Genomic DNA, 70,314 nt, shown 5'->3' with positions numbered 1-70,314 from the left:
TGAAGAAGAGGATACACTTGTCAGTGGCCTTGGATACGAAGCGGCTGAAAGCAGCTATCCTTCCGGTAACGCTCTAGACATCTTTATGCTTCCGGGGGGAAGGCATATCTATGAACGCCTTAATTTTCTCAGGGTTGGCTTCCACTCCGCGGGAGCTGACAATGAAACCGAGGAACTTCCCAGACGAGACCCCGAAAGTACATTTCTTTGGATTCAGTTTCATTCCATACTTTCGGATCACGGCGAAAGCTTCCTCAAGGTCTTCCCTGTGGTCCTCGGAGGTCTTGGATTTTACCAACATGTCGTCCACGTACACCTCCATGTTCCTCCCCAGGTGGTCCTTAAACATCCTGTTTACTAGACGCTGGTACGTCGCCCCAGCATTCTTCAAACCGAAAGGCATGACCACGTAACAGTAGACACCCTTGTCCGTGAGGAAGCTGGTGTGTTCCTGGTCCGCGACATGCATCTTGATCTGGTTGTATCCGGAGTACGCATCCATGAAGGATAAGAGTTCGTACCCGGAAGTAGCGTCTACCATCTGATCGATTCGCGGAAGAGGGAAACAATCTTTCGGGCAGGCTTTGTTTAGGTCCGTGAAGTCAATGCACATTCTCCAGGACCCATCGGGTTTCGGGACCAGAACTGGGTTGGCCAACCACACGGGATAGTGTGACTCCTGGAGAAAGCCTATGGACATCAGCTTGTCCACTTCAGCTTTGACGGCTTCGGCCCTCACTGGGTCTAACGGCCTCCTCTTTTGGCGAATTGGAGTTGCAGAAGGGTCTATGTTGAGTGCGTGGCACGCAACATTAGGATTAATCCCCGTCATATCAGCGTGGCACCATGCCAGGATATCCTGATTATTCTTCACAGTGGCCACGATCTTATCTCGAATGGCCGACGGCAGGTTTTTCCCCACCTGAATGACTTTGGTGGGATCTCCCGGGTTGAGGATCACCTCTTCGACTTCCTCCATCGGCTCTATTGCTTTCTCGATTCCCACTCTTGGGTCGAGTTCGTCAAAGTATGCCTCTTGAGCACCCCCAGTTTCTGGTAATTCTTCCGCCAAAGGGATGGCAGCAACCGTCTCCTGGACCGTGTAGACGGATCGGACGGAGACGTTATAACAGCTTCGTGCACTTCGTTGGTCTCCTCGGAGGGTGCCGATACGCCCATCGTCGCATGGAAACTTCAAGCATAAGTGGCGTATCGAGGTTATGGCCCCACAATCTATTAGGACCGGTCGGCCTAGGATGGCATTATATGCCGTGGGGCAGTCGACCACCACGAATGTGCTGTGCTTGAAGGCACAAGCGTCGCTTTCTCCTCTGAGGGTGACTGGAAGTTGAATTTTGCCTAATGGCATGAGTGCATCCCCATTGAACCCTTGAAGCTGGATGGGGCATGGGGTCAGGTCTGTCTCGGTTAATCCGATCGCGTGGAAGGCCGCTTTGAAGAGGATGTTTACGGAGCTTCCGTTATCGACCAAGATCCGTGAGACCTTCTTATTGGCAATCTGGGCTTCCACCACGAGGGGATCGTTGTGGGGGAAGTGCACATGTCGAGCATCGTCCTTCGTGAAGGTGATGGGAAGATCCATCATTCGGGGACGTTGAGCAGGTGATTGAACCAAGGCGCACATCTCCCCGGTGTGTTCTAACTCCCTCAAGTACCTCTTCTGGGAGTTGCGGGTGCTTCCGGCAAGGTGCGGTCCTCCGGAAATGGTGGCTACGTGTCCGTCAACGGGTGGCGGAGCAAGGCCGGGCGGATATGGGTTGCCAGGTCCTGGAGCCAACAAGGCAATGGGTGCCGGAGCGGTTGGAGCAGGAAGCGCTGGGAACTGAGACCCGGGAGCTTGGGGGTGACCGGCTCCAGGAGCGCTAGCGGTCCCCCTCTGTCCCGGGGAATATGCAGCTCCGTGAACTACTCCCTGTCCGGGATAGATAATGGGTATCCTCACCCACTGACCGAGGTGTCCCGCTCTTGCCAGGGACTCGATCTCATCCTTCAGCTGAAGGCACTCGTTCGTGGTGTGCCCCACGTCTCCGTGGAACTCACACCTCTTATTGGAGTCTCGCGGACGCCTCCCTCCGTGAGACACTTTCGGGGGCTTCCTGTAGTTGACCATATTACAGGTCGCCCGATAGACATTCTCTCGCAAGTCTATCAAACTGGTATACTCCGTGAACTTGGGCTCATAGTCCTTCCGGGGTTTCTTTGAATGGTCTCCCCGGTTGGAGTTTCTTCCGCTTCGTTTGCTCCGCGATTGGCTCAAATTTCGTTCTGGGGCTTCCGCTTGCGGCTGCGGCATGCCAGGAGCGATACTACATCCGGTTTGTACAGCTCCGTACCCAGAGAAATGGGTTTGACTCGGCGTCTGAGCAGACGCGGAAGGCCCATACACACTTGGAGTGAATTGGGCTTCTGGAAGCGTGAGAGCTGGTGCGGGAGCTTGCGAAGCAAAGCTCGGCGCAGTCACGGAAGGCGTTGGAGCTGGGGGAACTCCAAAGGCCTGCTGGTAGGCATCCTCAAGGTTGATGATTCCTTGAGCTTTTGACATGAATTCGGACAGCGTTTCTGCCCGTCTCCTTTGCATTTCCCCCCATAGCAGGGAGCCGACAGTAAGGCCCGATTGAAGGGCGATCAGCTTCATGTCATCGCTGACCTTGGTCTTTGCAGCAGCTTCCATCATTCTCTGAATGAAAGCTTTGAGGGTCTCACTGGGTTGCTGCTTGATGTTGGTTAAGGAACCAACCTCCATGTCGTGGTCGCGGGCAGCAATGAACTGCCTCCTGAATGCGGACTGTAGCTCCTTCCAACTGTGGATTGATCCAGGAGCTAATCTTTTCCACCAGTCCTCCGCGGACTTGGTAAGGGTGAGTGAGAAGCACATGCATTTGGCGTCCTCACTAACACGCGCCACTTGCATCATTTTGTTGTATTTAGCTAGGTGGGTACGCGGGTCTGTCCTCCCATCATATAATTCTATGTGAGGAATTTTGAAGTTATCCGGGAGGGACGTTTCCGCGATCCTCCGAATACATGGTTCCGGGTCTTCCTCCTCAGAGTCTGACAGGGCCCCACTTTGCTTCCGGACCAGCTTGGTCAAGGCAGCAATCTGTTCCTCGAGCCTCTTCGTATCACTCTCCGGGAGGTCACGTCCCCGGAGCTTGTCATTAATATGATTTCGGAGGTCATCTCCGCGAGGCCGGGCCTTTTCTCCTTTGGCCTTTTCATACTTGGCCTCCAACCTTCTTCTTAGGTCCACCGTGGACCAACTATCTTCGGAGTGCGAGTTCGCAGCCCGACCGTCCTGGTTGACGGAATCACTGGGGCGGTTGTTCCTTCCCCTAGGCCTGGGTGCCGTAGCACCAGGCCCTTTAGGCACAGAGTGCCCCCTTGGGGCTGAAGGACGTCTGGGCTTAGGAGCGCCAGAGACCTTCTGCGCGCGGGGGGGGGGGGGGGCAGTCGGCCTGGTGATTCACGCCTTTAGGAGGTGCAGGGGCGTCAGCGCGTACAGGCTCTCCAACTTTTTCTTTGCCCTTGTTAGGGGCGGCTTTGGATGGTCCAGCAGCGGCTGGATCTGGCATAGCGGCATCAGCACCACCTAAAACAGAGGCGTCCTCGTCTGAGTCGCCTAGGTCTTCGAACTTGCTTTGGGCGCTCCATCATGCGCTGCATTTTTTCGGAGAGGCGCTCCTGCTCAGCAAGCTTGGCTTTGGTGACCTCCAGTTCTTCGGCTACTTGGACCAGTTCTGGGTCCTTCTCATAGTAGCAGCCGTCCTTGTAATAACCGTCTTGGACATACTCTTCTTCGTCTTCTAAGTATGTCGTATCTTCGGTACTGACCCGATCCTGGCGGGATGTCGGGTCTTCACCTTGGTAGTCCAAGGGTTCGTTTTGCACCGCATCTTCCATCACAGTATCGGGGTTGACCCTAGCATTTTTGTCAACCGCGGATTTTCTCGTAGTCACCATCTCTTTAGCACGAAGTGAATACAAAAAACGTACACAGAAAAAGAGCTGACTAACAACTTCCTACAGCTCTCAATGAAAGCACCAAAATGTTTACCGAGTTTTTCGGAAACGAATACGAACGGAATAATAAAAAGACAAGAGCTATAAAAGTGCAGAAATATAAATAAACAAACAGTGTTTTTACGTGGTTCAGGCGTTAACGAGCCCTAGTCCACGAGTCGATGTTATTATACTTGTCGAGAATAACAGTCAAATAGCTGGTGTATAAGGAACTCACAACCTCACAGTGTTTCTCTCGGGTTCTCTTGGAGAAGATGAAGCTAGAGAGATTTTAGTAGAGTTCTTGCTATGTAATTTTTTGGCCGTCCCTCCTATTGTAAAATGAGGGGGTCTTTATAGCTAGGGTTTTGGATTAGGGTTTTTCTCTACGTCCATGAGTCTTAATTACACCAGCCATAAATAGGGGATACAATCACTGTAGTAGCATGGCTACAAGACTCTATGTGGGTATATTTACGTGAAAGTATGGGGAATACACAAAGTCAGCCGTCTTTTCCAAGTTGTCAGCGGAACAGTAGGCGAAAAGGTACCCTTAGGCGTGCTGGGATGTGTGCGGCTTTGACCTGTCGGGCGTGTCAGGCGGGATCCGGTGTCAGGTGGATATCATTCCAAATATGCCTCCTCCACGACTCGACCGCCTGGTCTAGTTCCGTGCGAGGCACGGAACTGTTTCCGCGAAGACCACTTGAAGAGCTTCTCCTGGAAGGAGCTTCCCCGAAGGATACCCCTTCGGGAGCTTCGGGAGAGTTGACGGGCTTCCGTGTCGCGTTTGCTTGAAAGAGTAATCCGGACACTAAACGGGAGAGGCGAAGCCTTTCTGTCCATCCGCGAGCTCTGGTCACCTACCGTGAAAGACGTTGATAATTCTGCTTCCCCGAGGATATCCATCTAAACGCTATCCGGAAATCTGGATAACAGTGATCCATTGAAAGAAATAGATATATTAAAACTTGTGAAAGTCATAGCAAATCGTTATAATTGCAACATGGAAACTGAAATTAAATTTCTACTAAAATCCGGAATAAAAAATACATCTTTTAAAATTAAAAATTTATTTTTGAACTTCAGACGAGCTCTTCCTCTAGCTTGGACCGCAACGAACGCCCCGTTCCCAACTCTAAGCTTTAAGCCGCCTTCGTTCACTTCCTCCCACGATTCAAGAAGCTGTAAAGAATTACAAACATGGTTAGTAGATCCAGAATCAATAATCCAAACAGAGTTATCATTCTCTAAAACTCATGTTTCTAAGATAAATGAACTATAATCATTACCTTTGTTTTTATCTGCTCGAAACTTGGGGCAATCTTGTTTCCAATGCCCCTTTTCTTTGCAGTGAAAACATTTACCTTTACCTTTCTTGTTTTTCTTGTTTTTCCCCTTAGGCGTCTGTGCACTCGCCTTTGTAGCCTTTGCAAGCTTGGGGTTGTTGTTTTGCCCACCTTTCCTCTTGTTTCCAACTTTTGAAGACGAAGCTTGGTTAGCTTCAGCCTTAGCTGGATCAGCAGCAGTAGTAGTAGTTGTCTTCTTTTCTCCTCCCTTACTAGGTCCACCCATGATAGACTCAAAAGTCTGAAGCTCATTCATGAGCTGCGTCAGACCATAGTTGAGTTTATTCAACACATAGTTGGTGGTGAATGGAAGGAAAGCTGGAGAAAGACTGTTGAGGATTAAGCCAACTTGAGTTTCCTCATCTATTATGGCTCCGTGCAGTTCAACTTCCTGAAAGTAGTTTGTCATCTTGATCAGGTGATCACGAACATGTTGAGAAGGTGCCATTCGAGCATTGGCATATTTCTTGGTGGCCTCAAAACGAGTCTGCGCTGACTTGGCACCAAACATGTCTTGGAGCTGATCCATGATTTCGTAGGCTGTCTCGACATTCTCCATCTTTGTCTTGAGAGTGTCGACCATACTAGTCAACATGTAGTACTGCGCCTTGTTGTTAACCGCCTGCCAACGCTCATACTTGTCCCTCACAGACTTGGTAGCTCCTTCAGCTGGAACTTCCGGGGATTCCTCAGTCATGACGAACTTGGAGTTGTCACCTATCAACACAATGTTGATGTTTTGCTTCCATTTAAGGAAGTTTTCTCCAGTGAGTTTCTCCATCGAAAGTTGAGAAAGGATGGGAGTAGACACAGCCATAACTCAAAACTGCAAATTACCAATAAAATAGAAATCAATCACATTTGCTCAATAAAACTTCTATTCACACAAATTTCAAGAAATAGCACAACATATACCAAAAATATGTAAGATATGAGAAAAAATACCAAAAACAATCATATCTCTATTTCTTTAGGTTTTTAACTAATCTATGATATCCTTGTCCCGGTTGGCGAGAGTAAAAAATACCACTAGTTAAATAGAGTTGTAAACTTATTTAATAATGGACACCACTATTAACAACCTACTATTCGATCAAAATAAGAAAACAAAATCTCTTATTTTATGAGCTAGACCCACGGTTTCAATAATCATAGATTTAGTCCTAGTAGTCACCGTAGGGGTGAGTCTAGTAGAATTTGACCTATAATTATCTATCTTTCGAAATCTAACCTTGTCAAAATAACTAATGAACACCTTCCGTAGGGGGACGAATCAAAGCGCCTCGAGGCCCCATTAAGCTGTTGACTATGTTAAACCAACGGTGGAGATCGAATAATATCCTTAAAATAAGCTCATTATAAAATTAAAATAGTATTTTTATTATTTATTTTTAGAAAATTAATGACTATGGTTTCCCCAAAAAAATTAAACAGATTAAATTTTTTTAAAACCAAAGTCCTATAATTTCTTATTAATTCTAAAGTGTCACATTGAAACAAATTCAATTAATTTAGAATTAATTTGTTGCTAATCAATATTTAGGTTTAACTAATATAATGAACATATACAATTAAGTCCAACTCAAGTAAATGGGCCTTAACAATTGGGCTTGTATGGAGGAGGGCTGGGTCCAGTATGTCGTTCCCACTACAAAGGCCCCCTATCTTCCATACAAGGTCCAAAAGACAGGAATTTAAACCTTCGTTTTATTAATTGTTATTAATTGATTAGTGATAACTCTACAAAATAGAGTTATTTTACCACTTTTTATGTGCTAATTGTTACTTAATTCTTGAGTTTTTAAATAATTTATTAAGTTTTTAAGTAATTTTGAATTTATTAGTCTTATCATGATTTTTTATACTTTTGTGTGTTTTTATAATTATTTTGTTGTAAAAAATTGTAGTTAATTATTTGAATTGTTATTGTTAAGTTAGTGGTAAAAAAATGTTGTATTATTGAACTTAAATGTAAAATATAATTAAGTTATAATTAATATTTTCAAAGAATTAAATTTATTTATTTTATAATTGAAAATATTGTATTATGATTTATTTTGTAGGGAATTTATGCTCTTGAAAAGCAATGAAAATGATGAAAAAAAGTGGCATTTCAAGGAAAAGAAAGTAAAATTGTGGCATTCTTGAAATGCCATAAGCAAGGCCCAAGCCCACGTTCAGCACTTGCCATCAGCCACGTGACCATGTGCTTCACCATTTCCTTGTCCAGCCATCATTCAATCAAATGCCACTTACAGCTCCATGCCTTCCACGTGACCATGAGCATTTCATTCCTCCAGCCAATTTGAGGGAAATTTGTTTACATACTCCATCAGCCACATACAGCCATGCATCACTTCCTTCCTTCAGCAATATCACATTTGCCAAGCCCATGGAGCCACTCCTGCACCTGCCAGCCGTACGGCCCAGCACCTCCCAGCACACTCAGCCGCCTGACTTCAACCATGCATGCCACCAACATTTTGAGCCCATAAAAATGGCACTTTTGTACCCATGTCCCATTTGCCAAAAATACCACATTTTTACCCCACTTTCTACACATTTTACTCAAAAACATAATTATTACACCCTATAATTTACCCCTATTTGCCATATTATAATTAATTTAATTAATTTAATTAATTTGAATTGATTATTTTAATCATCATTTTTGGCTATAAATAAGGGATTTTGGGTGTCCATTTGGGGGAGGAGGTTACTCTACACAAAGTTTCTACACATTCAAAACCTCTCAATTCTCTTCATCTTCTTCTTCTTTTTATTTTTTTTTCTATGTATTTTTAGAGGAAAAATTTGGGGGTTTCTCCTCCAAATTTTCCTATTTATGTTTGTAATTTTTAGTTTGTATTTGCTATTCTAGTTATGTGTTTCTAATCTTTTTAAGATTATTAAGGTGATGATGAAACAATTTGTAACTAGATAGTATTTATTTTGTATGTTGATTTCCCATTTTGTGCAATAAAGTTTATGGATTTTCTTCTTCAAATATTTTCTTTCATCTTAAATATCAAGTATTTTGGATTGTTAGCACATATTTACACTTTGTTCTTCATTAGTGCAAAACCATAATATTCTTTGTGTAAGATGTGTCATTAAATTGTACACATCCATGCTTAGAACAAAAATATTATGTTTTGCCTTATAAATAATGGTCATTGATTTATTTGTTATTTCATTAGATTGATTTACACTAAATGCTTTGAAATTATAATTTTGAAAAGTGAAGAAAAATCCTATCTTTTTAGAAGTAATTTGTGCTTAAAATTATAAATCTATTTAGAAAATGATAGTTTGATTTATTTTGACTATCACTAAAACTTGGGAATCAATATACTAATAAATATTATTAAACTTACATTTTGTGGATTCTATTATCTTAATAATCTTTCTTTTACCATCTTAATTTCTATTATTAATTTATGTTATATATATTGTCTTTAATATCTTTATTATTGTTTTTTATTTTATTTTTATTGTTACAAATTTGCATCAATCTTTGGAGCTAGGTTAGAATTTATTACTTTTGATTTAAAATAGTTTTCTCTTTTCGATTTTAGACAATTCCTTTGGTTCGACATCCTTGCTTACACGATCACTATTCTATATGAACGATTCGTGCGCTTGCGATTTATAAATTTTTAAACATACCCGTTTTGGGTCCATCAATTAGACTCACTATAGTCATGCAAAGCAAATGAGCCTTCACAAGTGGAATCACCCACAAGAGAGGAATTTAAACTTTACATTTTCTAATGAGCCCAAATAAAACCTATCATTTTATGAATATTTTATTTGGCAAAATACCATATATCCAACAAACATATGGGCCACTATATGCATCTAAGCCCAATTGCAAAAAAAACCACATATAGTGCAAACAAACATGTTATAATTAGATGGGCTTAATCATGTTACTATATGAGCAATTCTATAAATTTATGCAAAAATACCACAATTAATTATATAGAATTTATCAAAAAATTCAAATTAATTAAATTTTTACAAAAAATAAGTCAATTTAAATGAAATTTATCAACAATTAACAATAGTTAATTTAAATTTCATTTATCAACAATCAACTTGGTTTTAGGTTAATTTGATAAAAAAAATATTAATTTAATTTAAATAGGATTTATCAACAATTAACCAAAGTTAATTTAAATCCCATTAAAAAAATATTTTATTAATTGGCTGAAAAAAAATGATATTTTTTCAAAATTTAACCAATTTTAAATTTTAAAATCAATATCTTAACTATTTTCCAAAATATATTGTGTTGTTATAACTATTGGCTAATATTTTAACAATTAAAAAATAAAATAAAATATAAATAGTTATAACAATCCTAAAATATCTCAAAATAGTTAAACAAATTCAAATATCCATAAAAATATCTAACTAACAATATTCAAATTTCAAATAATTTAAATATTAAAAACTATAGAATAAAAATATATTTATATTTTCAAATAAAAATTTAATAAAAATATCAAGAATTTAAATGAAAATACCTTAAATATCTGATATCATAATTATAATATTTTAATATATTAAAAAGTTTAAAATTAAGTTGTTAGTCTATTTTTAAATTTGAACTTGAATTTTGTATAAAATATCTAATTATTTAAATCTCAACAAACAAAAATATCTTATTTTAAAAAAAAAAAAATTAAATGATAAAACAAAAAAGATATTTTTGGTTTTTATTATAAATAATTTACTTCTACAAATTTTAATTTTCTTAAAAAAAAAAAAAAAAACTCAATGAACAGTACCATCTGTACGGTTATTGTTCACTGCTGGCTGGGCATGCGCGCGCGGCTGCAGGGGTGCGCTGGTGCTCACGGTGTGCGCGCGCACATGGGAGCCAGGCCAAATTTTTCCAAATTTTTTTTTTGAGCAATTTTTCAAACCAAAACCATTTTCTAATTAATTTTGACCATGTTTTACACAAAATAAAACATATATAAAAATTAATAGCATAGAAAAAAATAACAAAATAACCTAAAAATTGCTAAAATTCACATAAAATCAATATGTTCATAAAAGCATGAAAACCATATAATTATTCAAACATATCAAATAATCCAATTTTAAACATGTTCATGCATGAAAATAAAGATTACCAAAGTCTCTCATACCAGTTGTAGGAAAAAGCTTATACAGGATCTTTATTTATTTTCATGTATATCTAATATTAAACAAATTAATACGAGATAGCCTAAAACATGTTTCTAAAATTGAATTCAAAGAGAAACAAAGAGTAGAATACTTACAGTATACGCAGGAGAATTAAAGACTCATTCCTTCAGTTTCTCTAACTCTTGTATCCTCTCTGTCGTAGAGTATTATCAAGAAACTGAATCGATCTTCTATTTTCTTCACAATCTTCCAATGTATCCTTAGAACCACCTAGACTAGTGTGGGCAATTCTCAACACATGAGATAGATATAGAGAGAAGAAGAGAAAATAACAAAGAGGCTTAGAAAAGGACTTGTGTTTAGAGAGAATCTAAAACTATCAGAAAATTTGACTTATGACTTATCAAACTTCTGTTTTGACTTCTCTCTAAGCACTCCTTTTATAGACTCAATTAGGCCATTTAATTTAATTAAAAAATCAATAAAATAATAGTCATTTTGAAGCCCTAGGTCAAAATTATCATGGGCTTTAGGCCCGTGAAATTTCTCATTTGATTATAAGTCCATTGGACTTAAAATCAAGGCCTGTATTATTTTCTATTGATTTAATTAATTAAATAATTATTTAAATCCTTTATCAAATTAATTATTTATAATTTGAACCTTGATTTAAATTTATTTATTAATTTAGATACCAATTTATCTTAATTAATAAATCTGCCATAATTTCTCTTTTCTTCTCAAAATTACACAACTCTGTGAAACTATCCAAAATTGACCTAGTCAACTTTGATACTTCTAATTGATGATTAAATCAATTAATTGAGACTATCTAGATGATTTTATCCAAGGTACAATGGGGACCATGGGCCTATGAAATCAAGCTCCAATAAGTTATCATAAATCTAACAAATAAATTTACTAACTTATTAATTCCTCGTGACTCCACTGTAGACTTGGAATTGCACTCTTGAATTCATAGAACGCTCTATAACAAATATAGATACGCTATTAATTATTCATTGTTACAACCATAATTGTCACTCAATCCTCTATAGACAGTCTACAATGAGATAGGACTAAAATATTGTGTTTACCCCTCATTGTATTTTATCCTTAAAACACTTAGTTCCTTGTAAATGATATTTTAGTAAACTAATTTAATTACTTAAATGAGATCTCTATCATTTAACACCTTGAACCAAACTAAAAGGAAACCATCGTTTCACTTCTTCATCAGAAGCTATAGATGTTCATATCTATGATTAACACTCCCACTCAATTATACTACCGAGTTCCCAAGATGTAAGTATGGGCTAGTCCGTAGGGTAAGCTGGTAACGAACTAGTCAAAGAACTCAAATAATACAATCAGTTAGAATACTAACCACTCAGAATTGAGATTGAATCGACCTATGGTCAACTATATGATATGACTAGAATAGATAATAACGGTATGTTTACTTATCTTATCAACTGTCAATATCTGTCCAGCCGATGTAACAAATACATCCGATCTTATCTACTTTGCTAATGTTCTGGAAAGAACATAACACTGTAATGTGTAAGTAGATCATATCGTAGATTGGCAAGTCAGTGTAAATCCTATGCATTGACTAATCTTAGGACTAACTTATTTTGAACATATAATCATATTTATACTCCACTGTGATTACGTCACTATAAATAAGATTAGCTATATGCTCGAGATTTAATAGAAGTTTATATTAAACAAATAATCATGAAAATAAACACATGTGAGCAAAGTGATTAACCAAGTCAAAAAATGATTTCTATTCTTTTATTGATAATAAAATGAGATTACAAAGAATTTGGGTTTTAATTAGGGCATAAAACCCCAACATACAGCGCTGCTCAATAGCGCCCCAGCGCTATACTCAGAACCCCCAAACCTCCCAAAAGCATCCTGTGTAGCGCTATAGCGCCCTATGATGGGCGCTGTAGTGCTACCCCCAGACTGGTTTTCCCCTGAAACTTCATTCTTCAACTCCTTCAGTTCTAACTCAATTCCAATGCTTCCAAATCCCATTTTTTATGCCAAATGAACCCAAAAACCATCCTCACATACCCCAAACATCACAACCATAAGAACCCTAGCCAAAACTCCCAACAAAACCAAGTATCCAACCTAGAAATCCCAACTGAAATCCTGAGCTAAAACAGGGCAAACCAGGGAATTCAATGGCTAGAAACTTACCTCAAGCTCAGATTATGATGCTCTTCAATGGTGGAACATACTCCCAAACTCCCAAGGTTTACTTCCCAAGCTTGAATCCTCAAGAATGGCTCAAAAATCACAAAGAAAACAGAAGGAGAAAAGGTACGGGAAAGCTCTTGAACTATACTCTGTTTTCTCTTCTTTTCTATAGCCATAAATGGCTTATATCTATCCTAGGGGTGAAAAGACCAAAATACCCCTAGGTCAATTAAGGGTTTCTAAAGGCTCCCAAGGGCAAAATTGGTATTTCCCACCTATCTCGTTAATCATAATTAACGCTCTCCAATTCCCACTATACTCGATAATCTCAAACACCAATAATTCATATCCTGTTACCCTTTAATTCTCGGCAACGCTCTGAACATCAACATCACCCCGAGCCCCGAACTTAAACCTGTTATGACTAGGCCGCTAATTAATATTCCAAGATCGTCTCATGCCGAATAGCTCGAACAAACCCACATTATAATGTGGTCTCAACAATAGGTCACCGACATGCATACAAATATACAATTATGCCCTCAACAGGCCAAATTACCAAAACACCCTTGTAATGAAATGTGGACCCATATGCATGCATTTAACATCATATTATAATATAATTCACATATACATGCATATAATCATTTAATGGCATAATTAAACAGTTATGACCCTCCCGGCCTACTAATCCAGCCATTAAACCGCATTAGAGATTTTGGGGCATTACATAGGAAGAGAGTATTCTCCTCCATCCAAGTTGCACATACATTTACTGTACAATTAGGATCAATAAAATACTTGCCATCACCACTAGAACTCTAATTTCATATGCCTGTTATGAATCTAATATGGTTAATGTTAATATTAACACATTGTGGATTAATCATGGATCAACAATCCATATTTCATATTTCATTCAAGGTTTACAAAACCTAATGAAGCTAGTAGGAAGTGAGCAAAGCATCTTATACGGAAACAAGATGGGCTCACATGTGGAATCTATAAGGACATGCACTTTAGTTTTAAGTAGTAGTTTTGTTTTAAAGGTTAGAAAATACCATTTGTGTTCCAAGTTCTTCTAGAAACTTTTTCAATTTCAAGACTTGTACCTTTTGGATATTCTTTACATTTTCAGAAAAATATTTTAACATATTGTATCAATTTGACTGTGTTGGGAATGGTACAATGTATGATGGTCCTTACTACAATAATCTGCAAAACAATACCACTCATAATGTTATGCATGTTTAAATTGACATTAAGAGATGTGTTATGAATGAGGATTCCTCTACATTGTGACACCAGAGATTGAGGCATATCTCCATTGATAAAATTAAGAGGTTGGTAAAGGATGAGGTACTTAATACCTTAGATTTTATTGACTTTCATACTTGTGTGGATTGCATTAAGGGAAAGCATACCAACTAGTCTTAGAAAAATGGTGTCCATAGGAGTTCTGAATTATTAGAAATCATACATATAGATATATGTAGTCCAGATATGGACTCGTATGGTCAAAAATACCTCATCTCCCTTATAGATGACTACTTACGTTACATGTATCTCTACTTACTTCATAACAAAAGCAAAGCATTAGATGTCTTTAAGACATTTAAAGTTGAAGTAGAGAAACGATGCAATAGGCAAATTAAGATAGTGAGATCAGATAGAGGTGGGAAATATTATGGCAGATACACTAAGATTGGATAAGCACCTGGTCTGTTTGTGAGGTTTCCTGAAGAAAAATGGGATCGTTACCCAATACACCATGCCCGGTACACCCAAGCAAAATGGTGTTGCAGAAAGAAGAAACCGAACGCTATTGGACATGGTGCAGAGTATGCTTAGCAGCAACTCCAAACTTCCTAAATCCTTGTGGACTAAAGCTCTAAAAGCGGCTATGTACATATTAAACCATGTTCCAACCAAGGTTGTCTCAAAAACGCCTTTTGAATTATGGAAAGGTTGGACACCGAGTTTGTAACATGTGCATGTTTGGGGATGCCCGTCTGAAGTTAGGGTGTCTAATCCACAAGAAAAGAAACTGGACCCTAGGACCATTAGTAGGTATTTCATTAGAAATACTGAAAGGTCCAAAGGTTATAGATTCTACTGTCCATCTTATAACACTAGGATTGTGGAATCAAGAAGTGCAAAATTTCTTGAAAATGACTTGATTAGTGGGAGTGATCAATCAAATGACTTAAATTCTGAGAAAGATCATTTAGAACCTTCCACCTTGGGATTAAGATTGATAGTGGTTCAAAACATCCCTCACGTTCAAACGGATGTTGAACAACCACAACAAGTCATTGAAAATCCACAAGTCGATGATGAAGTTCCAATGGATTAAGTTGTTCACGAATTACCTACAGTTGATGAACAAGCAGTTGAACCACCTGCTCCCTAAGAGCTTGCTGGTGTAGCCTTAAGAAGATCCACTAGAATGACAAAATCGGCAATTCATAGTGATTACATTGTGTATTTGCAAGAATCTGACTACAATATTGGAGTCGGAAACAATTTAGAAACATTTTCACAAACCATGGATAGTCAAGAATTGAAATTGTGGTACAATGTCATGAATGGATAAATGAATTCTATAAAGAGAAACGAAGTCTGGGATCTTGTTGAGTTGCCTAATGGGGCGAGGATTATTGGGTTAGTGGGTCTTCAAACAAAGAAAGACTCATTAGGCAACATTGAGAGACATAAAACGAGACTTGTTGTTGAGGTATTCACTCAAAAAAGAAGGAATTGATTACGCATATATTTTCTCATGTTTCTAAGATAGGTTCCCTTAGAGTAATCATGACATTAGTTGCTCATTTCAATTTAGAGCTAAGGCAAAAGGATGTGAAAACTACTTTCCTAAATGTAATCATTGGGCTTAAATGATACTTTAGTTTAAATGCATACCAAATGAGAGAATGTTAGAATATATTATTATATTAATTAGAATTACCAAAAGCCATTCATTCTAATTAATTCTGATTAAATTCAATATTGTGATTAATTGACAGATATTTTTAATATGATCAACATTTAAGGTAGTTACTCAATATTGAGTTACCCAATATTTCATATCCTATTGAATATCAAATATTCTGACATTAATTATGGCAGAGACATTGATGGAATGTCTCACCTATATAAATATAGGATTCTGGTCCCCAAGCTCAACACTCATTCTAATACTCCATCTAAATAGCTAGTGAGAGCTTAGAAGTCCATTACCTTCTCTAATTCTCTTTTGTTTTTCTTTTGCAGATCTAAAGACTTTAGATCGATGTTATCAAATCAATGGCTGGAGGTATAATTAATCAATCTATTTTATTTTTGTAACAATCCTATACAGTTTTATTCTGCATATTAGGATTGTTAATGTATCTAGATTTATATTAATTTTACGATATATATATTTTGTACTTGAAAACATTTTCATGTGGGTTTTTTTCTTGTTTATTAATGAATATCTTGTTGGAAGGTGAAGGAGGCCATCATCTTCACATCTAACATTTAAATCATAATTTCTAAAAAAAAAGAAACTTTCAAATCATAAAATTTAAAATTAACATTTCTAACATTATTATTTTTGAAATAAAAACTAAACTTTAAGACGATCATTTTCTTTTCTTTCTCTCATCTTTTCGGTTTTATTTAGAATTTAAAGTTTATCAAGAAAATTTTTTATAAGAAAAAAGCTTTGGATATTTTATAAAAATCACACAATGACAACCTCTTACTTTTTAAAAAAAAATTTGGAAGTCTTACTTTCTTATCATTATTTATTTATTTTTATAAAAAGTTGAAAGCAGTTTATGATGTAAATGCTAAAAAAAGAATAGGGAACCATAATACCAAAAAGTAGTAATACTGGGACCATTCCAAAAACAAGCCAAATAAAAAATAGCAAGTTTTTTTTCTTTCTTTTTTATTGAGTTTAAAACAACTAGGCTTTTGATTTTTAAAGTACTATTATGGAAATAAAATTAGTTGGGTATACACATACATGGCATTAGGGCAATCTAAGATGTTGTAGACCATTCATTAAAAAAAAAGTTTTAGACTAAGTTTAGTTTTTCAATAGTTGTAATAGTTTTTTTTTTTTTACAAAAACATAATATGATTTTTTTTGGCAAAATGAATAAACTATTATACAAAAAAAGAATCAAAATATAAATGATTATTGTTATTTAAAACATATTTATAGTTTGTATTAAAATAGTCAAATTCACGCACTCATGCAAGTACACGTGTGTGTCTAACACAACAAAGATCAAAGATCCAAAATTTCTCTCTTTTGTTTTTCATTTTCTCTGAACTTGTTTTTATCAAATTGTTCGATATATAAAAAAAAAACACATCAAAGAGTTGAATTTGATCTAGCTAGTGTATTCTGGAGTTTTATACAAAAACTAATAAACAAATTTTTTTAATCTTAATAAATATTAATTAATTAATAGTAATTGATAGTGTAAATAGAGAGAGGAGAGAGAGAGTGGTACTGTAGTGTTGATGGATAACCAATAGCCCAAATGGTCTAGATACTCTGTGTCGTCTGTGTTGAGTTTGTGCGTTGCTTGCTTCAAGATTCTTTTGATTTGGTCTTTTGAAGATCTTTCGTTGATTCTCATGGCGGCAATAACACCCCCAGTCCAACCACAGGGACCAGATCGTACCTCAGCTCCAGGTACCTCCTTACCATCGAAACCCATCTCTCAAAATCACATCTTTCTTCCTTTTTGGCTCATCAATTATCATTATGAAAAATCATTCCTTTTTACTTGATGGGTCTCGTTATTTTTGTCTTTGTTTTCGATGTGAAGTTGTCGAATTCGACAAGATCGCGGTGTCTAGAATATGTTTGATAATTTGTTTCAAATGATAAATTTGATTGAGGTTTGGGTCTTTTGAGACTCGTCTATTGTGATAATTGGGCATTGTGGCATATATAGATAGCCTTGTGTTTATAATTTGGACTTGATCTGCCTTGCCATAGGCTTAGGAGTATTTAACATGGAGATCTAGGATCTGGGCATTTTGAGGTGACATTTTTTCTTTTTCTTTTTCTTTTTTTGGGTTTTTCATGTTTGAATTTCTTGTAATAATTCACTGCTGTATTACTATCTCTAGATTTGGTCAAATTCATAGTATGAATTTTTATTTTTATGTCTATCCTTTTGTGTGGTCATATTTGTTGTTTATGATCTTAGTGGGCTTCCAGCTGACTTAGTTTTAAATTTTATTTATTTCAAGTAGCGATCTGTCCCATTTTTAAAAAAATTAAAGGAGAATGGAGAATGGAAGAAGCATGTGAAGATAAAATTAGTGATAATTTCCTCACACTAAGCTATTGCTTTTGCACTTTACGTCTCTCTTTACTAGAATTGCTCTCACCAATGAGCATGCCCTTGTGGACTGTATCATTTTATTGGAGGGGTACGTTGAATTTTACTGATGCTATTGCTTTACTTAGTAATTAGTATGAGGTGAAATGGGGAGCAAATGCAATTTGACTGTTCTTGGAGGATTGTTCAGAACATGTTTTATAGAGACTTTTTAAATCAAGATTTGCTGTATTACCTTTACAATATTACTGAATTGGATTGTTCAAACAAATATTTGGTTTTAAAAGAAATGAGACTATGAGCACAACCAATCATTAATTAGATGAGAATTGAGAGATTGCGATGTAGAATGTATGACTGCTGATTTCCTAAAAGGATAATTTTCAGAGCTGAGTCATCATTGATTTCTAAATTGTAACGCTTCCATCATTTGTGGGGTTATACATTGAACAATTGTGGCCAACATATATTGGACTAAGCCAACCATAGAAACTTCGATTAGAATCTTAATACATTACAAACTTGTATCAAATTGTCTTGCATTTTATAATTATTGCAAGATAGTTTCAATTTTGGGGTTTGAAATTAGAATTATCTACTGCATCATCACTTGAAAGTTTAAGATTTTAGGAGATATTCGTTTCTATTTCCATTAAAGAAAAAAAGATGATCGATTGTTTGTTATTCCAATACCAACTAAGAAGACCAATAGTTTTAAAACAGTTCTATAACAATGATGATACAACACAGTATCTGTAAAGTGATCAATTTTTTTTGATAGATACTAATGTTTTACTGTAATTTCATGCTATTGTCTAGCTTCCAGATCATTATTTCATCAATCATTACAGCCCCACTATATAAGTTTATATGTTAACTATTTTTTGAGAATGTCAACCATTGAATGTTAAATTCTGTCTTTTTAATTGACTGCGATTTTGGTAGAGATTCTTTTCTACACATTATTGTAGCTGTATTACAAGTCTGTTGATGTGGCATGATTACTTCATCTATATATTCATATCATTCTATTTATTATGTGTGCATAGGTGTGCACGTCTGGATTTGTGCGCACATATTCATAACTTCAAGTTTTCCTATCCTCGAATTTTGCTTTGGTTGGTCAATTATTTGTACTGCCTGTGTTTCTAAGACTGTAAGTCACTAAGCCTACTCATGGATGCAGAAGAGAAACCTGCGGAACTAGATAATGTGACGGAGCAGGTAGTTCTGCGATCTTTGATGCTCTTTTTTTTAAAAAGTTCTTTCTATATTAATATTCTTTTTCTTTAGATATAATGTCTGATTAGAAGTGTATATATTATTTTACCAGCAGCTCTCAGCAAAAAAAGAAGGGTCAGATTCTCCAAATCCTTCACAGGATGCTGCCACTGTTGCTCATCTGAGGGATCCAGTGGTTCAATCGGGATCTTTGGCTTCTGGCGGAGATCGAACAGTCTATCCACCTAACATTTATGCTCCACAGGCCCAGACATTCTACTATAGAGGTTTGTCCTTGATTTTTTTCATCTAATATGGAACCCAATACACATGGCCAATAATTCAGTCTGGTTTTTTGTTCAATTGTTTGTTTGTTACCTTTCTCATTAATCATTATTTCTCCTGCTTCTTTAGTGAGATTATTTTTCTGTATGAGTACTACTGTATTATGATACATAGTTGAGGATTACTCACCATTTTTGTACATTTCAAAAGATCTAGTACAGATAAATTTCTGCATTTACCTGAAGTCAATTAGGTGACGATGATAATAATATATCATAATTGTGTGTCTTTAATAAAACAATATTCACCATTATCTAAAACTAAGACTATGAAGTGATTTGTGCTTGTCAAGACTGAGAATTATTCGTTAATGAATGTAATTTAGAAACTACGCTATTTAAGGTCCTAGTTGGTGTAGGCGTAAATGCATCATCAACCTTGATTTTGCCCATATACAGATTACTTTAAATATATAAAAGTTATTATGTCTTACTTAAAGAAGCTAAGATTGAATACTTGTTTGCTTTGGTTATTCTTTTTGAGTTTACAAACTTGTGATAGAAGTCTACGACTTTTGCTCTTTTATTTTTCGTATCAAATTAAAATGAGGCTATAATATATGAATATATGATGATAAGGGATCTTCTTAGCTGTGCTTCTCTTTCACGCAAGGGATGTGTCATGCTTTGCACTGAAATGTACAGTACTGTTGATTTTCATCTTTGTGGTGGTAGAGTATCCATGATGAATTATAGATCAGTTGTGCAGTAGCTATGCCCTGAATTGCCTAATTAAGGGGTTGTCAACTTGTGAAGTTTATTTTTGATGCCTTAGTATTTTCTGAATTTTATTATAATATTTACTGTAGAGTGTTCTTGTTCTTGTTACTAACAAAAATTAAGGTGTACTGAATTTTTGTGCTGCGGTGTAACTCTAGGTTATGACAATGGTGAATGGGATGAATATCCTCAGTACCTCAATGCTGAAGGATTGGAAATTGGATCTCCTGTGAGTATTTTTGTTGTTTTTTTTAATTTGTTATTACTTTCTTTTCCTTTATTTAATATTACTTACTATAGTTTTCTTTGGTAATCTTAACTAGGGCGTGTACAATGAAAATCCTTCTCTTGTGTTCCATTCTGGATATGGTTACAATCCACAAATGCCATATGGACCTTATTCCCCAGTTACAACGCCTTTGCCGTCTGTAGGTGGAGATGCACAGATGTACTCCCCACAGCAATTTCAATATTCAGGGCCACCTTATTATCAGCAGTTAGGTCCGCCTAGCATGCCATATATGAATTCACGAACTCCAGGTTCACAGCCAGAGCTCACTACATTACTAGGTGTTGACCAACAAGGTGATAGCATGCATTTTGGACCAAGGCCTGGTTATTCTGCTGTAGGATCTTTTGGTAGAGGCAGCTTTCCTGGAAATCCTGGGAGTCCTGGCTTTCATGATTTGCATCAAGGTTTTGACGGATTGAGATCTGGAGGAATTTGGTCAGATTGGTCCAAATCCTCAGACAGGCAGAGGTCTCTGACTCCCTTGTCACCAGCAGCATCTCCACAGCCCATTGGCCCAGTTGGGTCATTTGGGCAGAATGTTGGAATGGTTTGTTCTTTTTCCCTTCCACTCCTCTGCTATTGAGAATTCAATGGGTTTTTCTCTAGTCTGATGCCTTTTTCGTTCTTTGAAGTTTGGGGAAAGACTTTCATGTCTAACTACTATCTTCAACTCCCAAATACTTTTACCAAACATCATTTTAAGTTATCATTATTCACCAATATTCATAGGTGTTTTTTAGTCTTATTTTGTATCTTATCATGTGACAGTTATGACTGTCTTCTTGATATGTTTTGCATGGAAAAAAATCTTCACATTTGAAGACTTATGTATAACCAGTGTAAGACTTCATAAGCGTTTGGTGCAAATGCTGACTACTTAATGTTTCCAGGCATCCCAACACCAAAGATCTCCATATGGATTTGGATCTGGTTCGAATTCTTATACTAGAGGCTACTTGCCCAGCGGCTTTAGTCAAGGCTCTAGTGCATCCTTTGCCAGTTTGGGAACAAACAGTAGGGGATGGCTCTCACTTGACAGTAGCAAACGACGTGTGAGGGGCAGTGTTTCACTGTGCAGCTGTAATGGAACTCTTGATATCCTTAATGAGCAGAACCGAGGACCAAGGGCCTCGAAGCCAAAGAGTCAAATTATTGCAGATGGTACTTCTGCCGACAATAACAAGCACAACACAACAACTGTTAAGATCCATGATGAATTATACAATCGTCTGGACTTTTTAGCAGAGTACAAGGAAGCTAAATTTTATATCATCAAATCATACAGTGAAGACAATGTTCACAAGAGTATCAAATATGGTGTGTGGGCTAGCACACCAAATGGGAACAGAAAGTTAGATGCTGCATACCGTGAAGCTAAGGAGAAACAAGATAACTGCCCAGTCTTTCTCTTCTTTTCGGTATATTTCGAATCTGTTCTCTTAAATTTATACTCCATTTTATCTATGATGAGTCTGTGCCTGAATGATAACTGCTAATTAGACAAGGCAACAAAATTTCTCTCAATTCTTCCTTTACATGAAATCTAATTCTGAAAAAAGACTCTTGATTGACAGCAAAAAAATCACCAGTTGATTTGAGCTTCTCATTTGATATGACATTTCAACATGATGTTTATCATTCCTCGACTTTTATTTATCAATTATTCTCAACTTTTATTTATTGACAAAGGAGGGAAAAAATAATACTAGGAAATTCATGGTAAATTTTGGGACCTTAACTCTGTTGCAACTCTACACAATTCCACACATGTGCAGACGAGCTTTCTGAAATTTAATCATTGAGCATGCATCTTTGTACAACTCTAGTATCAAATATTTTATTTGCATATATACCCTTCAATATTGATTCTGATCTTGGTCTGACACTAGAATAAATGGTTATTGATGTAATTATTTCTTTACAATTGCTGGTAGAAAGTTGGCCTTTCTTCCCTCATTTTGTCTTGCTTACTACCTTTTTCCTAATCTAATTGTTTTTTTTTTATAACTTGAAGGTGAATGCTAGTGCTCAGTTTTGTGGAGTAGCTGAAATGATTGGACCTGTTGATTTTGACAAGAGTGTAGATTACTGGCAGCAAGATAAATGGAGTGGGCAGTTTCCTGTGAAGTGGCATCTCATTAAAGATGTACCCAATAGCCAGTTTCGTCATATTGTGCTTGAGCATAATGACAACAAGCCTGTAACCAATAGTAGAGACACTCAAGAGGTGAGAATTTTAGATTTGGCTTTTTTATTCTACTTTATTGAATTTCTACAAGATTGAACATTGTTTTGTTCACATCTTAACCCAATAATAAGGCATATAAGTTCCTATTAAAAGCTTGGCTTTAACCTAGCTGGTGTACGTTGAAGTGGCTGTTTTTGTTTTGTTTTTTGTTTTTTTTGACAGACTTTCATCATGGACAGTTAGCTTCTGTTGTATTGACCTTGATTTGAATTTTGTAGGTAAAGTTGGAGCAGGGTATTGAGATGTTGAAGATCTTCAAAAATTATGAAACTGATATGTCCATTCTAGACGATTTTGACTTCTACGAAGACAGGCAGAAAGCAATGCAAGAACGGAAGGCTCGTCAACAAGCCAGTGTAGTTGGTGTTGGTGTTGTAAACGAAAATGAGCATAGAAATGCTGTTACAATATCTGGTGGTTTTATAAAGCAAATGTCTAAGAGTTTTGCCCAAGTTGTACGCCTAGACGAGGGTAGTAAAGAACCTTCCCTTGTAGAAAGAGCCACTCCTGCCAATGATGTCTCCATAGGCACCATGGTAAAACTCGAAGATGCTATTACAGCAGCCGTGCCTCCTACTCAGAGCAGTTAATATTGTGATCAGGTTTGCTGTGCCATATGTGACACAAAACATCAAATTTTACTATGGTTTTCATTATTTTGTGATAAAATGTAGGCTCTTATGTCTACTTATTTATTGTAAGTGCATCAATATCTGAATGGAAAGGTATTTTATAAGTTCTACGAAGCTGACGAGCTTCTTGTATAATAATATGCTTCACAAGTGCTGCATTTCAATTGTAGCCGTTTAATTCTCCTTTGGTAAGTTTGTTTTTGGTGACACTAGTTCTTTTTGTGAAGATATTGTCTTCATAAATTTCTATTTCTTTGCAGGCAAATTTAATAAGAGATAATGAGAAAAAGACGGTGCAACAAAATATACTTTTATTAATATATTTTTATTTTTCTACCAATTGTTTATTACATTGTAAAAGTAAAAGTATGTAATGGAGAAGTCTTTAACCTCACATCATATAATTATTGATTGGTTTATCATAATGACTTTATATGTTTATTGTTGATTGCAGCTGTTACTAAATTTTATATAAAATGTGTATGTACAAAATATAAGGTATATGGCATCTTCTTCTAATACTCTATTATTTTAATATTATATTTAATGCATTTCATTTTCACGTTTGCAGTAGTAGTATCTGAAATTTTTTAATATGGTTAATAAGTTTGGTTTTGAGCTAATCTCAGAGGAGTTTTTTTATAGTTACAATGTGGGTTTGTTTTTTATTACAATATTAAGGCCTACTGACAGTTTAGTTTGGATTTTTTCCCAGAACTATTACTTCTTGCCATTCGTGCTTTCTGAATTTTTTAAATTGTTAAAAATGCACCGTTACTTAATTATGGGACTTTCGTTAAATTTTTGGTGATGCAGCTAACAGAATGATGACTTGGCATTTGGGCGCTGACGTGATATTGTCAAGTTAGTAATATCACGTTAGTGTCATGTGTATAATTCAATTAAAAAAATAATTAAAAAATAAATTTAAAAAATAAAAAATAATTAATATATTACTTTTTACTTCGTTTTTCTTTTTTTTTTATTTAAATATTTTTTACTTTGAAATTAAAAAAAATTTGAACTATTTTGCTTTAGTTTTATTTGCATATACAGTAAATTTCTTATTTTTTTTCCTTAAAGATGAATTTTAAAAATTAAACAATGTTTTATGAATTAAAAAATATATATTTCATGAATTTGAGTAGAAAGGGATGACGTGGCTAGTAGAAAAGTGATTTCTTAAAGAAAAAAGAAAAAATTTAAATTGAAGCATGAATTAAAAAAAAAATAATGTTTTATGAATTGAAGCATACTTTTTTTTTCCTTTTTTTTTATTAAATATTAAAAAAAATTAAAAAAAATCATATACAATAGTAACTTTAATAGCATTTTATTTGAACTATTTTGCTTTAGTTTTATTTGCATGTATAAGAAATTTCTTATTTAATTGATTATGCTTCAATTTTTGTCCTCAAAGATGGTAAATTTTAAAAAATTAAATAAATTAAACAAATTAAAAATATATATTTTATGAATTGGAGTGAAAAAGACAATGTAGCTAGTAGAAAAGTGATATTCAAAAAAGAAGAAAGAAAATTGTAAATTATTTGGTAATAGTGGCCGGGTTCATATTATAATCATACAATATTTATTAATTTACAATTTTATTATAATCACACTTTTCTACTCTAATTGATAAAACATTATCTTTTTTATTTGTTTAATTTTTAAAATTCATCATCTTTGATGGAAAAAATTGAAGCATAATCAATCAAACAAAAAATTTATTGGACATGCAAATACAATTAAAACAAATAGTTCAAATAAAATATTATTAAAGTTAATATTGTATATGATTTTTTAATATTTAAATAAAAAGAAGTAAAAAATATTTAAATAAAAAGAAGTAAAATATATATAATTTTTTTTTTTATTGATTTTTTAATTGAATTATATAGTGCCACGTTAGTGCCCAAACTACCAAATTAACTTTCTGTTAGCTACGTCACCCAGAAATTAATGGAAGTCCCATAATTCGATAAAGATGCATAGTTTGGGGTGATTTTTAACGTGAAAAATTCGGGAGATACAAATCGCAAATGATAATAATTTGGAGAAAAAAAATCATATTTATTCGAAATATTATTTGCTAATATAGAATAACCAGCGTGTTAATGCATTGTAATAAGAATAAAATAAAAAATATATATTTTAAAAAAAATTCCACTAGTTGTAACTTGTATTATTGGATGACGCTTTGTATTGCAACTAAAGTTCATTTTTAATTACTAAAATTGGGTTCTCCACCATACTTGTTAATCACCTAGGTTGAAAATGAAAACAACAATCTAGATAAAAATATCATTGTTCTAATATTACATAATTATAAGAGAAATTTTCCATATTAATGAAAGAAATTTAAAAATTACGAATATTATATATATATAAATATAAATACTAGGTAGAAGTAATGTGGAATGCATGTTTGCTTAGTTTCAAAATTATAAATATTATTTATAATTTTATTCAAAATTGGTTCACTCTTAAAAAATATATATATATATAATAGAATAAATTATAACTCTATAGTATATATAAATATTTATATCAATAATCTCTACATATATGATATTTAAACACAACGTTGATATATATATACTAGATACAAGCAACATGCATATGCACGTTTGCTTAAATTGTCTTTTTTCCCCCTGAATTATCGCAGATGTAGAGTTTTGCCCCCTAAACTTTTTTGGTTGGCTGAAATACCCCCCGAATTACTGTACATGTTGAAAAACAGTCCTTCCGTTTATAATTTAACAGATTAGAAATTTGGTGTTTTTAAAAAAGGCATAAGTGTATAAAATTATGACAGAAGGACGTTTTTGTAAAAGTATTATAAGTAATTTTTTCACAAAAAAAAAAAAGAACATAACCATTTTGGGTGGACTGGGAAACGTGAGCCCTCATTCTTCATCTTCAAATCTCAATATTATTTTTATTTTCAATTGATTAAAGGGAAAAAAATTGGGTAATCTGAGATAGTTTTTTTTTTGGTGTATTTTCCTTCAAGAAAAATTTGAAGACCATGGCTGGTGGTGAAGCATCTTCTCACAGTAAGTTTTCAAAATTTGTTTTTGATTTGTTATTTTGTTTAATGTTCTAGGATTTCTTAGTTATGTGAAAAGTGGGTAAGTATTAGTTTGATAAGTTGTAGTAAATATGATTTGAAGAGAATATATATATATATATATTTATGAATATATACACATACATATATTTATAAACGTGAATAGATGGGTAAGTAAGTTTGGTTGGCTGTAGTAATTATGACTTTGAATAGAATATTTTCTTTTTCAATGAATGTGAATATATTCTTCTCTTTTTTGTGAATAGTTGGTTTGTTTTGTTGTTTGATAAAGTTTCAAAAAAGGGTCAGGGGGTTGTAAGTGCATTTTTGTCATTTTGGGTTAGTGACATAGATTATATTCTTCTAGGCCAGAGAAATTTGGAAAATATGTTTGTGGGGTCTGATTTAGTTGTTGGATAGTGTGTGTGTGTCTTATTGTGTGGTTGTTGACCCATTGAATATATATTAAAGAATTGAGAAAGTATATCATAGGTATTTGAGACCATACTTTTCTCATTCTTTGGTTTTTTTCTTTCTTTCTGTATAGATCTTCACTCCTCTACGCCTATTGTGGGTGAGGGTGTTCATGGGAGGAGGGTAGACTTAGAAGGTGATAGTTCTAGTGAAAGTGATCCCAACAATGAATATCAAGGTGATCCTGAGTATGAACAAAGTGATGATGAATTGGTTGTTGAAGACAATGCAGAAATACATCTAAAAGGACTAGGGAAAATGGTAGTAGAGATTGATGTAGAAGATGTGCCATTGGATAGCTCTGACAAAGAGTATACACGAGAGGATAGTTCTGATGATGGGGATGTTTCAAATGAAGATGAACTCAGCAAGTTACACAAACCTAAAAGGCAATCAAAAAAAAGAAAGCTACCTGATTTGCTTGAGTTTGATGTTGATGCTGAAATGGAGAGATCGCTACTAAAGCTTGGCTTAGTATTTTCTTCTGGAAAACTATTCAAACAAGCAGTCAGGGAATATGCTATACAGAATGGAAGAGACATATGGTTCAAAAAGAATGATTCTCATAGGGTTTGAGCACAATGTAGAGGTGTTGAATGTCCTTGGGTGTGTTTTGCCTCAAAGATTGATGATAGTTCAACATTTGTCATCAAAACTTATGTTGGTGAGCATAGATGCTCTAGGAAGCCCCATAATAGATTTGCTACTTCAAAATGGTTAAGTAAGAAGTACTTGAATGAATTCAAGAGCAATGATAAATGGAGTATTTCTTCATTTATGGAAAAAGTGAGCAAAGACCATGTCATTGAAATTTCCAAAGATAAGGCCTATAAAGTTTGAAAACTTGCAACAAAATCTATTGAAGGCACTTATGAAGAGCAGTATGCTGCTCTATGGGACTATGCTGAGGAGATTAAGTACACAAATAAGGGTTCCACAGTTGAGTTTTTAACTGAATCAGGAGACAATGGGAGGCCACGTTTTAAGCGAATGTACATTTGCTTTTCTGGTTTAAAAGAAGGATTCAGTGCTGGATGTAGGCCAGTAATTGGGTTAGATGGCTGTCATATTAAAGGACCGCATCCTGGACAACTATTGACTGCTATTGGGATCGATGCAAACAATGGCATGTATCCTGTTGCATATGCTGTGGTAGAGATTGAAAGTAAAGATTCTTGGAGTTGGTTTTTAAATTGTTTGAGAAATGACTTAAAAATTGAGAACTCCAACCATTGGACATTCATCACGGACAAGCAAAAAGGCTTGAAACAATCATTAAAAGATCTATGGGAGGAAGGTGTACCTGAGGTAGAGCATAGGCATTGTGCAAGGCATTTGGAGAAGAATTTTATCAAAGTTTACAAAGATAAAAAGCTCAAGGAGCTCTTATGGAAGGCTGCAAGAGAGGTTAGTGTTCGTAGGTTTGAAGGTGTGATGGAAGAGATTAAGAAAATTGACGAGTCTGCTTTTGATTGGTTAATGGAAGCAGGGCCCCAACATTGGAGCAGATCACACTTTAGGACTCATCCAAAGTGTGACATTTTGTTGAATAACTTGTGTGAGACATTTAATGGGACAAGGGCAATATTGGCTGCAAGAGATAGACCAATATTATCCATGCTAGAAAGAATTAGAATGTATTTATTACAGAGGCTTACCAAGAATAGGCATGCAGTATTGATGTGGAACTCTAGCATTGCTCCAAGGATACAAGACATTATTGAGAAGAACAAGGATATAGCTGGAAGCCATCTCCCTATCAAGTCTTCGAATTTCATCTACCAAATTACCACTATGTATGGTAGCTTGTACTATGTTGACTTGAAGCAAATGAAATGTAGTTGTAGAAAATGGGAACTCACTAGCATTCCATGTAGTCATGCAGTGGCTGCAATCTGGCAAAGAAGGGAAGATCCAGAAACTTATGTAAGTAAATGGTACATGAAGGAGTATTATTTGAAAGCCTATTCACAACAGATATTCCCAATTAGGAATCAAGATGAGTGGCCAATAACTGGTAACGTTGGATTGATCAAGCCTATATCCAAGATTCAACTGGGTAGACCAAAGAGAAGTAGAAAATTAGAGCTTGATGAAATGTTTCCTCGAACAGGAAGTAAAATGAAGAGGAGGTACATCACAATCAAATGTTCAGGATGTGGTGTAACAGGTCATAATTTTAGAATGTGTGCTAGAAATAAAGAGAAAAATTCAGTAAGTTTTTCATTTTATAAACTGAAAGTACTTGAGAATATTTTATATAAATATAAATCTTAGCCATTATTTTAACTTAATTTGCAGGACATCAATCCTGATGTTGCTCAGCATACGTCTACTGATTCAACCATACCATTTACAAACACCAACCAGGTTTGTATTATGGTTTCTAACATATATTTTGTTCCTCTCTTTTTATTTAAATAGATATATGTGTGTGTATATATATATATACATACGTGTGTGTATGTGAAATTGATTTTGATGTAGTGCCTGAATATTTCCTACTTAACCATTTATATGTCTATTTTTATCAACAGATTTAGCAAAGAAAAGCAGGAGGATTGCATCCCAAACTGACAGATTTTAGCATTATGATTGTCTTTTAGAACTCCTTTTGTAACATTTATCATTTTTCTTGGATGGTTGTAACTTTTATAAATTATTTTGAAGCAGGATATTTTAACATATTTAGTGCTTGGATATATAGGCTAGCAGGTATAGAATGACTGGTATAATTTTTTTACTCATATGCAAGCTATATGTTCAAGATTTTTGGAACGTTTTCATAGTATAATTTTGGATATCAATGTTAATTGGAAGTAATTTCTTGTTGGTTTCTGTTTACCTACAACAATCAAGATATGTTTAGCATATAATTAACAAGATATTCTTCTCTTCTTGCTAATGCTGCAAACTATATTAACTCATGGCTGCTAATATTGTTGAGCTTTGAATTGATGCAGCCAAAAATTGATCATTGCATGACAAGAGAACCAAGTGTAGCTTGAGCTTGTGAAATTACAGTATCCTCCTAAAAATATTCCCATACTTGCAATGATATAATTAATGTTGACAATGATATAATCAAAATCAGTTTGTTACAGTAAATAGAAACTGTAAAGCACCTCTTCTTTAAACAAGTTTTTAGTTTGTGCAAGCTATAAGTTCAAGACATTATTGGTATACCATTTTAAAATCAGCTTGTACTAATCTAGTTACAAGTTTCAATTTTCAAATTGTTATCTTTTATAGATATAAGTATTCAAAGACATTAGTGGTTTGCCAATGAAGTTTGCTTAAAAGGCATCTGAATATTTGATTTGCCTTGATCTGCATATTAAAAGACACCTACTGTAAACTATAATCTCTGAAAACTGCCTAAATGCTATAACGAATTCAGCCACAAACCAGAAACATACCACAAACACCAACAACTTTTTCATTGCTTCAAAATCACCAAAATAGTACAATAAAATGTAGCAGAACAGTAATACATACAACACTTTTCTACTAGTTTCATAACACAAACATAAACCAACTTTTTCATTGCTTCAAAATCACCAAAATAATACAACAAAATATAATAGAACAACAATACAGATCCCACATTTTACAAGTTTTATGAAAATCAAAATTCTTTCAATTTCTTCATCTTTTTTGTCAACAAGCTTCTGCAATGCTTGAACTTCATCTTTGTTGACGTCGTTTTTCGTCAGCAGATAAAAGAAGAGAGCACGTAAACAATTTAAGACAATGGCAAAAAATAAACAAACAAATCAAACACGGTTTTTTACGTGGTTCAGCAGTTAAATCTGCCTAGTCCACGAGTCTCTGTTATTAATCTCAAGATTATCTCTGAACAATTCTTTAGCAAGAATTTTCCAGAGTTTTCTCTCAAGGATCAGAATTTCGGTCCTTTACAATGGTGCATGCCTTCTCTATTTATAGAGAAGGGTGCAGAATACTATCCCACATATTTTGGGTAGTTACTCTTTTGTGAATACAAATAAATGGCTTTAAATGTCTTTAATCAGATAAAAAAGGAAACGTCCCTGATGACCAGGGAACGCATAAATGACTAAATAATATCCCACGATTCTTGGGGATTTACATCAATTAATGAGGATTACATCTCATAACTATTATACTTGTAGATATTCAAGGTGGTTATAGCGTATCTTCAAGGCTCCAGCATTTCTGGTCTCATGTCATTGTGCGAGCCACTGACATCTCCCGAGCTAACGTTTCTTTCGAGATGGGATATCGAGCTCAAGAACCATGCTCCGAAGTTCCTGAAGATGAAGGTGTTCTCGGAGCTACCTTTCGAGATCGAAGTCATTTCGAGATCACCACACTCGAGATCATACATCATACTTTTCAGGCTCGACTTACAATCCTAGATCACTCTAATCTTCACGAGACCATTTGTTGCGAACTCAGCTTTCGAGGTCATATTTACTATGGCTCGAAATCTGGGTATAACATTTTGCCCCCTCAAAAGTATTTGTTCGAATCCTAAGAGAAGGAAACTTTTGAACTACTCTTTCTGGGAACCATACCGTCACACTCTTGAAAATGGACATGTGCCAGATGGGTATTGCTCACTTTAGGTACTTGAGTACCTTGGGAACACGCCCACGATCGTTCCTCTGACAACTTTTCGGCGCCATCTTGTCACCGATTCCCATCCATTCGATCTGTTGAGGAATTTAATCAACGCTCCTGATTAATTTAGTTTTCCCACCTATATATACAAGACTCCCTCTTCGTCTTCTTCACATTTGTTCATCACAAGCCAGAAAAAAGAAAAACACTCCCTAAACTTCTTTCCACAGTTTATTCTCATTGCATGTTTTCTAAGCCGAAGAAACAAAGGAATCCTGGTTTGTACGAGTCAGTGAGTTCTTTCTTGCAACCTCTTCTCCACTCGACGATTTCGCTGCAATCACCATCACTGTGTAAGTACGCCATTTTTGTTGTTCTTTTTATACTGTGTTTGCTGTGTATGTTAGTTTACGTTCTTAGCATGATGCGATAGGAGGTTTTGAACCGATAGGTTTTTAGGCTTTCTGGATTTTCACTCTGGATGTTCGTCTCTGGTTTATACCCAGTTTTGACGTTTGAATGTGGTTCCCATTTTCTGGGTTTTGAAATTCTTAGGCAGCGTTTCTTGTACATTAAGCTTTCGGATAAAAACATGGGCTTTGACAAATACACGAAACCCAAAAACGCTTTTCCTGGCTAACCGCCACTCTCCTTTCCCTTGAATTTCGGGACTTTCAAAAAAAAAAAAAAAAAAAATCATCCACGCTTCTTTTCCTTTCCTGTGGAACACGCGCTCTGACCCTTTAGTGAAGGTCTCAATACTTAAGTTTCTTGTCCTTAAATCTCCGAGCTCATCCTGTCGAGCTCATGATTTTTGCATGCATGGCCCTCACCATTTTTTCTTTCTCGTTAGATGTCACAGAATCCGGAAAGACGGTGGGGGTCATTACGAGTAATTCCTTACGAGCCCAAATCTCCGAGCCCGGAATCGATCTTTGCCCGGAACCAGCGTCGGATTAAAGAATACGAGATCGCACGCGAGCAAGAAGACATTCGAGCCCACTATCGTCGCCAGATAGACGAGGTCATTGAAAAGAAGAGAAGGGTTCTTCGGGAAGCCATCTATCCGGAGCCTAACCCAGGACCTAGGCCAGTTCCCCTCGACCCTGCGTTAAAAGTCACGGTAGCATACCACCCGGGGGAACTTCAGTTTTCCTTAATGGCGGAGCCTTCGTCTTCGCAGCCTAGGAGGGAGATGTTTGAAGCCGAATTCTACCCGAGCTCGGTTACCACCACCGACCAAATAACTGATATCCTGGCCATCCATGGCCTTAGCTCGTTGGACACACTGAAGTGTCGAGCTCCGACAAGGCATGAACGAAGCTGTTTTGCTCCTGGGGGCCGCGATTCCAGTGTGAAATACGCGGCCTGGAGCCAGGAACATATAAGGGCAGGAGCTTTGCTGCCCCTGAAGTCCTTTTTCAGAGACTTCATCGATTTCGTTGGGTTGGCTCCATTCCAACTCAACACCAACTCATACAGGGTGCTGTCTTCCCTGAGGTCCTTATTCCACGAGCTGGGGTGGATAGGACCTTCACCCCAAGAGATTTTATATCTCTTTTGCTTGAAGAGTAATCCCTCCCGAGCTCGGGGAGGAGATGGTTTCTACTATCTTTCAAGCTACCCCAAAGAGACGAAGATCTTTGAAGATCTTCCGAACCACCCCCCTGACTTCAAGAAGGATTTTTTCTGGACAGACGGTCTGTTCCCGTCTCGACATCGTTCGTTTAGGCGGATTCGTAAGTATTCTCGTTACTTTCTATTTTTGAGCTCGAATTTTTAGCCCTTGAATCCATGTTTAGTTGAAGTGTATCTCGTCTTTCAGCTAACTTTCAGCGTCCCACTCCTGACGAAACAATGAAGGAGCACAGAGAGGCTCTGCTCCGACTCCCATACGGCAGGAGGTCTCTCTCATTTCTATTACATGAGGACAAGCTGCGAGCTTGTGGGTTGTTGGGACAGGGCCAGTCAACCTCTGACTGGTCCAGTAATAAATATGAACGCTGGGAGGAAGTGCCACTGCCCACAGGCATCCTTCCTCCGAGGAGAGAAAGGAAAGCATCTCTCCCAACTCGCTCGAGAAGTCCGCGGTCGGGAAATGAGGCCAATGACGAAGCCTCGAGTTCGGACTCCGGAGGAGGTAAAACCCTTCCTACTTCGCGAATGTGGTCCCCCACTTTGTTAAAACACAGGCCCAATAGACTAGTCTCGTGCCCACAGGATAGATACCACTTCTACATATGGAGTTGGGTAGATGACTGTGTCCATAGGTTTAATAGTGGGCTCGGGAAATATGATACCATGTACACCACGGACGAGGTGTGGAATGGGATAGCGGTGCAGTATGGGACCAATGACTATAGGGACCTCTCGAGGTTGTCACCAACTTATAGGGAAGGCACTCCCCCCGCCTCTTCTGAAGATGGGGGAATTTCATGGTCCCCAAGCTCGAGCTCGGGGAAGAGTCCCAGTTAGGTTTTTTCTTCAACTGGTTTACATCTTTTCCCAAAGTTATTATCATTGTTTAACTCACCGTCATTATGTAGGTGCCATGAATCCCGACCTCGACGCCGTGCTCTTTAGTGATGGGGGAGCTGGCGCCCAGAAGAGCAAACGCCCGAGGATACCAAAGAGGCCCGACCGACAGTCCAAGGTATCTAAACGTCACGAAACGACTCCCACGGCCCAGATTACTGCGGACACCTCCAAGGAGCCGACTGCCCAGGTTGATGGCTCAGGCTCTACTGCATCCATCTCGCAGCTTCCCACCGAGACCCGGTTAATAGTTGCTCGGCCTCCGAAGAAACCTTCTACCTCAACGGTTCAGCTGCCAATGGCCCGAACCCATACTGAGGAATATGTACTTGATGGTGCCGATGGGGCAGAAGGGGCGCTTCTCAGCTCGGACGTCCTTTCTCGGGTGGGTCAGAGCTTTTCTGGCTTTGGTGCCGACCACTGGGAACTCGTGCGCAAGGCCTCGGACTGCAACACTCTTTATGAGAAGAGTATCGAACTCTCCGCCGCGGTAGTCTTCTCAATTCTATTTAGAGTATTTATGTCTTAGAGTATTTATGTCTCTGATTATAATTCTGATTCATTCTTTGTTTCAGGCCCTTGTTGTTTCAGCGCAACTCAACTACAAGCTGACCAACGAGGTGCAAACGAGCTTATCTCTGGCTCAAAAGTCGAAGGATCTCGAGCTGAAGATGATTGACGAGCTCAAAGACTCGAAGTCTGAAATTGAAAAATTGAAGACCCGTCTTGAGGAGCTTGAAAAGTCAAACGCTAAGCTCGAGAAGGCCAAAGCCAAGCTCGAAGAGGAGAAGTCTGCCACCCTCGATTTCATGGAAAGCGAGAAGACCCGCCTCCTGAATGAGTCTAAGGAGCAGAGGGAGAAAGCGGTCGACCAGGCCATGTACAAAATTTGGGCCGATAATGCCGATCTTGACACCAGCTTCCTGGGTCCTCTCGAAATCACATATGTTGAGCGGTGGAATGCCCATCTTTTGGCAAGTACAGCTGCTCGAGAGGCGGCCCAGCAGGATAGTCATGCTATTCGTCCTGGAGGGTCTGGTGATATTGCTGCTGAGAAGGCCAAGGATACTCTTCTTCCTTAAATCCGATCTCGGAGAGATCAGTTATCGGGGCTGCGTCTCCTCATTCTTGTAACTATTTAAATTTGTGCCCACGGGGCTGACACAATTTCTTTAACTTTTTCTTTTATATGCTTTACATTTCTTGGCTCGAAATATTTTGCATTTTTCTTGCATTGATGAGTTATGTTTATTTAATTCATACAAACATAGTTTAGATTTAGGCTCGAAATTCGATGCATTCATGCATAGTTTATTCGAATTATCCGCTTCCAACCTCGTTATTTATCAAGGTCGGACATTACTTTAACCATGAACTGAAAAGTACTTATATGGCATGTAATATGAATGATTTGGTTATATTTCTGTCACTTTTCCCCATCCTCAGTATCTTGGCTCCGAGGTTATGAGTTCGAAACTATTTTTCTAAGATATTCCAGCCTCGATTTCGACATATTTCGCAATAGGTCTAGGCTCCCATTTATCATTGATCGATAATTTGGCTGGTTTGTTCCAAATCTGTTGTTTGCACATCTGGTTAACTCCAAATATTTAGGTTTTTTGATGGTTCGGTTATGTCCGAACTATCTAAGCTCGCGTATTTGGTCATGTCCAAATACTTTATATTTTTTATAATTCGGTTATGTCCGAACTATCTAAGATCGCGTACTTGGTTATGTCCAAATACTTTATATTTTTTATGGTTCGGTTATGTCCGAACTATCTGAGATCGCGTACTTGGTTATATCCAAATACTTCATGTTTTATTTATTACTTTTTATTTTTTGAGCTGGTGGTATGTATACCAATGATGCCCCCTTAATATCCTATGAGTGTGACCATAGGTTATTAACTTAAGAGAGATTGCAAAAATAAAAAATAAGTTACATGCGGAACAAAGTAGACATGTCATTCAAAAACAAAGAAACATAGATAGAAAATCATGGTTACAGGCAACACTTTTCCTATACTATTGATAATAAGGTCTAAGGTGTTCGCCATTTCATGCTCGTGGTAGGAGGCTCCCATCTAATCTCGCAAGTTTGTATACGCCAGGGCGGATGACTGATTCTATCTGGTATGGTCCTTCCCAGTTTGGCCCGAGTACTCCTGCTGCTGGATCTCGAGTTGCTAAGAATACACGTCTCAATACCAGATCTCCTATTCCGAACTTTCGATCTCGAACCCTTTTATTGAAATATCTTGTGGTTCGTTGCTGGTAAGCAGCATTTCTCAGCTGAGCCTCCTCCCTTTTTTCTTCGATCAAGTCTAGGGTTTCTTCGAGCTGAGTATGATTGGAGCTCTGGTCGTAAATCTGAGTTCGAATCGTTGGAATTTCGACCTCAATGGGCAACATTGCCTCGCAGCCGTATGCTAGAGAAAATGGGGTATGTCCAGTTGATGTCCGAGCTGTAGTTCTATATCCCCAAAGGACTTGAGGTAATTCCTCAGGCCATCGTCCCTTTGCTTCTTCCAACTTTTTCTTCAAAGAAATTTTGAGAGTTTTATTAACGGCTTCGACCTGACCATTCGCTTGAGGGTGAGCTACTGACGAAAAACTCTTTATTGTACTGTTCTTGTTGCAAAAGTTCGTAAATAAGTCGCAATCAAACTAGGTTCCGTTGTCAGACACAATCTTTCTTGGCACTCCATATCGGCATACGATGTTCTTTATTACGAAATCTAGGATCTTCTTCGAAGTTATGGTCGCCAATGGTTCAGCCTCCGTCCATTTTGTGAAGTAATCAACCGCGACCACAGCATACTTTACTCCTCCTTTGCCAGTTGGGAGCGAGCCTATGAGATCGATCCCCCACACTGCAAAAGGCCATGGGGATGTCAACATGGTCAGTTCGGAAGGTGGAGCTTGGGGTATCGTGGCGAATCTCTGGCATTTGCCGCACTTTTTCACGTACTCGAAAGAGTCCGTTTTAATGGTTGGCCAGAAATATCCTTGGCGTATAATCTTCTTGGATAGGCTATGCCCCCCGGTATGATCTCCGCAGAACCCTTCATGAATTTCTTCAATAACCTTCTTTGCCTCGGGGGGAGTCACACATCTGAGCAATGGCATGGAATACCCTCTTCTGTATAGCCTTCCGTCCAGGATGGTGTAACGAGGAAGTTGATACATTAGTTTCCGAGCCTGATTTCGATCTTTTGGAAGAATTCCATTTTCGAGGTACTCAACTATCGGGCTCATCCAGGTCGGCTCTGTCTCGATCATACACACATCTTCCTCGTCAGGCTTAGTAATGCTGGGTGCTGACAGGTGTTCTACGGGTACAACATTCAGCTCCTCATTTTCGGCGGAGGTGGCGAGCCGAGCTAAGGCATCTGCATTTGAGTTTTGTTCTCGGGGAACCTGTTCGATTGCATAAAACTCGAAAAACTCCAACGCGGATTTTGCCTTCTCCAGATAAGCTGCCATTTTTGTGCCACGAGCCTGGTATTCTCCCAAGATTTGATTTACCACGAGCTGGGAGTCGCTGTAACAATGTATAGCTTTGGCCTTGAGCTCTTTTGCTATTCGCAGTCCTGCAAGTAAAGCCTCATACTCAGCTTCATTATTAGATGCTTTAAAGCCGAACCTTAAAGCAGAGTGAAATTTGCTCCCTGCAGGAGTGATCAGAATAACTCCTGCCCCCGCTCCATTTTCATTTGACGACCCGTCGACGTAAAGTTTCCACAGCTCGTGGGCCGTGGTTGTTACCTCTTCGTCGGCTATACCGGTGCACTCCACTATGAAATCCGCCAACGCTTGTGCCTTAATGGTCGTTCTCGAATGGTAGGTGATTTCTAACTGTCCGAGCTCAACAACCCACTTTAGGAGTCGACCAGACGCTTCTGGTTTAGACAAGACTTGCCTTAATGGTTGATCTGTCAGTACATGGATAGGGTGTGCCTGAAAGTAAGGGCGGAGCTTGCGAGATGAGTGGATTAGACTGAGGGCGATCTTCTCCATCAGTGGATATCTTGACTCTGCCCCCAGTAATCTTTTGCTAATGTAGTAGACGGGTTTCTGTATTCTCTCTTCTTCTCGAACTAGCACCGCGCTTATCGCGTGTTCAGTTGTTGAGAGGTATAGGAACAGTACTTCTCCCGTCTCAGGCTTCGATAGGATGGGTGGTTCGGCTAAGTTCCTTTTGAGCTCCTGAAAGGCTAGTTCGCACTCTTCTGTCCATTCGAACTTCTTACTTCCTTTCAATAAGTTGAAGAATGGGAGACCGCGGTCCGTTGACTTCGAAATGAACCTGCTCAGAGCTGCCATCCTGCCAGTCAAGCTTTGAACATCTTTATGCCTCCAAGGTGAAGGCATATCGATAAGGGCCTTTATTTTATCAGGATTAGCCTCGATTCCACGAGAGTTGACAATGAAACCCAGAAATTTCCCTGAAGACATCCCAAAAGTGCACTTCTGAGGATTCAACTTCATGTTGTGCTTTCTGAGCACGCCAAAGCACTCTTCGAGGTCATCAACATGGTTCTTGTTAAGTTGAGACTTCACAAGCATGTCGTCAACATAAACTTCCATGTTGTTCCCTATTTGCTCTGAGAACATCATGTTTACGAGCCGCTGGTACGTGGCTCCGACATTCTTGAGTCCGAATGGCATGACATTGTAGCAGTAGAGCCCTTTATCTGTGATGAAGCTCGTATGCTCTTGGTCGGGGGCATGCATGGGAATCTGGTTATATCCAGAATAGGCATCCATGAACGACATCAGACCATGCCCCGCCGTGGCGTCTACAAGCTGGTCAATTCTCGGCAGGGGAAAACAGTCTTTCGGGCAGGCCTTGTTGAGGTCTGAGTAGTCAATGCACGTTCTCCACGTCCCATTGGGCTTCGGGACCAACACTGGATTGGCCACCCACTCCGGGTAAAAAGCGTCCCTTATGAAATTATTTGATTTCAGCCTGTCCACCTCCTCCTTTAGTGCTTTCTTTCTGTCTTCATCCAGCTGCCTTAGCTTTTGCTGCTTCGGGGGAAAGATTTTGTCTATATTCAATGCGTGGCTCGCTATATTAGGGCTTATTCCCACCATGTCAGAGTGTGACCACGCGAAGACATCCTGGTTTTTCTTCAGAAAGCAAATTAATTGCTATTTTGATTCGTCCCGGAGGTGTTTCCCGACCTTCACTTTCTTTGTGGGGTCAGCTTCCTCGAGCTGAATCTCTTCGAGCTCTTCCAAAGGTTGGAGGTCAACCTTCTCCTCAATCCTCGGATCGATCTCCTCATCAATTTCTAAAACTGTCCCATCTTTATTCTGTATGACGACGAGTGCTTGAGCGCTCGTTTGTTTCTTTCCCCTCAAGGAAATGCTGTAGCACTCCCTTCCTGCCAATTGATCTCCTTTCAATGTTCCGACTCCACTTGGAGTTGGGAACTTAAGGGCTAGATGCCTTACAGATGAAACTGCCCCCAGCCCGACCAGGGCGGGTCTCCCGAGCAATACATTGTAGGCAGATGGTAACTCTACTACCACGAACTCCATCATCTTGGTCACCGAGATTGGATAGTCTCCCAAGGTCACAGGGAGTTCGATGGACCCCATACAGGCGGTTCCTTCTCCAGAAAAGCCGTACAACGTGGTTGCACAAGCCTTCAGGTCGCGAAGGGAGAGTCCCATTTTTTCTAGTGTTGCTTTATAAAGAATGTTAACTGAGCTCCCATTGTCTATGAGAACTCGGCGCACTCTTTTGTTGGCAAGCTGTAGGGTGATGACAAGTGGATCATGATGAGGGAACTGGACATGGGAGGCATCCTCCTCGGTGAAGGTTATAGGCTGAGTTTCAACCCTTTGGCTTTTTGGTGCTCTTGGTTCGGGTTCATAAGGAGACTCGTCCCCTGTCTTCAGCTCGTTCACATACCGCTTTTGAGCATTTCTTCCCCCTCCTGCGAGATGAGGACCTCCCGAGATGGTTATTACGTCATCTCCATCTATCGGCGGAGGCCTGTCTTCTTCCCGAGATCGGGAGTTATTATTCTGTGCTGTCGGAAGTGCGGCTACTCTCTGGCTTGCAGTAGTCTGTCCAGTACTCTGGTTTTTGACATACTGCCGGAAATAACCTCTCGAGATCAACCCTTCGATCTCGTCCTTCAGCTGTCGGCACTCATCTGTTGTGTGTCCGGTGTCTCTATGAAACCGGTAATACTTGCTGGAATCCCTCTTGGACTTTTGATTCCTCATTGGGTCCGGACGCCTGAAGGGGACCTGGTTTTCATTAGCCAGGTATATGTTTTCCCGAGACTCGTTGAGCTCGGTGTGCACTTTATATACGGAGAAATACCTTTCTCCTTTCTTCTTCTTTCCTCCATCAGCCTCGGGGTTATTTCCCTCGCTCTCTTTCCTTTTGGAGGGATTCTCCGAGGTAGGCTGTGGAGCTGCTGGGTCAGCCGAGGTTGAGGCGGAGTTAATGTTTATCGTTGTAGTTTCGGTCTGCGAGGTCGCCTTGAGCGTTGACCTCGCCTCCTCTACATTGACAAATCTCTGCGCCCGTCTGTTAAACTCGGTTATTGACCTCACCGGTTTCCCTTGCATGTCATCCCAAAGGGCACTCCCGGGTAAAACACCAGCTCGGATAGCCATTAGGTGCCCACTGTCATCCACATCTCGAGCTCGGGCGACCTCTAGATTAAATCTTGTCAGGTAGCTCTTCAGTGTTTCGCCCGGTTGTTGTCGGACGTTAGTCAAAGTGGATGCTTCGGGTCTGACTCCCATCATAGCTCGGAACTGCTTCTTGAAGTCTCTAGACAATTGATCCCATGAAGTTATAGAATGTCTCTTGTACTTCTCGAACCAACTCTTGGCAGGTCCGGCTAACGACGTTGGAAACAACATGCATCTGAGCTCGTAGCCCACGTTACTAGCTCTCATGATAGTGTTGAATGTACTCAGGTGGCTACATGGGTCAGTTTTTCCCTCAAATGCTGGGACGTGAGGAATCCGGAACCCTTGGGGAAACTGAGTGTTAGAAAGATTGGGAACAAACGGCTCGAGCTCCTCATCAGAGTCCTCATATCGACCGTTCCCTCATTCATTCTTCAAAAGCCTAAAGGCTTTTTCGAGCTGATCAATCCTTTCTTGGACTGGGTCCTTAGGCGGTGTCTGGAATTGCCGGTCATTAATCGCGATCCCAGGCTCGCGTCTCCGTGAGGGATCTCTACGCCCGTTCAGATGATTCCTTAGATCCGGATTTGTCTGATCTCCTTTCCCCCTGCTCTGATTCAGATGATTTCGCAGGTCAGGATGGCTCTTGTGATTTCCAGTATTTTTACGACCCCGGTCGTGTTTACTGACGGACCTAGTTTCTCCGGACTCATCACTGGTGAAACTCATTGATCGGTCATTTCGTGGTGGATCCTTTCTACGTCGCCTTGTCTCCGCAGTGCGAGATCGGGACGTTTGACTCCTCTCAGATGGCGCGCCTCTCCGCCCCTGGAACGTCTCTCTGTTTCCTTGTCTTTCCCCTGTACGCCCTTGATCCTGATCTCGACCAGGTTGAGCGTTTCTGCGGGGAGGTGAAGGATATCTTATGGGAGACGGAGGGAACCGTATAGGTGACGGTGGTTGTCGTCCTTGCCTCGGCCTGGAGGGTCCAGAATTTTCCCGAGATGGGCCAGTTGCGTTCGGTGCACTACCAGGAACCTGAGTCCGAGCCTCGGCAGGAGCTCGGTTGTTCTCAGTTCCTGCAGGCACTTCCACAGGTGGATTAGGCGGGACCTGAGCTCGGGTGCTCCTCTGAGGCCTAGAAGGAGCAGATGGCTCTGTTGGTGCTGGAGGTTGTGCTGGCCTCCTTGTGGCAGCATTTTTTCGTGGACGCCCACGGGGCCTCCGGGGAGGAACGTGCACGTCCCTTGGAGGAGGGACTTGGTCTTCGCGCGGAGGCGGGGGCTGAGCCACCTGAGCCTCTGCGGCTATCCTAGTCAACTCCTCGTTACGTTTGTTGGCTTCTGCCAACAACTGTTTCAGCTGCCGATTCTCCAATTCCACAATAGGGACATAACGTTCAGGGTTATAGTACATGTCCTCATCCCTTGGTTGTGGAGGTGGTCCCCGGGAATCAGAGGACCCACTCCTTTCATCAGCGTCCGGGTTCTCCATTGGCTGTTTTCCAGGACGCCTTGGGTAATTTTCTTCAGGAGTGTTCTGATTGTTTGCAGCCATGAATCTCTCAGGGATGAATGCTTAAGGCTCTCAATGAAAGCACCAAACTGTTGACGCCGTTTTTCGTCAGCAGATAAAAGAAGAGAGCACGTAAACAATTTAAGACAATGGCAAAAAATAAACAAACAAATCAAACACGGTTTTTTACGTGGTTCAGCAGTTAAATCTGCCTAGTCCACGAGTCTCTGTTATTAATCTCAAGATTATCTCTGAACAATTCTTTAGCAAGAATTTTCCAGAGTTTTCTCTCAAGGATCAGAATTTCGGTCCTTTACAATGGTGCATGCCTTCTCTATTTATAGAGAAGGGTGCAGAATACTATCCCACATATTTTGGGTAGTTACTCTTTTGTGAATACAAATAAATGGCTTTAAATGCCTTTAATCAGATAAAAAAGGAAACGTCCCTGATGACCAGGGAACGCATAAATGACTAAATAATATCCCACGATTCTTGGGGATTTACATCAATTAATGAGGATTACATCTCATAACTATTATACTTGTAGATATTCAAGGTGGTTATAGCGTATCTTCAAGGCTCCAGCATTTCTGGTCTCATGTCATTGTGCGAGCCACTGACATCTCCCGAGCTAACGTTTCTTTCGAGATGGGATATCGAGCTCAAGAACCATGCTCCGAAGTTCCTGAAGATGAAGGTGTTCTCGGAGCTACCTTTCGAGATCGAAGTCATTTCGAGATCACCACACTCGAGATCGTACATCATACTTTGCAGGCTCGACTTACAATCCTAGATCACTCTAATCTTCACGAGACCATTTGTTGCGAACTCAGCTTTCGAGGTCATATTTACTATGGCTCGAAATCTGGGTATAACAATCTTCAATATGTTCTATCTTTCTAAATAACTCGCTGAAATCTTGCTTGAATATCTGTTTAGGGACATGGTCTATCCAAATGAGAAACCCACAACCATTGTTAATATTTCTCTGAAAAAAAAAGGCAAAAAAATAACAAATCAGGTACTACAAAACCCATAAAACTCATTTAAAAAATAAAGAAAAACAATTTACCTTATATTTGGGGCAGCCATAAAACCTTCTACCTGGATTACCTTCAGTTCGAGCAGTGCGTATGATAGCCTCCCACCCACAATCACAACTAGGTATATTATTCCCTTCTTCATCTTCATACCTTCTTCTACTACGAAATGATTTGCTTGAAGATGTCAATGAAGACATGATCTCCACTATGAAAAATGCAAACTTTAACAAATAAACAACATCTAACAAAAAAAAAAAAAAAAATAGAAATAGTACTGTAAACTTACCGTGAGAGGGAGCTTCACCAGCCATGGTCTTCCTTGGAAGTAGAATCTCAATTTTTTTTGAAAGAAGATACAAGAAAACTCTCTCACATTACCCAATATTTTTCTTCTTTAATGAATTGAAAGTATGAAATTTGAAGATGAAGAATAAGGGCTCACGTTTCCAGTCCACCCTATTAACGGTAATGTTTTTTTTTTTTACTTTTATTCTTTTCTTATTTATTTATTTTTGTTATGAAAAAATTACTTATCAAAATTTTACAAAAACATCCTCCTGTCATAATTTTATACACTTATGCCCTTTTTTAAAACGGTAAATTTCTAATCTGTTAAATTATAAACGGAAGGACTATTTTTCAACATTTACAGTAATTCGGGGGGTATTTCATCCAACCAAAAAAGTTTAGGGGGCAAAACTCTACATCTGCCATAATTCGGGGGGGGGGGGGGGAAGACAATTTGTCCTTTTATTTGTAGAATTTATTAATTATTTTTATTAAATTTATATTAATGTCATATAAATTTGAAATAATTATCCTATTTTAATTAAATAATTTATTTATTATTGTTTAAGTTTATGTTTATTCTAATTTTTGAATTTGGGAGTGACAACAAGAGATTATATATTATATATTTAATGTAATATTAAATATTATACGTGGATTTTAAATTTGAGTTTCTTGCTAGTTTAAAAAAAATTGTTGCTAATTCATAGTAGATTATATTATATGTTTAATATGATATTATTCTAATAAGTGAGTTTAAGTTTAATTAAATTTTATTTAAGTTATAAAACGTATTTATCATTGTAAACTATCTCAAAAATATTATATTTTAATTTGTTTAATTATTTATTATTTGAAAATAATTATCGTTGTAAAATATCAGAAAATATCATATTTTAATTTGTTTAATTATTTATTATTTTTAAATAATTATCATTGTAAAATATCTAAAAAATATCATTGTAAAATATCTCAAAAATATCATTTTTAAATTTTTTTTTTAATTATTTATTTTATTTTATTTAAGTTACAAACTACCGTTAAATATAAGAATATTCTCTTTTCTACACACTTATTATATAGAAGATATATATATATATATATATGAATGACAACATGACTTATTTATAAAATACAATAATATTTGAAAAGAAATTAATAATAGAAATAAAATAAGAATAGAAAATTTTATAGTGTAGATAGTAGTATACATGCATTAATTATTTTTAGTTTCTAATATATCTCACAATATACTTTGGTGAATTTGATGAAGAAAAATATTTAATTATTTAAATTATCATAAAATATCTTAAAAATGTCATATTTTAATTAATTAATTTTTTTAAGTTTATGTTTGTTCTAGTTTTTGAATTTGACAGTGACAACAAAATATTGTATATTATATATTTAATATAAAATTAAGTTTAAGTTTAATTAAATTTTATTTAATTTATAAAATATATGGTTTTATTATTTTTAAATAATTATTATTGTAAAATATCTAAAAAATATCTTATTTTAATTTGTTTAATTATTTATTTATTTAAAATGAAGTCATGTTTACAATCTACTTTTAAATATAAGAATATTCTGTTAAAGTTCACGAAAAAAAATAAAAAACCGTTAAAACTAAGAATTTCTGTTATCTACTCCATTTTTATACAGAAGAGATATAAAAATTAGGAAGAATTACACTCACACACCTTATAATATAAATAATTACTATTTTGAAACTTATATTTTAATATACCCATATTATAATATTAATTAACCGAAACAACAAACAATCAAATTTTATTTACCTATTTATTATACCAACTTTTTTTTTATCATAATATATTACATTCAATATATTTCCTTATATGACATTATATTTTTATAATTATATACTTACTAGTATCAAACGACATTACTAATTTAAACAAGCATATCATTATAATTATTCAACTATCGAGTATCAAACGATATTGATGTATAAACATATTCTAATTAAAGATATACCAAATGAGTTTGATGCTTTAGCCACTATAACAAATAGCCACTATTCAGATAACAAATATTATCATTAAAATCAATTTCAAGAAATATACGAAACGGGCAAGGTCTGTAATTTTCGTATTAGATTGGATGAAAAATAAAAAATAAAAGTAATAGAAACATTAAAAAGCTACCAAATGGTACCCAAATTGATTGCTTTGCTCAATATTGGACTACTTGGTGGCAGCTTATGATCTTCAGTCTTTATATTACTCTTCAAGTTGGTTACTAGTACAACAATAGAGTTGTGTTGCTAATAGCCAAACTATAGGTAATAGCAACAATAAAAACTACTTATTAGTATCCAACATTTTTAAATATGTTGCAGTATAAATCCAACAATAAATTTATATTTATATACTCAGTGATATATATTACATAAAAAAAACTACCTATCAGTATCCAACATTTAAACATTATAAACTACCATTTGTTATCATACTTACAAGAGTTATTGTTTAGTATCCAACAGAGTCTCAAAGACTACTTTTTGGTATCAAAAGATAATAATAGTAGAAACATATTCTTATTAAAATTAAACCAAATAAGTTATAAGTTATATCCATTATAACAAATAGGATATGCTTAGAATAAACAATAAACAACTACCAAACAATATCCAAAATGCTTGTTCTTCACCTTCTTGGATTATGCAGTCGTTGACTACTTATTTTTTAATTTTCCACTAACATTGCAGCATAACCATGGTGTTTCTTTATTAATTATAAAACCAAATAAAGTAAATAATTAGTTATATGAATTAACAATTAATAATGTTATTTTAAGAAAGTTGGTATGTTAGTGAGTATTTAAGGAAATAATAAAATTGGTATGTTAGTGAGTATTTTAAAAAAGTTGGTATGTTAGTGAGTATTTTAAGGAATTAACCATGATATGTTAATTGGTTATATATAAAAATAATTAATACGTTTTGGGTATATATTTTTATCTCTAACAAAACTGTAATTATTTAATTCAATGTCTATAGATATGTAAAGTACCTAAAAATTATTCAAACATAATTTATTATGTAAAAAGCTTAACAAATAATTATAATATCTATTACAAAATTAGAATCATATTATTTCATATATTCCTACCTTTAACCTATGAATTTGTTTTAATAAACATAATACAAACAGTAGATATGAATTTTTTAATAGATATCTAGGAAGTTTTAACAGCTTTATATGATATATTTTCATATTTCTCCAAAAACACCAGAGAAATATCAACGATAATTTTTTTCTGATATAGCGAAAATATCGATATTTCAATCTTGGAAAGACCTCTCAATTGCTTTTCCTCATCTTCTTGTTGGCCATCTTTTATTCTATTTCACTCGCCTATTGCCTTCAAATATATATAATACATATTTAAAAAAAAAACCAAATAATTGTATTTCAAATCTCTCTTAAGCTCTTCAAAACCCACTGTTTCTAATAGACTCAATAGAACAAATCTGATTTGTCATGACAAAGTCATATTATGAGTATAGAAATGCAAATTCTGCTTTCTCTATCATAGAGTTAGTTGTATTAGGATTTTCAATTTCATCTCCATGCAAGGGAGAACTTTGTACCTGCCATACCTAAAGGGAAAAATACCTGTTCAACATCATTCAGAAATCAATCATTGGATAGATTAGAAAAGAGGAAGAAACAAATAAATGTCCAGCGCAAAATGTATGGAAGCATTAATTTCTTAATTAAAAAAAAGTCTGAAAATGCTCACGGTGATTCCCTAATCATGTCGGATAATTTCTAAAACCAACAAAAAATAACCATAAGTTTGACAATTGCATGCATTTCCACAAAGATGTTGGACCAAAGAGAATGTAGATATATCACGCCATTATCTTGGCCGATCTCACGTAGAGACTATCCACTACCTTGCCAATGTTGGTTAGAGTTTCCAACGTGGCTGGGTATATGGCATCAGTCTTGCCATCCTCAAAAATTACCAAGCATCCAGCACCTTGGTCCAAAGTCCCTGCAAACTTTTTGTCCAAAATCATTTGAGACAACTTCTTCTCTACATTATCGATGGGTAGCTCGATCAGCTCAGCGATATGCCCAATCTCTACTTTAGAGAAAGGCTCTATCAGCCTGCAAAGATTCTGCTCCAGCAGCGTGTCATAGAGCGACGAGAGGTGTCTATGAACAATAGGGTCTTCTTCCAGCTGAGCCTTGAAATCCCCAAGAGCAGTCTCGAAAAGCTTCAACGATCGTTTTGAGTATGCATCAGCCACGGCTTTCATGGCATCCAGCTCGGGCCCAACATACTGCAAACCTGCCTTCGATGATATTACTCCTGCAACATCATCAGCTTGGTTCACCATTATTTTGCATAGCAGCATATATTTAAGGCTATATACAGCCCTATTATCTTCCAAAGCATTGAATGCTTCAAAGGCTTCGAAAAAATAGCTGTAGGCAGTTTTGTAATCTTTTTCCTCAGCATGAAGGATCCCGCTCTGCAAATCAATAGTTCCCTGCTGAGCTGGGGGAACATATATGGCATTAGCTGCTGTTCTAGCAGCTGTGAGGGCAGCTTTTGCCTTTGGGAGATTCCTCAAAGAAAAATGAAGCTTACTCTCCAGCAAGTCAATGTCTACAAGCAGAAGCTTGTCGTCAAGTCTTCTAACTTCCTTGACCAAACCTGAAAGAAGGTTTAGTGCTTCTGAGTACTCCTTGCTCTCCATCAAAAGAGCTGCAAGCCTGGCCTCCACTCGTTGTCGAAGGAAAGTTCGTTTCTCATCACGAGTCCACTGGACCATTTCTTTGCAAAGAGAAATCTGAAGTACGGCTGTGCCTGGTATCTTCGCTACTGTGTCAATAATTCCACGAACAATTTTTGCAGTTTTTGCCTTGGGAATCAAGTTAAAGAAAGGCCTCAGTTGGGTTAGAAGGTTCCTGAGATCCTCAGCCCGATTTTCTTGCCTGAGAAGATCTGAAAGATTTGTGATCGCCTGTTCCTTTATCCGCAGAGCATCAGAAGATGATGATGGGTTTTCAAGAATTCTATAGAGAATAGATATGGCTTCAGATGGAGCCTTGGCTTCTAAAGCTTGGGCAATCGAATCGGTAGTGGCTGGTAGATACGATGAAGACATTGCTAAAGCTTTGAAACCACTCACCCTGCAAGAATAAAAAGACAACACAAAAGTATTGAAATTAACAAGACTGTAATGATTGGCATATAGATCTAACACATACTGCATGCCAAGTTCTAAACAGGTTAAAGCTCTTTTGCCAGTGGTGCAGATTTGATTACTTCCTACTATAAGAAACTAGTATAGAGCAGAGAAATGATATCAGAACCTTCTGTTCACCTACATCCACCCCACTCAACAACCAAAATGTTCTATACTAATTGCCACATTATTAGACAATTCATTCAATCGATAGCCAACTCTCAAAAGGATTCCAAACTACATTCAAATGCAACTCTCTCATACCCAACATGAGAGAGAAGGAAAAGAAATTTTGGATAAACATGCAATTTGAACGGCAGTAGCTATTCGGATCCTGTACATAAACACGCAGTAAAAATAACAAGTGTATAACTAATGTTCGTGTGGTGACAAAAACAAAGAATGAAAGAACTACGTTCTACTATCTAATTTCTTCATCTTAGTGTTTCTACTTTCCAATTATTATAAGCGTAGACAACATTAGCTTCGAAAAGTAACAATAAACAAGTATATATCACCAGCAACATAAATTAAATCACAGCAAAGTAGGCTCTGCTAGTCACAGTGAATTACATACGGGCAAAGCCCATGGAGCTAAACTAATCTCAACATCAGTGAGTTCGTAATGAGAAAATGCAAAATAGAAAGCAACCTAACCCAGCCTCAATCTTCCATAAACATCACCTACTAAACCTAATCCATTCATTTGCAAGATACCCGAATATCAGATCGTGACAAATCTTCGGTGAGCCGTATATCTTGTGCAACAATTTAAAAAAAAAAAAAAAAAACTCCCAAAAACCCTAAATTGAAAACAGAAGTAAAAGGATATGAATTCTTACCGTCAAGATGGATATTCTTGTGAGAAACGGATTAGGGCAGAGCGATTGGAGGAGAAGACCGAGACGAATCGAGGAAAATCGAAAGAATCCTCGGAATTGGAGAAGACGAAAGAGTATAAAGGGGAAGCCTTGCCCCTTTTGCCTTTCCCTTTTTTGCAGTAATACTCTTCAACTTTTGTCCCTTTTGCCAATTAAGTCCTCGATCTTTTTATTTTGCATTAATAGGCCATTATTCTTTATTTAATAAAATGAATGTATTATTATATACTATACTTTATTTTAAAATTAAAAAAAAGTAAAAATTTTATATTATGTTTCTTCTTCCAAACCCTGAGAAAATTTAATTATTTTTTATTTCCTTTATTCTTCTTTTCTTACTTTCTTCTAATGTATTTGTCTGTAGGTTCATTTTCGGTCATTCAATCAAAGTATGTAGCACTTGTGGTGGTTCTAGATGGAGTGGCTCATTTTTGGTCTTTCTCTTCATGTTTTTTTTTTGGTCATAATACGTGGCTTTAATGGTGGCTCTAGATTGATTGTTGTTTCTGAGTCTTTCTATTCTTGTTGTTGAATAGGAGTTTGATCTTTACATTCTCAATTTGATTACTGTCTATTAATGAGTTAGAATTTTTATTAAATAATGTTACGAGTTTGTAGTCTAGTTTTTACAAGTGTTCCTAAACTATATTCTTCTTAGGAATTAACCATGCATGCTTTTTGAGTCGACAAAAAATAAAAAACTTGTTTGGTTTAAAAGTTTTCCTTTTTACTCATTAATGTATTACATATTGATTATTTTCAATAAAATTACTTATTGCAACAAAAAAAAAAAAAAAATTTAGTTAAGTAACAACCTTATTAATCAAATTATAGATGAGAAAATTTTATTTTTAGAAAGAGGATAGGAGGAAATGAGAAACCTCATTAAGCAAATTATTAAAACAGAAAGGTACCATGGAGTGACGAAAGTATCAGCTTCAATTTAAAGTAATTGTATGCTAAAGGACATTACACAGAAATTTGTTTAAATAAAAGATTGTTAAAAATAAAAGGAAAAATCTCTAAACACAAACAAGGTGTTCCACTTTTTTTTTAAATTTATTATTTAAAAAAAATGAAAACAATCAAAAATTATTTTATGTGTTTTCTAAAAAAAAAATTAATTTTTAATCATTTTATCTATTATTGTTTTAACTTACATAAATTCTTCAATTTTGTGATAGTAAGTAAATATCTATGTTTTCAAATTTGTAGTAAAATAATCCAATCATTTTCTTAATATTACACATTATCAAATATGTACATTGATACTATTCTATTTTAAATATTTTAATATTATGGTATATGTATATTAGTTTTGTCTAATTAGTTTTTATTTTAAAGTTATTTTGATTTTTTTCATTTTTTATGGGTTGTTTGTATATAATTTTCAACTAGTATATATATTTTTTTTGGGGATGACATATGAAAGTTGTATGACTATATATTTTTTTAATTATTGTTAACATGGTATAAGCATTATTTATGTTATAATATATCAATTTTTTTTTATTGTTATTTCATATCAATTGATTTTTTTTATTTTAAAAAAAAAAATTATAGCATATAAATTTACTATTAATTTGATATATCATAGTACAACACATGGATAGATCATGATATTAAACATATATATCATATGTACCATATTATTTTATATACCATAGACAAAAAATCAATATACTATGATAATAAAATTATATACTATAAATTTTTCTTAACAAAAATAAAATTAGTATATTATTACTCAAAAAATGCATATACCATGTTAACAAAACTATATACTACCATTAAAATGAATATATTATACTAATAAAATTATATATCACCATTATATATAACAAGATAGAAACTAAATATTATCTAAAAAAATAATATATCATACCACAAAAAATATATATACTGAGTTGAAAAATAATATACCAACAACACTTAACAAATTATTACTAAAAATAGATATATACCATGCTAACAAAACTATATACCACCATTACATATAACAAGATAGAACCTAAATATCATCTCAAAAAATGATTTATCATACCACAAAATACATATATTGAGTTGAAAAATAATATACCAACAAAACTTACAAAATTATTACTAAAAAATGTATATACTATGCTAACAAAATTATATAAGATAGAAACTAAATATCATAAAAAAAATGATATACCATTTCACAAAAAATATATACGTTGGTTAGAAAATAATATACCAACAGTCCATAAAAAACGAAAAAAATCAATATGGCTTTAAAATAAAAATTAATTGAACAAAACTAGTATACATATAATACGATATTAAAGCCATATGCTTCTAAATAAATAAATAAAATGATAGAAAAAAAATGAAAAATAAAAATATAATTAAATTAAAAATTTGAAAAACACTATTTTTCTCTAACTTAAAAATAAGGGACATTTATTAATTATCATCCTAAAAAAGATAGGTCATTTGTTATGAGTGTCACCTTAATAAGATGCAAATGAAAGACTTATATAATAAGAGCGATTTAGGTAATTAACAATGTAAAAATATCATTTCTCTACAATTTTTAAAAGGGAAATTTCACTATTTATGCATAATATTGTGTATAATTACTAAATAATACCAATACTAATTAGTTTTTCAAATTGGTGCTAAACTTTCACAAAGTACCAAAAATACCCCTCTCGTTTTTTCCCACCCAAAATCCCCCCCCCCCCCCCCCCCCCCCAAACTCTCTCACTCTCTCTGTTTCTCTCAATCTCTTCCTCCCCGAAACCCAAACCCAAACCGTAGGCAAACTTAAAATAAAAAAAAGCCCAATCGATCTCAACCTCTCTCTTTCTCTTCTCTGAAGTCGGCCACCCAACCTTGTCGAGCTCGTCGAACCTGTCGAACCAACGTCGGCAACGAAGCTCTAAACCCACGTTGGAAATGAACCTGTCGAGCCAAGTTTGAACCCATCGAACCCATATTCTCATTAAGGTAAATTCTTGAACCCATATTATCATTATTGTTGTTTTGATCCCTTTGAATCTGGTGGTGTGGAATGGGTATGGCAGTTCTTAGGTCTGTCTTTTTTTCTGGGTTTGAACCAGTAGCTCAATAGGTTCGATGAAGGTTTGATAGAAGCTCGATTGATATATGGCAATATATGGAACTAGCTCGATAGGCTCGATTATGGTTCGATAGTAGGCTCAATAGGGTAATTTGAACAGTTCGATGGTGGATCGATAGGAGCTCAATGGATCTGTGGTATTAGATAAAAAGGGCTCGATAGGTTCGATAATGGTTCGATAGTAAGCTCGATGGATCTATGGTGTTAGATTACAATGGCTCGATAGGTTCGATAATGGTTCGATATTAGACTTGATTGTACCTCGATGGTTATTTATGTAGACAAATTTTTCTTAGCTCGATAGGCTTGACACTGGCTCGATAGTTTCTATAGATTTAGGTTGTTGATATTGCTCGATAGGCTTGATAGTTTCTCAATAGTTGCTCGATAGGGTATGTTGTAGCTCGATTATAGCTCGATAGAGCTCGCTGACAACTTATTTTAGTGTTTTGATGAAATTTTTTTGATTCTGTTTTCTTACCAATTTTTTTTCATGTGTTGTTGCAGATGCCTAAGTTGCTTGTTCCGTTCAGTGATCACTTTCCTGGTCGAGTGACATATCAGGGTAGTAGCACTTTAAATCACATTAAGACTAGGTTTGTGGAGCTCGTGCTGCTTGAAAGGGCTAAGGAATCCCCTTTCATGTAGTTCTTTTTGGCTTCGGAGTTTAATTTCTTCGGTGTCTTAGTGCATCAACTGCTGTTGAGGAAAATCGCCAACAACAACGAAGATGAGGTGCATTTCTTCTTGGGGTCGAAGTCTTGTAGATTTAGCATGGGAGAGTTTGCCCTGGTGACATGGTTGAATTTTAGTACCTTCCCGTCACCAAAAGAGTTGGAAGAGCATAATCTCAGCGACCAGTTGATAAAGGAGTATTTCAACGATGCTGAGAAAGTAAAGCTCTCACAGATGGACCATGCTTTCAAGACTTGTACTGTTGTGGAACATGTGTACAAGCTTGGTCTATGTTTGTTGGTTGAGGGATTTATGGATGCCATAGAGGGAAAGTTGCACATATGGCGAGATATTCTGAAAATTGTTGAGGACGTAGAGTACTTCTTCAGCTATCCATGGGGGAAGTACTCTTATAGGAGGCTATTGCAGTCTTGTAAGAAGGACATGGTGAAGCAAAATGCCAACTATGATGCTAAGAAGGATGCCAAGGTGCAGCAAGAGTCCAAGTACAGTATGTATGGTTATGCCCCGACCTTACAGTTCCGGCCATATGAGGCTATCCAGCAGCTTGCGACGGAGTTTGTTGTGAGCTCCGGAAACATGGTCCCGAGGATGCTTAGTTGGTCGTATCGAAGGAACAAGGATTTCACCAAGTCCTTCATCTCATCGATGTTATCGAAGAAGAATGTAAGTTATATTTGATTGACATTAAACAATTTTTTTTTTATCTATATGCTTATCTTTTATCATTATTTGAGTTAACCAAATGTTTTATGTTGTTTGCAGTTGATTGTCCTTCCGATGTTGAAACCTCGACCAGCAAAAAAAGACTATTATTTGTCTTTGATAGAGGGAGATCTTCCCCTTTATCCTGGGCTTGGCCAGGATCCCTCGGAGGCTGATGAAGAGGAGGATGCGACTTTTGAGAAAATTACAGAGATAGTTTCTCAGGCAGCCAAGATATTTGATGATGCTGCCCCAGGGGAGGAGGTTGTAGGTCCCACCCCTCCTGTTGCCCCAACCTCAGCCTTCGCCCCAACATCACCCCAGCCTCAGCCTCAGTCCCAACACCAATGCCAACGCTAGCCTCAGCCCCTGAGCTCGCCGACTTGATTGAGCAGTTGGACAGAGTCGAGGGTTGACAAGAGACCCTCTTGAAGAACCAGTTAGTGATCTTGGATGTAGTCAGTCAGATCCTGACATTTATTAAGGAGAAACCGAGGGTCTCCAATGAAGATTCAGACTCAGAGTCATTGGATATTCCTCTAGACTATGTTGATGATCCAACTACGCCTCCTACCATCATTGTGACACCTGATGCTGGGACTCCGGGAGTCGTTATTGTCAACCCCAAGGATGTTGCTAGGGTTCGGTTTCAGAGGACTAGACACCAAAGACGCAAGCCGGATTGGTTTGAGGACTACACTGATCCCACGAGGAAAAGACCTCGCACTGATGCAGCTGTAGCAGAAGAGGAGGCTACATAGGTGCTGGACCCTCTCAAGAAGCCATATCGCAAACAGTATAGGACAATGTGCAAGTGACTATTTGGAGACATCCCCAACAAGATCCCGACGGATGTAAAGACTGGGAATCACAATCCAGCGTGGTTTCTGACGTGGAAGACACCCCAGTCGTGGCTCAATGATGGGGTAAGCCATGTTATATTATTTCATATAATATAATGTTAGATTAAATAATGTGACAAAATGTGATTTGTCACACCTTGTAACATATTATTGAGAGTCACAAAAATTAGACACATGTGTGTGCCCAAATGTGACATATTTTGGAGTTACAAAATCAGTTACAAATTTGCAACCCCCAAATATTACCCAATAATGTGTATATTATATGTTACACATTTGAGATTGGATTTCACAGAGCCATGATGAAATATGGTTGTTGGAGACTTGTTTTTAACTCCCAATAGGTGTTTGGAGGTTACAAAATCATGTGGGAAAGGATTTGGAACGTTTTGGAAAAATGATTTTTTTGTGCGGAAAATGGCCTGTGGCTGCGGCCACTGACTTTCAGTGGCCGCGACCTGGGGGACAGAAGCCAGTGGCCGCAGCCACTAAAAAGTCCTGGCTGCGGACAGTGAGGTTGGCAGCCTATATGATTTTTCAGTTTTTTCCAAATTGAACGGTTCTAACATCCCAAATAACTCCCAAATCTCCATTTTAATTCCATAAACATCAAATTAAATATTGGTAATAGCCATGGGGGTTGGTGGAATTTGAAATTCAAAGGGGTATCTCAAACTCTATAAATAAGAGCCTAATGCTTACTTATAAGACACACCATTTTCTATCCACAAATCACTTGTCTGGAAAATACACCGTAGAGGCTTGATAATTCCAGAGAGCTATTTCCTAGAGAGATCCCTTAGTGCTTAGAGAATAGGGGAAAATAAGCTTTTGGACAAAGGTTTTGAACCTTGTTCAAGTTGGTGATCCTCACTACTCTATGATCTGAATTTTCTGTACGCAAGTATACGTAGTCGTGTCAAGTAGTAAATTCCGGAAGAATGGATATCGTCCCACAGAGACTATCTCCCAAGTACCACTAATTGATTTTCAAATTCTATTTGATTAATTAAAATTTAAGTGAACAATTAAAAATAAAAGAAATACTATAAACTACGAACCAAAATTAAAGAACTAGAAACAAAACACTGAATCACTACTTACAAATCAATAATAAAATCCTAGGAATTAATTTCATCAACTATTCATTCTATTAATTTTAAAAATCAATTCTAAATCTCTTCTTTCTATTTTAATAGAAGGTTAATATAATCGATTTTTATTATTTTTCAAGATATAAGATCTCAATCTATATGCAGGTTTTCTATATTTCTGTGATAAACTTGAACATATAAAATGCATTAAACATGGAAACCTAATTACTACATAAGTCATACAGGTACCTTCGTCCAATATGCACCCTATGTCTCTACAATGATAGCATATTCAATTCTCATCTTTCGAATTTTGAATCAAAACCATTTAATCAAGCAAATAGTGATTAAGCATTTACTAGCATTAAACACACATCATATAGATTAGAATAGAAAAGAAGTATCAATAGAAAATCATAATAAAATTAAATAGAAATCCCAGGGACTACATGTAACGCCTTGGATAGCCAAGACCGTTACACTGTGTGTTTATAAAAGTGCCAGACTTGCTAATCAAGTCATTTAATTAAAAACGTGTTACTGAAACAATAATGGAACTAGGGTTAAAAGATTTTGGTCTCAAAAGCTACATTTCTTGTAAATAAACATTTTCTGTTTACACGGGATCCCAAAAATAATAAGATTAAAACCATTTACAAAGATCCAAGATTTAAATACAGTAATTAGCCACTCTAAGACAAAACAGACTGATAGGCATTCCTTGTCCTGATCCACTCCTCGGCCATGGTAGCCGAACAGCTGACTATGTACATTCAACCCCGCAGCTCTCCATCTCAGGATTGGTCCAACTTGCCTTTGCCTTTACCTGCACCACGTAGCACCCGTGAGCCAAGGCCCAGCAAGAAAACACAATAACAGAGCATAAACAATCATCAGACAATTCAATATCTCATATCACATAAACATATTCTCATTAGACCAAACATCCATGATAGTCAAGTATACCAAACATGTCATTTCACATCAATAATTAATCACAAATGATAACTAGGGTTAGCGCCCTTAGGCCGCACCCTCTGTTTATCTCATTAGTGAATATTAAGCTGTCCTCGGCTACCAGTGGCCAAGCCGCGCCCTGCGCGCAAATATTGTATACGGCACCCTTAGGCCGTTTATCACATGTCCCATGGCATAATACCATCATTGACATTATACAGATATCGGGAGCACTTAGTCCCATCACAAACAAATAACCGGGTGCAATTTTCTTACCTTTGAATTCACTAGCTTCGTTCACTTGATCCTCGAGCACGATCCCTCTTGAGCCCTAGCGCACACCTAGTCACAACCATAGATCAGAGTCATCACCAACCCTCATGTCCAAAACCTAACCTTGGGACCAATCCCGAGCCCTTGGGAAGCTCTAATTCCACCAAACGGGGTGGTGGAATCGAACCCCGAACCCCCGGGCAAAAATCATTGAAAATAACTCAAAAACCCTAGTCAGGAGGCAGGGTAGCACTACAATGCTCTTTGGAGGGTGCTACAGTGCTACAAGCAGAACCCAAAAACCCCCAGATAACCTAGCCTAGCGCTACAGTACCCAAAGGCTAGCGCTGTAGCGCTAGTCACAGAACCAGCAACACTGCATTTTCCTTCCTGCGATTTCTCCGAGCCAAGCCTTACCAAAACTTTTCCAATTTTCAACCAAACCTAAAAACAAGCTTATCAACATGCTCCACTCATCCCAAGCATCCCAAATACCCAAAACCCAATCACATGCATCCCTAATCTCAAAATTCACCATGGTTGAACCTCAAACTCAGAGACTTCAGCACAACAATCAAAACTTCAGAATTTAGAGCTTAGAATTTCATACCTTCAATGGGGATTCGACCTTAAGTCAGCCTCTACACCTCCTTGGCTTACTCCTCCTCAATCCTTGGTTTGAATTCCCTAGTGTTCCCATCAAATTCAGCTTAGACACCTTAGTTCAATACCAAAACCAAAAACTGAAGAAACTTCAAAGTCTTACCTCAACTAAATGGGTTGATCTTGCTAGACCCTTTCCAATTCTTCAAGCCAGACCAAGGACTCTAGCCTCAAGCTTTACTCTGGCTTCCCTTGAGTTTCTGCTTCAAAATACCTCAAGACCTGATGAAGAAAAACCTAGATCGACCTTGACAAAATGGCCTGCTCTTCTTTCCCTTCTTTTCTTTCTTTCTTCAGACTTCTACTTCATTCTACAAACTCCACTGAGCATAAAGACTCAGTCATGCCTATCTTTATATGCCAAATGACCACAATACCCTCCCCTTTAATTCTAAATCCTTTAATCCACCTAGGGGCATTTTAGTCATTTTACCCAATTCCCGCTAATTCCTCAAGTGTATAATATTTTCCGCTTACTTCCCGATACCTAATTAATCGCCAATTATATTCCTCAATATCAAGATAGACCCCAATATATTCTCTAAATTCCCATTTATACCCCCAGGCTCGCCCCGAGCTGGGTATAAATCCCCGCCATGACTTTTCTGCTAACCTGCTTACTAGGATCGTCTCGAATCACAAATCACAAATATATCCGCATAATAATGTGGTCTCAACAATTATCACATATATATACAGTTATGCCCTCAACGGGCCAAAATTACAATTATGCCCTTTCTAACCTAATCAGGGCCTACATCATACTAATACACATAGTCATGCATCTCAGATATTCAAATAGTCATATAGCATACTTTTAATCATTAAATCACATATATTCCAATTATGCCCTCCCGTCACACTAATCAAGGCCCTTAAGCCTTATTAGTAAATTTGGGTCGTTACACTACATTAATTCCTAGATAAAAAAATTAGTTCATAAATACCATGATGAAAATAAACTGCAAATAATTGTTCATAAAATTAACCTAAGAATTCATATGAAAAATAGAGAAAATAATTACAGCAGCCTCTTTTTATCTAGGGTTTATAAAACTGAGACTCCCCTCCAAAATCGCAGAATAATGTTCCTTAAATAGCCCTCCAATGTTCCCAAGTGAATAGACCAGATTGCCCTTCAAAAAGTGGTTTAAAATCTGAAAAACGTGTAACCAGCGCTGTAGCACTGCTTCTGGAGCACTGTAGCGCTATTAACAGTGCCAAAATGCCTCAAAATTTGGTGCACTAGCGCTGTAGCGCTACTTCCAGAATAGAACGGAAACTCATTTCGAACAGCCTGCAGCGTCAGCTCATCGTATTTTAATCATAACTCCTTCGATATAACTCTGAATTGAATGATTCAAAAAGCTATGGAAATATAAGAGAAATATCTACAACTTCTATTTCAAAAAGTGTTTCCAGAAAGTGAATAAATCATGCTAAAAATGCGGCTTGAAGTCTCAGACTTGCGTTATAGAGCATAAACGACGTGTGTTGAGCATTTTCAATGTAGTATTTTCCACACATAATGTCTTGAAACTCCAAAATCAACACGAATTCCATCTTATTTACCATATTTAACATGTTTCTTCTCATTTCACTCCATATTATGTACTTGACCATTAAAACTTGAAACAAGAAGAAAACAAGCATAAATCTACGCTAAACAATCCTAAATAACTAAGAACATAACATAAAACAATCTCTAAAACAAACCTAAAATGAACCTAACAAATTCCCCCAAACTTAACCTTTACTCGCCCTCGAGTAAATAGGCTAACTAAACTCAAACCTAACAAACCAAGTTGACATAACTAACCAATTCAAACACTCAAGATTGTTATGCATATATAATCCGTAGGAAAAACAATCATGCTATTTAAAATATTAATCTAGATTTTCAGTCTCAATCACTTCACTCTTTCACTGCAATCTATCAACACCAAAGCTCATTTACTAATAACTCACAAATAAAATAATTGAACCACTTTATGCACATCAAATTCTCACCAACTAATCACAAAGTCAAATAGTCCATATGCCTGCATTACTTACTATTCTCCATTAATATAAACAAATGCACAAGTAAGAATCAATAGGACTTCATAAGGGTTGTAATAGAAGGCTTAGGTATAGGTAGATAAAGAGACAATTCTAGGCTTAATCATACCACAAGCATTCCACTAAACAAGCTTTCCCAACAATTTCACACCACTCATCCCTTGTTACCCCTTTTTCTGTGCAATGATTGAGAATATATATTTTTTTTCAATAAACTCCCCCAAACTTTAATTTTTCAATAAATAATTGTTTGCGAGCATAATCATTTTTCACTTTCTTTTCCTTTTCTTTCTTAAATTTTTTTCTTTCTCAATCAAAAGTAATTTTATGAATAACACATAATACAAACATCCCATTACACATTCACTCCCCTCATATAATAATTTTCATGCTCATGGTATGGGTCAAAAAGAGTAAATGGTATTTCATTTTACAGTTAGGCTCAAAAGAATGTGTTAATCAAGAAAATGGTTATAAGACTCAAACGGGTTAACTAAAGATACAATTTAATAGGGTTAGCTTGAAAGGCACAACCAGTCCAAAAATTGCCTATATCATTTTCCTAAATGTGCACTGTTTCAAATTTAATCTCAAATAGTAAGTAAGCAAGTTCTAGAATTTTTTCAAACTTTTCAATCCACAATCCAAATTTGACATGCATAAAATAACTCAAGTATAACATTTGCAATAGATCTCTAATGTCAACAAATCACAGTGAAAAACAAAGTAATCTAACCAAGCGCACATATTATTTTTAGAAGCACATCAATTTTTCCTTTGGAGTATACTACAAAACAGTCATTCATATTTAAATGGCAATTATTATCAACTTAATTTTTACTCTAAAACATGACTCAAAACGAACAACTAATTAAAATAATAAAAAAAAACAAACCGAAAAAAATGCATTAAAGAAACCCAGAAATAAATCTCTCCCCTAAACTTAAAATCGAACATTGTCCCCAATGTTAAGTACATAAAGAAAGAGAACAGAGACTTACCTGACCAGCCACGTCAGTATGGCGGTGGTGGCAGCTGAGACGAAGGTCCCTCAAAAGGTTGAGACTGCCATTGCTATGGCACTATAACCACCTACACTTCAATTTTTTTTTCACGTTTTTCACAGGTTACGAGTTACAACACAATTGTTCCAGAATAAAACTTAAAACAACTAAAACAAAATCTCTAAAAACATTGTTCCAATAAAAAAAATAAAAACAAAAACAAATATCATAAAATTAAAAATTAAAAATAAACATAGGAATGCCTCCTAAGAGCGCTGTCTTTTAGCCGAACTCTTGTTTTCATTCATATTCAATCTTGGATCAAGTCCTCCCCTCACATCCTTGAGAGCCATAGTGTCATGAGTTGGCCCTCGTTTCTTGTGATTAAAAATTGGTACTTTCCCCCGCTCATATAACATTCGAATTCTTTCACTAAAGTACTTTTTTAATCGGTTTCGCCCCTTCCTTATTCTAGTTTTCACTATGGAGCTTGTCTTAGAGCCTTCCAACTTGTTCTCTCCTTGGTTCACCACTTCAACTCTACAACACGTTGGAATTTCTATTGCTGCAAAAACTTTAAATATAACTTCCTCTTTTTGCACTCGCAGCTTTAATTCACCTTTTTGTACATCAATTAACGCCCTACCAGTCGCTAAGAATGGCCTTCCAAGTATTATTGGAATATTTTCATCTTCCTCCATATCTAAAATAATAAAGTCCGCAGGAAAGATGAATTTACCCACTTTTACCAATACATCCTTAATAACTCCATGAGGATGATTAACTGTCCTATCTGCCATCTGCAAAGACACTGTAGTTGGCCGAGCTTCTCCCAAATTCAGCTTCTGAAAGATTGATAGAGGCATCAAATTCACACTAGCCCCTAAATCACATAATGCCTTTGTTTCTACTAAACTCCCTATAGAACATGGGATATTGAAACTGCCAGGATCTTTAAGCTTTGGAGGTAGTTTCTTCTGTAGTATTGCGTTGCACTCTTCAGTTAATGCAACCGTCTCATAATCCTCTAGCTTCTTTTTCTTTGACAAAATTTCCTTCATGAACTTCACATAGCTAGGCATATGCTTTAATGCTTCTGCGAACAATATATTAATATGTAGCTTCTTGAACACCTCTAAAAACTTTGCAAACTGCTTATCCAAATTATGCTTGCGAAGCCTTTGTGGATATGGAATTCTAACATCGTGGTCAATGCTCACTGGTGGTACCACTTCTTTCTTAAGGTCTTCAGTAACCTTTTCATCATTAAACTTCTTTTCTTCTTTACCTTGTGTATTTCCCTTCCGACCTTCATCTTCTTCTGACTGATTCTTCTTTGGCCCTTCATACCTCGTTCCACTCCTCAAAGTAATAGCTTGGCACTGTTCTTTAGGATTAACTTCTGTAGTGCTAGGAAAATTTCCTTGAGCTCTATTAGACATTAAAGTAGCCAATTGCCCTATTTGAGTCTCCAAAATTCTTATGGACACCCTGATTTCAGTCATGAATTGGTTGAGTACATTAGGTTGAGGTTCAACTGGTTTCATTGGCATTGGGTGAGGTGGTCTATTTTGTGGTTGATAATATCCAGGTGGAGGGTATTGTTGTGAATGTTGCTGTGGATATGGTGGTCTATTTTGGGCAGGTTGATATTGTGGCTGAGGTGGAGGATAAGGTTGTAAAGTATTTTGATTATTAGACCAGGAAAAATTAGGATGATTCTTCCAAGCTGGGGTGTAGGTCATGGAATTTGGATTATTGGGTTGTCTCGGGTAATTCCCTATAGTTTGTACTTCTTCCATGGGAATGTTATTCATATCTATAGCAGGGCATTGGTTGGGTGATTGGGTTGTTCCACACAATCCACATAGGTTTTGAACTTGCATAGCTTGAGATGGGAGTGTAGTATTTTGTAATTGCTTTGTCAAGGCTGCTACTTGAGCAGAAAGAATTGATATAGCATCCAATTCCATCATTCCAGCCACCTTCTTTGGTTGTCCCCTTTCAGTTGGCCATTGGTAATTATTCATTGCCATCTCCTCTAATGGCCATTGGCCATTAGCACTTTTACTCATAAATGCACCTCTCACTGCGACATCTATAATTGTCCTCGTGGTTCCATTCAACCCATTAGAAAAATTATGCACCAGCATCCACTTTTCTATTCCATGGTGTGGACACTTCCTTAACAACTCCTTAAATCGCTCCCAAGAATCATACAGTGACTCTCCTTTCGACTGATAAAAATTATTAATCTCTCCCCTTAACTTGGCAGCCTTCGCTGGAGAAAAGAACTTGGCAAGGAACTTCTGAGCTAACTCCTTCCATGTAGTGATAGAATTCACTTGTAAGGATATCAACCAAATTTTCGCCCTGTCCCTCAGTGAAAATGGGAATAGCCTCAATCTTATAGCATCATCACTCACCCCATTCATCTTAAACGTAGCACATAACTCCCGAAAATTAGCTATGTGTAAATTGGGGTACTCCGTTGCATACCTCTAATCTGAACAGTTGTTTGGACCATTTGGAGGATTGCTAGCTTAATCTCAAAATTGTTTGCAGCAATGGTTGGAGGCCTGATGCATGAATGCACTCCTGTAACAGTAGGAAGTACATAATCTCTCAAAGTTCTTGGTCCTTGCTCCCTTGGAACCTCTGCAGCCCCTTGACCATTATTAGCACCATTTCCCTAATTTTCAGCCATGATAAAATCCAGTCTCCTCTTTATTTTCCGATTCTGTCTGCACGTTCTTTCAATTTCCAGATCTATTGGTATAATCTCCTTGTGTCTATTACTTCGCATATACCAACAAGTCCTGAAACACAATAGAACCTTGATCCAAATAAATGTTAACAGAAATTGCATAAAATAAAATAACCAAATTAGAACAAAGAACAATAACTGTGATATTGAAATATAAGTCCCCGTCAACGGCGCCAAAAACTTGATCTGAATTTTCTGTACACAAGTATACGTAGTCGTGTCAAGTAGTAAATTTCGGAAGAACGGATATCGTCCCACAGAGACTATCTCCCAAGTACCACTAATTGATTTTCAAATTCTATTTGGTTAATTAAAATTTAAGTGAACAATTAAAAATAAAAGAAATACTATAAACTACGAACCAAAATTAAAGAACTAGAAACAAAACACTGAATCACTACTTAAAAATCAATAATAAAAATCCTAGGAATTAATTTTATCAACTGTTCATTTTATTAATTTTAATAATCAATTCTAAATCTCTTCTTTCTATTTTAATAGCAGGTTAATATAATCGATTCTTATTCTTTTTCAAGATATAAGATCTCAATCTATATGCAGGTTTTCTACATTTTTGTGATAAACTTGAACATATAAAAGGCATTAAACATGGAAACCTAATTACTACATAAGTCATACATGTACTTTCGTCCAATATGCACCCTATGTCTATACAATGATAGCATATTCAATTCTCATCTTTCAAATTTTGAATCAAAACTATTAAATCAAGCAAATAGTGATCAAGTATTTACTAGCATTAAACACACATCATATAGATTAGAATAGAAAAGAAGTATCAATAGAAAATCATAATAAAAATCCCAGTGACTACATTAATTCCTAGAGAAAAAAATTAGTTCATAAATACCATGATGAAAATAAACTGCAAATAATTGTTCATAAAATTAACCTAAGAATTCATATGAAAAATAGAGAAAATAATTACAGCAGCCTCTTTTTATCTAGGGTTTATAAAACTGAGACTCCCCTCCAAAATCGCAGAATAATGTTCCTTAAATAGCCCTCCAATGTTCCCAAGTGAATAGACCAGATTGCCCTTCAAAAAGTGGTTTAAAATCTGAAAAACGTGTAACCAGCGCTGCTTCTGGAGCACTGTAGCGCTATTAACAGTGCCAAAATGCCTCAAAATTTGGTGCACTAGCGCTGTAGCGCTACTTCCAGAATAGAACGGAAACTCGTTTCGAACAGCCTGCAGCGTCAGCTCATCGTATTTTAATCATAACTCCTTCGATATAACTCTGAATTGAATGATTCAAAAAGCTATGGAAATATAAGAGAAATATCTACAACTTCTATTTCAAAAAGTGTTTCCAGAAAGTGAATAAATCATGCTAAAAATGCGGCTTGAAGTCTCAGACTTGCGTTATAGAGCATAAACAACGTGTGTTGAGCATGTTCAATGTAGTATTTTCCACACATAATGTCTTGAAACTCCAAAATCAACACGAATTCCATCTTATTTACCATATTTAACATGTTTCTTCTCATTTCACTCCATATTATGTACTTGACCATTAAAACTTGAAACAAGAAGAAAACAAGCATAAATCTACGCTAAACAATCCTAAATAACTAAGAACATAACATAAAACAATCTCTAAAACAAACCTAAAATGAACCTAACACTCTACACTTTGGTTGTGTGAGAGTTTGTTTTCCATTGATCTTTTCATTCTGTTGTTCTTCTTGTATTATTAGTGTATTGAGTTTGTAATCCTCTTCTCTTATTCCTATTTACATATTTATTGGCATATTTTGTTTTAGGGTTTTAGTTCTTATAATTCTCTTCCTTCTCTTATTTCTATTTACTTTTATTTTGAGTAATTGAGTTGTAATATTTATTTAATCAATTAACTTGTCTATTTTATTTTTGCATAGGGTTGTATTTTGGTTTTTCCACTTTTCCATTGAGCAATAACATATATTCTCTAACAATCAAAAGCTTATGTTCCTTTTTCAATGGAAGGAGAAACCATGAAGATCATATGAGGATCCAACTTTGAAAAGATGGTAAGATAAGGTAATGTTCTTCTTTGGTTTTCTTAGAAGATCTAATGGTTTTCATATAGTGATAGAAATGAGAAGAAGAAAAGTTTATAAATAAGGTTCATTGTTTTCTAATCTCCTTTGTTTTTTAGTGGTTAGATTAGAAGATTATATAATATCTTGAGTTTTTGTTATATGTGATTAATATGTAAATAATCTAGTAGATTATTGGGTAATATGTTAGCATGTTATAGAATTGTCTTATTATGTGATAATGATAAGTTATTAGAATGATAATTTTATGAGTTCTATATGACATGCATAAATATATTGATTTTGTGAATCAATAGAAATATGAAATCATATGTGTATGATACTTGTAATTTATATTTACATATTAATAAAGAGCCATGTTAGTATGATATGAGTCATATATGTTGACAACTATGTGAAATTATATTGAAATATAATCATGCAAACATTTGTGAGGTGTTAATAGGTTTTATCCAATATTATTGTTAGTATGTGATTTGTGAATAAAAGAATTATTTGAGAATTTAAAATTTTTTCATTTAAAAGATGAGCATCTCATTTTATGAGATAAGAAAAGATGAACCTAAGGGGGTTACATCTTTTAATGGTTGTGTCTTGCCATTGCAAGAAAAATGGATCAAAGTGGATTAAAAAATTGTGGGATGACAGGTTGACTCAATAGACTTACAGTCCAGAGTGTGGTCAAATGAAATATATTTGAGAATTATTTAGTGACAATAATTCTTAAATATTCAATAAGGAGACATTTCAAAATTGGAGAAGCAATTTTGAATCTTTACATCAATGGTGAATAAAAGAGAACTTTATTCATTTTGGTTAAAGACGGTGATATGTTTAAATTAGTCTCAATGAAGAGATAATTTTAAACAAAAACATAAGAAATAAACGTTTTTAAATAAATCAATGAGGGTTTATTTTTCTTTGATTTAAAGTGTTTAAAAATTGACATTTTGATTTTGATTTTGATGAGAAAATCAATGGAAGTCAAATTGATGCTTTCAAATGAATCTCAAAGAGACTCTTAAGAAATACAAAAAAGTTGTTTAAGTGATTTTGAGATTATTTAGACAACTAAAAATGAAAATTTGTGATTATTTGTTTGAGAAATTCTCACATTACATTTGTGTTCACATTTTATTTTGTGAGATATATAAAAGAAAGCAACTAAGTGAAAGTTACTTTCAAATAAGTGTTTCTTGCTTTAGCAAGTAAATAAATCAAGATAAACATTGAGGTTTTATCTTGAGAGTTTATCATGTGGCATAGAAGACTCATGATGAACTTTGAGAATCATAGGTCTAGTTTTATTTTGGAGGATAAATGACTTAATAGAAATGAAGAGATTCTATTTTAAAGTGATATTTTATTATCACTATGTGAGAAATGTGGGGGTGATGCTCCAAAGTTAATCAATTTATTTTGTTATTGATCAATTGATTAATTTGGTCATCCTATCAAATAGATGATTTGGAATTCCACATTCTAAATTACATTGGCTATATGTGTGTAGAACGGACAAATCTAGATATGTTTGGTGTCTAAAGTCATTGTTTGTAATATTTTGATTCAAGAAGGAATCAATTTAAAACATAAAGGATAATTTTAGAAACAAAGAGGTTTCTAGAATTAATATTCAAGGAAAATGTTTATCTTGGATATTAAATTATAAAATAGTGGGGGTGTTGACTATGGTCAAAATCACTATTTTAAAGAGGTAACTATTTTAATCAAGCTGTGGTAGGCATCAGGGAAGACCAACTCAAGAGCATGAATAATGCTAGCATGCCTGTCTGATACAAAAGACAGATTATCAACAACTCCAATGGCTTCCTTCAATTTCATCATGAAATACTTCCAAGAAGCATGATTCTCACTGTCAACAATCGCGAACACAATTGGATAAATGTGGTAATTCACATCCAATGCGATAGCATACAACATGTGGCCATCGTACCTTGACTTCAAGAAAGTGCCGTCCACACATATTGTAATGCCCCGAAATCCCTAATGTAGTTTATTGCTGGATTAGTAGGCCGGGAGGGCCATAATTGTTTAATTATGCCATTAAATGATTATATGCATGTTTATGTGAATTGTATTATAATATGATGTTAAATGCATGCATGTGGGTCCACATTTTATTACAGGGATGTTTTGGTAATTTGGCCCGTTGAGGGTGTGATTGTATATGTGTATGCATGTCGGTGACCTATTGTGGAGACCAGATTATAATGTGGGTTTGTTCGAGCTATTCGGCATGAGACGATCTTTGAATATTAATTAGCGGTTAAGTCATAACAGGTTTAAGCTCAGGGCTCGGGGTGAGTCTCAGGGTGTTTTTAATGATTAGAGCATTGCCGGGATTTAAAGGGTAACGGGACATGAATTATTGGTGTTTGAGAATATCGAGAATAGCGGGAATTGGAGAGCGTTAATTATGATTAACGAAATAGGTGGAAATGTCAATTTTGCCCTTGGGAGCCTTTAGAAATCCTTATTTGACCTCGGGGTATTTTTGTCTTTTCACCCCTAGGATAGATTAAAGCCATTGAAGGCTGTAGAAAGAAGAGAAAACAAAGCATAGATCAAAGCTTTCTCCCGTACTTGTTTTCTTCCTTTTTCTTTGTGATTTTTGAGCCTAACTCGAGGATTCAAGCTTGGGAAGTAAGTCTTGAGAGACTTGGGAGTGTGTTCCACCATTGAAGAGCATCATAATCTGAGCTTGAGGTAAGTTTCTAGCCATTAAATTTCCTAGTTTGCTCTGTTTTAGCTTTGGTTCTTAGTTGAGATTTCTAGGTTGGATGATTGGTTTTGTTGGGAGTTTTTGGCTAGGGTTCTTGTGGTTGTGATGCTTAGGGCATGTGAGGATGGTTTTTTGGTTCATTTGGCACCAAAAATGAGGTTTGGAAGCATTGGAATCGAGTTGGAATTGAAGGAGTCGAAGGAAGAGGTTTTAGGGGAGGTTCTGGCTGGGTGTAGCGCTACAGCGCTACCCAGTGCTTTGTTGGGCAGTTTGGGGTTCTGAGAATAGCGCTGGGGCGCTAGTGAGCAGCACTGTAGCGCTACTCCGTTCCTTCAGAATCCCGTTTTGAGTGTTTTTAAGGGTTTTTGGCTCGGGGTTTCAATCCTTAAGGCCTGGGATCAAATCTACTCACTGTGTGGGCACGTTTTGAGGTCATGAGAGTGGGGTTTAGGTTAAGAACCTTTCATTGTTGATTTTCATTAATGGAGGTTATAATTGGTTATGATTAGGTAACTGCTAAGGAATCAAAAGGTCGATCGTTCTCAGGAGTCGTTTTTGTTTTATTTCTCGCTCGAACCAGAGGTAAGAAAACTGCACCCTGTGTATATGACATGCATGATTGTTATTGAGGCATGTTGGTTGGTAAATGTGGACATTGACTGCATATTAAATGCTTAGCAGAGTTTGTTTACTTGTGTATGGCACTGATTAGTCAGGGACGACACTGGTCGTATATTACTGACCTGAGAGTCAACAATGGCATAAGCATCCTGAATGCAGGGCCGATTAAAGATTAGATCTAATCGATATCAGCATTGAATGACTTTAGGAGCATTAATGCTGGACCGACCCTAAGGTCGATGAAAATTATAAGCGCTTGATTGGTCTAGGACTAGTTACTAATAGTTAGGGCCTAAGGCCGAGGTGACTACTTGTCACATGGCTAGGGAGCGGAATCCCATGGTTATGATTCTATGGTCATGCGATAGGTTATATTGGTGACCAATTCATCGAGCACCTATCTTGATAAGCTAGTGAAAGGATCACTTATTTGTAAAGCCCCGGTGACCCTATCGTCACATGGCTGATGGGAACGGAACCCACTTTAGTGACTTTTCCAATTGTCACTCATCTGTTTTGGACTGAAAGTCCTGAATGATTATTATGATCATTGCTGATATTATATTCATGCTATATTATGTTTTCTTGATGGGCTTTGGCTCATGGGTGCTATGTGGTGTAGGTAAAGGAAAAGAAAAGCTCACCCAACCTTGAGTGGAGAGCTTAGGTGGTGCTGTGTACATATGCGGCCGCTTGACCACCACGGAGAAGGAGTTCTCATAGGAACTAGGGGGTTTACCCTATTTTTGCCGCTTAGGTCGGCGGGATTGTAAATTTGAAATAGTAGTGACCATTTTATGTTGTAAATAACTTGTAAA

The 70,314-nt window shown here is 36.6% G+C and overlaps 3 protein-coding genes and 1 non-coding gene across 8 annotated transcripts; 3 read left to right on the top strand and 1 right to left on the bottom strand.

Moving 5' to 3' along the window:
• The first annotated feature begins 17,096 nt into the window (after positions 1–17,096).
• LOC133822596 (YTH domain-containing protein ECT4) lies at positions 17,097–23,743 on the top strand. 5 transcript variants are annotated; one of them, XM_062254976.1, is made up of 8 exons: positions 17,097–17,445; positions 19,257–19,327; positions 19,440–19,611; positions 20,547–20,617; positions 20,712–21,227; positions 21,571–22,098; positions 22,695–22,907; positions 23,147–23,743. In XM_062254976.1, exons 1-8 carry the CDS (start codon positions 17,388–17,390, stop codon positions 23,516–23,518), a joined length of 2,001 nt encoding a protein of 666 aa, XP_062110960.1. In that variant the 5' UTR covers positions 17,097–17,387; the 3' UTR covers positions 23,519–23,743. The 5 variants fall into 5 exon arrangements, with proteins under 5 accessions (XP_062110960.1, XP_062110958.1, XP_062110962.1 ...); XM_062254974.1 differs by having other exon boundaries at positions 19,437–19,611; XM_062254978.1 differs by having other exon boundaries at positions 17,098–17,445; positions 19,290–19,327.
• A 2,848-nt stretch (positions 23,744–26,591) lies between these two features.
• LOC133824026 (uncharacterized) lies at positions 26,592–29,650 on the top strand. The gene is made up of 6 exons (XM_062256886.1): positions 26,592–26,619; positions 27,181–27,677; positions 27,732–27,870; positions 27,973–29,321; positions 29,409–29,477; positions 29,645–29,650. The coding sequence occupies exons 1-6, from the start codon at positions 26,592–26,594 to the stop codon at positions 29,648–29,650; spliced, it is 2,088 nt and encodes a 695-aa protein (XP_062112870.1).
• Positions 29,651–47,422: 17,772 nt separating this feature from the next.
• On the bottom strand, positions 47,423–49,995 carry LOC133822595 (26S proteasome non-ATPase regulatory subunit 11 homolog). The gene is made up of 2 exons (XM_062254973.1): positions 49,841–49,995; positions 47,423–48,942 (listed from the first exon to the last, which is right to left on the bottom strand). The coding sequence occupies exon 2, from the start codon at positions 48,915–48,917 to the stop codon at positions 47,649–47,651; it is 1,269 nt and encodes a 422-aa protein (XP_062110957.1). The 5' UTR covers positions 48,918–48,942; positions 49,841–49,995; the 3' UTR covers positions 47,423–47,648.
• Positions 49,996–63,464: 13,469 nt separating this feature from the next.
• LOC133828292 (small nucleolar RNA R71) lies at positions 63,465–63,571 on the top strand. Its single transcript, XR_009890920.1, has one exon. It is a non-coding gene; the product is annotated as a small nucleolar RNA R71 (small nucleolar RNA).
• Positions 63,572–70,314: the final 6,743 nt, after the last annotated feature.

This window comes from Humulus lupulus, chromosome 3 (genome assembly GCF_963169125.1).
Source record: "Humulus lupulus chromosome 3, drHumLupu1.1, whole genome shotgun sequence".
In the NCBI taxonomy this organism is placed as follows: Eukaryota; Viridiplantae; Streptophyta; class Magnoliopsida; order Rosales; family Cannabaceae; genus Humulus; species Humulus lupulus.
Note: the sequence above shows the minus strand (reverse complement) of the source record. Positions and strands in the feature narration are given on the sequence as shown.

Excerpts from the sequence above, each read along its gene's own strand:
- LOC133822596 (XM_062254974.1), top strand. The coding sequence starts at position 17,388 with ATGGCGGCAATAACACCCCCAGTCCAACCACAGGGACCAGATCGTACC. Across the intron at positions 17,446-19,256 it reads AGATCGTACCTCAGCTCCAG|ACTGTAAGTCACTAAGCCTA; the intron begins GTACCTCCTTAC and ends TGTGTTTCTAAG. Across the intron at positions 20,618-20,711 it reads GATTGGAAATTGGATCTCCT|GGCGTGTACAATGAAAATCC; the intron begins GTGAGTATTTTT and ends AATCTTAACTAG.
- LOC133824026 (XM_062256886.1), top strand. The coding sequence starts at position 26,592 with ATGGCTGGTGGTGAAGCATCTTCTCACA. Across the intron at positions 27,678-27,731 it reads AAAAGAATGATTCTCATAGG|ATTGATGATAGTTCAACATT; the intron begins GTTTGAGCACAA and ends TTTGCCTCAAAG. Across the intron at positions 27,871-27,972 it reads CAAGAGCAATGATAAATGGA|GCACTTATGAAGAGCAGTAT; the intron begins GTATTTCTTCAT and ends AATCTATTGAAG.
- LOC133822595 (XM_062254973.1), bottom strand. The coding sequence starts at position 48,917 with ATGTCTTCATCGTATCTACCAGCCACTACCGATTCGATTGCCCAAGCT.